We start from the raw sequence: 60,948 nt of genomic DNA on the forward strand, positions 1-60,948 counted from the left end.
TTGAAAGACCCAAAGCAGCTGCCAATTAATGAGGGCACATTAACGACATTCCTTTTGGCTGTTTTCAGCAATGGCTTGTGCTTCCGGGTGAGACCATCCGCACCACACCGGGGCCTGTGCTGCCTGCTGGTGCCATCTCCACCACACCAGGGCTTGTGCTGCTGGCAAAACCTAAGTGAGCCACACTAGGCCCTCTGCTGCTGGCATAACCAACTACAACACACCAGGGCCTTTGCTTCTGGCTGAGGCCAACTAGAACACATCAATTCAATTCAATTAAATAAAATTTTATTTATATAGCGCCAAATCACAACAAAAGTCGCCTCAAGGCGCTTCATAGATACAGAGAAAAACCCAACAATCATATGACCCCCTATGAGCAAGCACTTTGGCAAAGTGGGAAGGAAAAACTCCCTTTTAACAGGAAGAAACCTCCAGCAGAACCAGGCTCAGGGAGGGGCGGGGCCATCTGCTGCAACCGGTTGGGGTGAGAGAAGGAAGACAGGATAAAAGACAGGCTGTGGAAGAGAGACAGAGGTTAATAACAGATATGATTCAATGCAGAGAGGTCTATTAACACATAGTGAGTGAGAAAGGTGACTGGAAAGGAAAAACTCAATGCATCATGGGAATCCCCGGCAGCCTACGTCTATTGCAGCATAACTAAGGGAGGATTCAGGGTCACCTGGTCCAGCCCTAACTATATGCTTTAGCAAAAAGGAAAGTTTTAAGCCTAATCTTGAAAGTAGAGATAGTGTCTCTCTCCCGAATCCAAACTGGAAGCTGGTTCCACAGAAGAGGGGCCTGAAAACTGAAGGCTCTCCCCTCCCATTCTACTTTTAAATACTCTAGGAACAACCAGTAGGCCTGCGGTGCGAGAGCGAAGTGCTCTAATAGGGTGATATGGTACTACAAGGTCATTAAGATAAGATGGGGCCTGATTATTTAAGACCTTGTATGTGAGGAGCAGGATTTTGAATTCAATTCTGGATTTAACAGGAAGCCAAAACAGGAGAAATATGCTCTCTCTTTCTAGTCCCTGTCAGTACTCTTGCTGCAGCATTTTGGATTAGCTGAAGGCTTTTCAGGGAGTTTTTAGCACATCCTGATAATAATGAATTACAGTAGTCCAGCCTGGAAGTAATAAATGCATGAACTAGTTTTTCAGCGTCACTCTGAGACAAGATATTTCTAACTTTAGAGATGTTGCACAAATGGAAGAAATCAGTCTTACATATTTGTTTAATATGTGCGTTGAAGGACATGTCCTGGTCAAAAATGACTCCAAGGTTCCTCACGGTGTTACTGGAGGCCAAGGTAATGCCATTCAGAGTAAGAATCTGCTTAGATACTATATTTCTAAGATTTTCAGGGCCGAGTACAATAACCTCAGTTTTATCTGAATTAAGAAGCAGAAAGTTAGCGGCCATCCAGGTCTTTATGTCTTTAAGACATCCCTGCAGTTTAACTAATTGGTGTGATATATCTGGCTTCATAGATAGATAGAGCTGGGTGTCATCTGCATAGCAGTGTAAATGTATGCTATGTCTTCTAATTATGCTGCCAAGGGGAAGCATGTATAATGTAAACAGAATTGGTCCTAGCACTGAACCCTGTGGAACTCCATAATTAACCTCAGCGTGTGAAGAGGACTCTCCATTTACATGTACAAATTGGAGACTATTGGATAGATATGATACAAACCACTGCAGCGCAGTACCTGTAATACCTACAGCATGTTCTAATCGCTCTAATAGGATATTATGGTCAACAGTATCAAATGCTGCACTAAGGTCTAGCAGGACAAGCACAGAGATGAGTCCACTGTCAGAGGCCATAAGAAGATCATTTGTAACCTTCACTAAAGCTGTTTCTGTGCTGTGATGAGCTCTGAAACCTGACTGAAACTCTTCTATTAAGCCATTCCTCTGCAGATGATCAGTTAGCTGTTTGACAACTACTCTTTCAAGGATTTTTGATATGAAAGGAAGGTTGGATTTTGGCCTATAATTAGCTAAGACTGCTGGGTCTAGAGATGGCTTTTTGAGTAAAGGTTTAACTACAGCCAGCTTGAAGGCCTGTGGTACATAGCCGATTATTAGAGATAAATTGATCATATTTAAGATCGAAGAATTAATTAATGGCAGGACTTCTTTGAGCAGTTTTGTAGCAATGGGGTCTAAAAGACACGTTGATGGTTTGGAGGAAGTAATTATTGAAGTTAACTCAGAAAGATCAATTGGAGAAAAAGAGTCTAACTTAACATCAATGGTACTAAGAGTAGCTGTAGATAATATTACATCTGTGGGATGATTGTTGGTATTTTTTTCTCTAATGATAAAAATTTTATTTGTGAAGAAGTTCATGAAGTCATTACTAGTTAACGTTAAAGGGATGGTTGGCTCAAAAGAGCCACTGACTTTCTGACTTTTTGTCAGCCTGGCTACAGTGCTGAAGAGAAACCTGGGGTTGTTCTTATTTTCTTCAATCAGTGACGAATAGTAAGATGTTCTGGCTTTGCGGAGGGCTTTCTTATAAAGCAGCAAACTATTTCTCAAGGCTAAATGATGATCCTCTAAATTTGTGACACGCCATTTCCTCTCCAGCTTACGAGTCATCTGCTTTAGGGTACGTGTTTGAGAATTATACCACGGAGTCAGGTACTTCTGATTTGAGACCTTTGTTTTCACAGGAGCTACAGTATCCAGAGTCGTATGTAGTGAGGAGGTAAAATTATTAACAAGATATTCGACCTCTGTTGGAGTAGTGTTCAGATAGCTGCTCTGCTCTATGTTGGTACAGGGCATTGAAGATGATAACAGTGGGTGGATTATATTCTTAAACTTAGTTCCAGCGCTTTGAGAAAGACATCTACCTTGATAAAGTCTACTCTCCACTGGTGTGTAATCAATTATTGTAAATGTAAATGTTATCAGGAAATGATCAGACAGGAGAGGGTTTTCAGGAAACACTGTTAAATGTTCAGTTTCTATGCCAAGATCTAGAGTGTGATTAAAGTGGTGGGTGGGTTATTTTACATGTTGAGAGAAGCCAATTAGCATCTACATGGATGTTAAAATCACCCACAATAATTATTTTATCTGAGCTGAGAACTAAATCAGATAAAACGTCCGAGAAATCAGACAGAAACTCTGTGTAAGGCCCAGGTGGACGATAGATGATAACAAGTAAGACTGGTTTCTGAGTTTTACAGCTGGGGTGGACAAGGTTAAACATCAGGCTTTCAAATTAATTTAAAGTCTGTCTTGGTCTTTCGTTAATTAATAGGCTGGTGTGAAAAATTGCTGCCACACTGCCCCCTCGGCCTGTGCTTCGAGATTTCTGGTAGTTAGAATGACTCGGGGTCTTGATTCATTTAAACTAACATAATTATCCTGCTGCAACCAGGTTTCTGTAAGGCAGGGTAAATCAATTTGTTGATCAATTATTAAGTCATGTACTAACAGAGGCTTGGAGGAGAGAGACCTAATAATTAAGAATCCACATTTCACTGTTTTACTCTTTGGTTCAGATGAGGATACAGTATTGTTCTTTCTTTGTGATTGTTTATGTTTAAGTTGTTTATTGCTGGAGGCACCAGGGCCTGTGCTGCCGGCTGAGGCTGTCTACAACACACCAGGGCTTGTGCCGCTAGCAAAAACCATTTGAGCCACACCAAGCCCTCTTCTCCTGGCATAGGCCATCTACAACACACCAGGGCCTGTGCTGCTGGCTGATGCCATCTCCAGCATACCAGGGCTTGTGCTGGTGGCTGAGGCCATCTACAACACAACAGGGCCTGTGCTGCTAGCTAAGGCCATCTACATTACACAAGGTCCTGTGCTGATGGCTGAGGGAAGCTACATTACACCAGGGCCTGTGCTGCTGGCTGAGGCCATCACATCACACCAGGGCCTGTGCTGCTAGCTAAGGCCATCTACATTACACAAGGTCCTGTGCTGCTGGCTGAGGCCATCTACATCACACCAGGACCTAAGCTTGGTAGAGGCCATTTACAGCACAAAAGGGCCTGTGCGCTGGCTGATGCAATCTACATTACACCAGGGCCTGTGGTGCTGGCTGAGGCTATCTACATTACACGAGGGCCTGTGGTACTTGCTTAGGCCATCTACATTATATCAGGACTGGTGCTGCTAGCTAAGGCCATCAACATTGCAACAGGGACTGTGCTGCTTTCTTAGGCCATTTAAATCACACCAGGGCCTGAGCTTCTGTTGGTAGAGGCCATCTACGGCACACCAGGGCATGTGCTGCTGTCTTAGGCCATCAACATCACAGCAGGGCCTGTGCTTTATTGCTAAGGCCATCTCCATCACACCAGGGCCTAAGCGTCTGTTGGTAGAGGCAAACTACATTACACCAAGGCCTGTCCTGCTGGCTGACGCCATCTTAATTGCACCAGGGCCTGTGTTGATGACTGATACCATCAACAGCACACCAGGGCCTGTGCTACTAGCTAAGGCAAACAACATTGCTACAGGGCTTGTGCTGCTGTCTTCGGCCATCAACAGCACAGCAGGGCCTGTGTTGCTAGCTAAGGCCATCTACATCACACCAGGGCCTGAGCTTCTGTTGGTAGAGGCCATTTACAGCACACCAGCACATGTGCTGCTGGCTTAGGCCATCTACAGTACACAATGGACTGAGCTGCTGTTGGTAGAGGCCATCTACAGGACACCAGGGCCGGTGCTGCTGTTGGTAGAGGCCATCTACAGCACACCAGCGCATGTGCTGCTGGCTGAGGCCATCTACATCACACCAGGGCCTGTGCTGCTGGTTTAGGCCATCTACATTACACCATGTGCTGCTCTTAGGGGCGATCGTGGCTCAAGAGTTGGGAGTTCGCCTTGTAATCGGAATGTTGCCGGTTCGAGCCCCAGCTTGGACAGTCTCGGTCGTTGTGTCCTTGGGCAAGACACTTCACCCGTTGCCTACTGGTGGTGGTCAGAGGGCCTGGTGGCGCCAGTGTCCGGCAGCCTCGCCTCTGTCAGTGCGCCCCAGGGTGGCTGTGGCTACAATGTAGCTTACCATCACCAGTGTGTGAATGGGTGGATGACTGGATATGTAAAGCGCTTTGGGGTCCTTAGGGACTAGAAAAGCGCTATATAAATACAGGCCATTTACCATTCACTTACAGGGGGGTCATCAGTGACTTTGTTGGCTGGTGTGAGACCAACGTACTCCAAATCAACGCCGGCAAGACAAAGGAGATGATTATAGACTTCAGGAAGAAGTCAGAATCAGAATACTTTATTGATCCCTGGGGGAAATTATTTTTTGTTACAGTGCTCCATTTTAAACCAACATTAAGACAAGACAGACAATACGCTAACTAAGAATAGTACAATATATACATATATATACATACATACATACATACATAAGTCACTTATAAATAAATATTTGGAAAAGAAACATGTGTAGTTGTAGCAGCAAACAGTGTGTTAAGTGGATGCGTTGTACAGGGAGATGGCCACAGGCAGGAATGATTTCCTGTGTCGTTCAGTGGTGCTTTTCGGTAATCTCAGTCTCTCACTGAACGAGCTCCTGTGACTGACCAACATGTCATGGAGTGGGTGGGAGGTGTTATCCAACATTGTCTTTATCTTGGACAGCATCCGCTGTCACCCCCTACAACACCGATGAACATCCAAGGGAAAGACATTGAGATAGTGGACTCTTATAAGTACCTGGGTGTTCACCTCAACAATAAACTGGACTGGACTACAAATACAGACGTCCTGTATAAGAAGGGCCAGAGCCTCCACCTGCTGAGGAGACTGAGGTCCTTCGGAGTCTGCAGGACTCTGTTAAGGACATTCTATGACACTGTGGCAGCATCTGCCCTTTTCTATGCAGTGGCCTGCTGGGGGAGTGGATGCACGGACATGGACAGGAGCAGGATTGACAAACTGGTGCGGAGGTCTAGCTCCGTGTTGGGATGTCCCCTGGAGTCCGTGGAGGTGGTTAGTGAGGGGAGGATGTTAGTAAAGCTGACATCCATCATGAACAACCCACATCACTCACTGCATGAGTATGTGAGTGGGCTGAGCAGCTCCTTTAGTCAGAGACTGAAACACCCTCACTGCAGGAAGGAGCGCTTTCGCAGATCATTCATCCCAACAGCAGTTAGACTCTATAACTCCTCAATCACGATGTCATAAGCAGTGTTGGGTAAGTTACTTTAAATTAGTAACTTAGTTACATTACTAGTTACTTCTATCAAAAGTAACTCAGTTACTTCAAGTTACTCGTTACTTTCAGAGTAACTAGTTACTAGGGAAAGTAACTTTGGTTTTACTCAGAATTCTCTTGTTAATGTGTTGCTTCTGTAACTGGATACCCAGCCAGACTACCAGTCTTCTAGCTTGCTTACTTGCCACAAGTGCACTGTGCCACCTACCAATAGAAAGGAAAAAAATAATGTGCACACTTCCATGAGAGAAATCCCACGCCTGGACCGTCGTTGACCGCCGCATGATTCTAGCCTGCTTTTTACATCCAACACAAAAACTGCAGTCGTGGTGCTTTCGATTGTACTTAGAACTCGGAAATTCTGCCTTCTGTATAGGAAGATGCAGGTAACACCAGAGTGCAGATGAGCTGCTTACAGGGCTGGACTGGGACAAAAAAAAATCATCCTGGGCATTTTGACTAGAGACCGGCCCACCATTATAGGAAAAATCATAAAGCCTTTGAATGAAAACAAACGCTGTTGTGACAGTGATGTACACTGTTCTGATGGTATATATGTATCAATCTATCAATTGTTTGTTGTAAGACTCAGATAATTATTTTTTAAAAGCTAGACATTTTAAATGAGAATAAGAAAGAAAAGTATTTCCTTGTGCCCCCTCTCCCTGTTAATGCCCTACCTGCCCCCCTGGCAACACTTTGCTAGATCCGCCCCTGCACAGTTACCAGCTGTCAGCTACATAAAAAAAGGATCCTGGTGTTATTTCTCAGAAACAGTTCATAACTTCCCTTCAACTCATTCATGTCACCTAAAAGGTAAACCTGTTTCTCCATCACCTGTTCAGCTCTGATGATCCAGTAAGGACATCTCCTGGTTTCATCTTCATGTTTCCATCTCACCACATATACAAACCGATATCATGACCAGCAGCTTTACAGCTTGGCTCCAGCAAACATCAGCTGATACAAGAAATTAATATTAAATAAATTCTAACAACAGCTGATCAAGCTTAAAAGTGCTGCTGTTGTTTACCGCGACATCCGCTGGTTTCCTCTTTCTGGCGCAAAGTGGGCAATAAACAAACAAGAGAGAAAAGCCGATCAGCTGATCATTGATCAGTTTCATGATTGAAGTAGAAACAGGAGAGGGAGGGGGGAGAATGAGAGAAGAAGAGGCAGCTGTGCAGCGTAAACACAGAGTAACTCCAGCTTTGTGTCTTTTTCATTGTAGCTGAAGTCCGGGACAAAATGTTCCTTTTCACCTCAATACGAAACCCGTAAAATTTTCTCCAAATACAAGACGATTCTGTTTTTTACGGGACGGTTGGCAACTCTAATAATTAACCGTATGAACAAAATAAAGTTCAACATCCGTAACATTGCACCCACCCAGCTGTATAGAAACTTCGTCATGCTAGCTAGTACGCAGTACGAAAAAGTCAGCATAACGAAAATAAACTCCACCTAAACTTGATTTATATGTGACTGAGATAAACTGCAGGTTATAACTTCTTACCTGAAGTTCAGTTCACCTGATACTCGGACCGGCGGCTGCTTCAGGTCTCTCCTCTTGCATCCACCTGCTGGCTTCCACCACTTGCTAATGTTATTGAATCTGTGGAAGCTCCGCGATAGCCACCACACAAAGTAACGAATAACGAGCCTATTTAAATCCCAGTAACGAGTAACGCGTTCCTGGTTTTGGCATAATAACTAGTTCCCGTGCTCGTTACCACAATGATAACGTAGTTACTGTAACGCGTTACTTAATAACGCGTTAGTCCCAACACTGGTCATAAGTCACTGGACACTGTGAACATCCACGGTCACCACTTCATGCATAATGGACCTTCCATGACCTTCCAAGCTATATAGTTTATGTCTTCCATATTTCCAACTATATCCATAATCACATACTGTGTATGCTACCATTGTATATAGTGTATTATCTTACTTTTTTTCATTGATTGTACTTAATTGTATTTTTGTATTTCCTTCATATATCTGTACCTGAACTGAGGTGACGCAAAAATTTCCCCGTTGTGGGATCAATAAAGTCTTATCTTATCTTATCTCTTGGTAGAGGCAATCTGCAGCACACAAGGGCCTGTGCTGCTGACTGAGGAATTCTACACAACATCAGGGCCTGAGCTGCTGGCTGAGGTCATCTACATTACACCAGAGCCTGTGCTGATGGCTGAGGGAAGCTACATATACACCAGGGCCTGTGCTGCTGGCGGATGACATCCAAAGCACACCAAGGCCTGTGCTGCTGGCTGATGACATCTACATCACACCAGGGCCTGAGCTTCTGTTGGTAGAGGCCATTTACAGCACACCAGGGCCTGTGCTGCTGGCTGAGGCCATCTACATTGCACAAGGGCCTGTGCTGCTACCTTATGCCATCAACAATGCAACAGGGCCTGTGCTGGCGTCTTAGGCCATCAGCATTACACCATGGCCTGTGCCAATGGCTGACGCCACCTACATTACATCAGGGCCTTAGCTGATGTTGGTACAGTCCATCTAAGGCACACCAGGGCCGGTGCTACTGGCTGACGCCATCTACAGCACACCAGGGCTTGTGCTGTTGGCTGATTCCTTCTAAATTACAACGGTTCCTGTGGTGCTGGCTGAGGCCATCTACATTACACAAGGGCCTGTGCTGCTGACTGAGGAATTCTACAGTACACAAGAGAATGAGCTGGTTTTGGTAGAGGCCATCTACAATACACCAGGGCCTGTGCTGCTGTTTGCTGATGCCATCTACATCACACCAGGGCATGTGCTGCTTTTGGTATAGCCATCTACATCACACCAGGGCCTGTGCTGCTAGCTAAGGCCATCTACATTACACCAGGTCCTTTGATGCTGGCTGAGGCCATTTACATCACACCAGGGCCTGAGCTTCTGTAGGCTGAGGCCATCTAAAGCACACCAGGGCATGTGCTGCTGGCTGAGGCCATCTACTCAACATCAGGGCCTGTGCTGCTGGCTAAGACCATCTACATTACACCAGGGCCTGTGCTGATGGCTGAGGTCACCTACATTACATCAGGGCCTGAGCTTCTGTTGGCTGAGGCCATCTAAAGCACACCAGGGCATGTGCTGCTGGCTAAGACCATCTACATTACACCAGGGCCTGTGCTGATGGCTGAGGCCATCAACATTACATCAGGGCCTTAGCTGCTGTTGGTAAAGTCCATCTAAGGCACACCAGGGTGGGTGCTACTAGCTGAAGCTATCTACATTACTTCATGGCCTGTGCTGCAGTTGGCTTAGGCCATCAACAGTACACGAATGCCTGTGCTGCTGCTTGAGGCCATCATCACAACATCAGGGCCTGTGCTGCTTGCTTAGGGCATCTACATTACACCATGGCCTGTGCTGCTTGCGAGGCCATCTACATCACACAAGGGCCTGTGCTGCTGGTTGAGGCCATGTTAATTGCACCAGGGCCTGTGTTGATGACTGATACCATCAACAGCACAACAGGGCCTGTGCTACTAGCTAAGGTGTTCAACATTGCAACAGGGCTTGTGCTGCTGTCCTAGGCATTCAACATCACAGCAGGCCCTAAGCTTCTGTTGGTAGAGGCCATTTACAGCACACCAGCACATGTGCTGCTGGCTGAGGCCATCTACAGTACACAATGGACTGAGCTGCTGTTGGTAGAGGCCATCTACAGTGCACCAGGGCCTGTGCTGCTTTTGGTAGAGGCAATCTACCGCATACCAGGGCCTGTGCTGCTGGCTGAGGCCATCTACATTACAGCAGGGCCTGTGCTGATGGCTGAGGCTAGCTACATTACAGCAAGGCCAGTGCTGCTAGCTAAGGCCATCAACATTGCAACAGGGACTGTGCTGCTTTCTTAGGCCATTTACAGTACACCATCGCCTGAGCTTCTGTTGGTAGAGGCCGTCTACAGCACACCAGGGCATGTGCTGCCGTCTTAGGCCATAAACATCACAGCAGGGCCTGTGCTGCTAGCTAAGGCCATTTACATCACACCAGGGCCTGAGCTTCTGTTGGTAGACGCCATCTACATTACACCATGGCCTGTCCTGCTTGCTGATGCCATCTACATCACACTAGGGCCTGTGCTGCTGGTTGACGCCATCTTAATTGTACCAGGGCCTGTGTTGATGACTGATACCATTAACGGCACATCAGGGCCTGTGCTACTAGCTAAGGTGTTCAACATTGCAACAGGGCTTGTTCTGCTGTCTTAGGCAATCAACATCACAGCAGTGCCTGTGCTGCTAGCTAAGGCCATCTACAGTACACCAGGGCCTGTGCTGCTGGCTGAGGCCATCTACATTACACCAGGGTCTGTGGTGCTGGCTGAGGCCATCTACAGTACACCAGGGCCTGTCCTGCAAGCTGAGTTCATCTACACAACATCAAGGCCTGTGCTGCTTACTTAGGCCATCTTCATTACATCAGGGACTGTGTTGATGGCTGAGGAAAGCTACATTACACCAGGGCCTGTGCTACTGGCTGATGACATCCAAAGCACACCATGGCCTGTGCTGCAGGCAGATGACGTCCAAAGCACACCAGGGCCTGATCTGTTAGCTGATGCCATCTGCAGTAAACCATGGCCTGTGCTGCAGGCTGAGGCCATCTACAGTACACAACGGACTGAGCTGTTGTTGGTAGAGGCTATTATTGTTATTGTATATTTTACACATGTTTGTATGGGATATTGTATTCGTTTTAAATGTTATATACCAATGTGGTATGTGACTTTTGTTGCCATGATGCCAGGTCTCTCTGGGAAATGAGATTTTTAATCTCAATGAGATTTGTTACCTGGATAAATAAAGGATTAATTAAAAAAAAAAAAACTACATTACACCAGGGCCTGTGCTTCTGTTGCTAGAGGCCATCTACAGCACAGTAGGGCCTGTGCTGCTGGCTGATGCTATCTACATCAAGAATAAAGTTACGTTGAATCCAAGCACACCATTGTTTTTCTTGTGACATTACCAATAAGTGTGATGTGTCACATGGCCCTCTTCCTATTGAAGAAACAAAAGTTGTATCCAAGATGGCCGACTTCTAAATGGCCACCATGGTCACCACCCATCTTGAGGAGTTTGCCCCCTCACATATACTAATGTGCCATAAACAGGACTTTAATATCACCAACCATTCCCATTTTATTATGGTGTATCCATATAAATGGCCCATCCTGTATACTGAGTGCAATGTACATACCTAAGATCAATATATTCCTTTCAATAGTAACCTCTCTTCAGCAATAAATGCTGGTGTGTTTTATTTTTTCCATTTTTGTGTGTGATGTGAGAATTATTAGAGGTTTCAATTGTTTTTCTTTCACTTGCTCTTTCTGATTCTGAAGGAAAGTATATTTTGAGGGATTCTAAGTGTGTGAATGTTGTGAGTACTGGGTTTGAATGATTCTGTGCGAGTCGTACTAAATAATAAATAAATAATAATCACACTACACGGGTTCATAGCAGAGTGTGTGAACAGAGGAAGTCTGAGAGAAAAGTGTGTGTGGGACGGCGAAGTTTAGGGAAGGATGCAAAATGCTGAGGAAACTATTGTGTGGATGATGCTACAAAACTGACCTAAAGAATGGTGATATGTGTGGAAAAACAAACAACAAAAACTGTTAATTGTCCTGAGGTCTGAAAGAGATCTGCTAAGTACGCTGAAGACTGTGATGAATGTTGGGTCTGTGTTTCCACAAGCCCCGCTAATTCTAGAGACTTATTCATCATGAAGAAAACAAGACAGTCGATCGATCGATTATTTGCGCAAGGGAGGCCTCGTCTGTGTCCACCACGAAAATGACCCCCAGATCTGACCTCCTCCTGCTACCTTTTATTGAGAGACAGTTCACACAAAACACGTCAGAACAAAGCCACACCCCCTTGGTTCTAAGACAAAGTATTTTATGTGTGAACTTCTGTAAGAATGTGTGTGCGTGTGTGTGTGTGTGTGTGTGTGTGTGTGTGTGTCAGACCTCCTGCTGACCAAAGGGTCGTAAACCCAGGAAGCTTACATCAAAAGAAACAGAACTTTCAGATAGGATGTATCTACAATAAAACCTCCCCCAGCACAGAGTGGTTGGAGAGGTGGTCAGGATCAAAGGAATGGCTTTGAGCCTACTGCTTGAACTAAGACTGTACAAATTTAAGAAACACAATGGCAACATTCAACAAAGAACTTAGTATATTTAAAAGTGTGTGTGTGTGTGTGAAATAAGGGTGCATTGTTTTTAGATCAAGACTTAGCAGAATTACAGAGGGTTTATAGACTGTAAATACAAAAAATAAGAGTTTGATTATCCTGAAGAAACAGGAAGGAGAGAAACAGAAAATATGAGTCTGTGTGGCTGTGTGTGTGACAGGAAGTAGTGTGTGTGACAGGAACTTTGCATGCCCATAAAAGGAAACTGGCTGATGTGTGTAATGTGAGACCAGGGAGAAAGACTTAGAAGGATTGTCTTAAGAAAAAGTAATAAAAAAGGATATTAATCACATGTTTTAGTGTGTCAGTACAGGTGGACTCTTCTCAACCTGAAAACATGAGTACAGCGCAAAAGGATAGATTAACAGAATTGCGATGAAAACAGGCCAGTCTTTGGCTTAAAATTTTTTACAGCTTGACCTCTCATTCTGTCCCAATCCTGAGAAGAAGCTTAAAGGACAGACAATCTCCCGATGAAGACAGACAGAACACCGTGTACTTGAATAATTAACAGCAGGCAAAAAGACAGTGCAACTGAACTATTACACTGACGACTCCAGCAGCAGCATGTAAGGAAGCACGTGATGCAACATGCACTGTGAATTACAGGTTGGTAAGAACAGTGGGATAAATAACTGTTGGAAAGCACTGGACACTGATTTTCAGATTTGCCATGTGAGTGAGAGGTCAAGCCCGGACGAGTTCGAGTGAGAGAGTACAGGATATGACTGGATTGACAATGGTGACTGAATTCGTGGAGGTTTAGAATTGTCCACCACATCACAACAAAGAGGTAAAAAAAAAAAAAAGAAGAAGGTAAAAATAATGAGAGGAACTAACTAACAATTACATTAATGAATAGAAAACACACATACACAAATTGTTACATGTGAAATTATTTTTTGGAAAGAATCAGAAGTGAGACAGTTTGAATCCACAGCTCAGTGTAAAGATGCATGAATTAAACCTTATTATAAAATACATATGCAATGAAGAAACAGCTTACACTCAACATTAATATGAACACATAACATAAATGCAATGAAGACACGCTTACACTTATATACATGACATGAATTGTTATTTCTGGCGGGTGGGAGAGAAGTGGGTCGGTTAAGCACTGATGATAATAATGAAAATGTCTCAGTTTTGTTATTTTCAGGCGCAAAGCAGACCTGGACCAATTTTCCACATGCAGCGGTCGGAAGAAATTTATAGGTGAACATCACTGGTGTCACTAATTCTGACATGAGAGCTCTCACTCCTGGCTGAAGACAAGGAATGCTGTTATTTAAGGTGGGAAATCAAAATTTAGGTTAGCAACCTTGGGGAAGAGAAAACTGTCTGATTAAGTGGGAAAATTGTGAAGGAGTCTGAAACACTGCAAAAGCAACATATACAAAATCACACACACAAACAGAAAATGCATTAACCTTAAGAGAGCTCATGAAGATTAATGCACAGACATTGATTAAACCTGGCTAAGAACACAAACATATGCAATGAAAATCAGCTTGCTACTTTCATAAGTATTAGAATAGTGTGAAGTTAACACACTTAAAGCTTGAAGTTGAGGAATAACTCAGGGAGTTCCATGACAATGAAGTGATTTATGTGAAAAGGAAAATGTCTCCAGCTTGAGAAAGGGTGAAATTGCAGATCACCCGAAGCCCTTGCTGGATACAAAATGAAATATAAATAAAATATTATAATAGACTATTGTATATTAGTAGTATAGTAGTATATTGTAATATACTAATAAAATATTGTAATGTCCCATTGCTGTTATATAAAAAGATAATAACATCAATAATGACATAATATTAATACGAAGAGGCACCTTAGTCAGTTATGATGTGAGGTTAAGCTTAAGGTTGCTCAAGCCTGTAGAATTGCAGAGAGACCATTTTGGATTCATCAGAGTCACTGCAAGGAAGTGGAGCTTGAAGCCCAGACTGTCACGGTCGCAGTGGCAGACCGTGTGGAGAGTGTGTGGAGGACTCAGGTGCAGACACAGGCGTGGACACAAAACTGAGTTGAACGAAAAGCGAGCCTTTATTGTGGCTGAAGACAAGGAGTGCAAACAAGGCAGAAGCGCAGTGACAAAACTAAACTATAACTAAACTGGGAAAGTGATACCAGGATAAACTATGAAGACACGGGAAATCATAACTATGAATACAAAAGACTGGCTGTGACAACATGGAGGGTGGGAACACAGACGACGCGACACAGACTGCATGAAGCACCGAGACTAAATACACATGAGGGATGATCAGGGGAAGTGGCCACACATGGGAGCACAGCTGACACACATGAACCTAACAACAGGACAGGAGAGGTGAAACTAAATACACTGACATTGAATACAGACTTTCAAAGTAAAACAGGAAACATGGAGATTAGACATGACATGAACTAAACATAACCACGCACACATGACTCATGACAGGTAGACGCACGAACCAGGGATACGGAGTACAGGGGAAGATGACAGAAGTGACAGCATGAACTTGACAACACAAGATACACAGACATAAACACATGAAGGGCAAGGGAGGCTTAATACAAGGGTAATATAATTACAAATGAGCTGGAATAACTTAATGAACCTAACAAACAATAAACATCAAAATAGACTAAACACAAAACACTGGGTCGCACGACCCAGGACCATGACACAGACCACTAGAGATTCACAAGTGTAAGGAGTATCTCACCGGTGTCAGTGGGTTCAGTGGTGAGGGAGGAGTGCTGATTGAGCTCAGCTAGCACTCTCATTCTCTCCAGCCACTGACCAACTTTAGGCTCACTGATGCATTTGGGTGTGACCAACCTCAAGCATGAAGTGTTCTCAGGTGGAAACTGGCGTCTTACTACTGGCAACGGCTCTGCTCATCACGCTATCCGCACTGGAAGATGGCAGAAAACAATACACGAGCCGAGAAAGGAGATGGACACATGACAACTCACATCTAACGCACATGACACAAGCACATCAGTACATCTAACCATATATGGAAAAAAAGTTACGAAGCATTCTGCATACTGATGAAAGCACTGAACTATAATCATTGTATACACAGAGTGCTTATTAAGAAGTGTGTTCTGGTTGACCACCTCAGGGAATGAGACAACACCTGAGGTTGTTGTCTCATTCCCTGAGCCAGAGGACGGCTAGAGAGGGTCAGAGCGAGGGCAGTGGACCCCTCGGCGGTGACCCCGATGTCCATGATGCCATTGATGGACATGGAAGCAGCTGAGTGGGCCGAGGAGTGACACAACACAACGTATGGTGACCTCTTGTGGTCAAGAGGTCAAGAGAGGGAATTGTGGAATTGAACAAGTTATTTTACTGCTACAGTATAATCTACAGCATTAACATTGCATTAACAATATAACAGATAGCTTTAAGATGTTTAAACATACAGGCACCATATTAACCTTTATTCCAGGTGCAGTTATAACCATTTTATACACACCTTGCAGTTTGTGCTTTTTAAAGAGTTGAAGCTCAGTCAGTTAATTGAAGGTCAGAAGCTTTGTCCGGCGCTAGGTCCAGACGATCTATTGTGCAAAGTGACTTAGAGTTATGGAAGGATTGCCTACATGCTTACAAGACACATATGCCATGTTACTCATTATTATCTTTTAGTTGTTTATATCCTTTTTATTAAGCTTTGAGTAGTGGCATTTGATTAAAGCATTTATTCAATATATTCCGTATATATAGTTTCAGTTAGATTATTACACATATGAGAGTGACTTCCGTCTGGTAAAAGGTCATGAGTTTAGTTGGCGAGGTGAGACAGAGTGCATTTGAGGTCAAGACACACACACACACAGGAGGTAGACTCATATTCTAGGTAAGAGTTCAGACATATTTTGCTTGTAACTGCATTTTGTGCCTGCATAAGTGATAGTTTGTTGTAGGACGTGCGTCTGATGTTCCAGAGATAAGCGAGAGCAAGAAGCATCTACAGGAAGCACCTGGCGTGGAGACGGAGAGAATGTTCTTTTCAAATGTGTCAAAAGTTGTCAACAGAACATTTGTGGTTTTGAAACTTATGCATGTGCTTTGACGCATGAGGGGGCGTAAGAATACCCTGATGTTATAAAAACTGCTTGTGTATTGTTAGGTGGAGATCGATGCTGATTGTGTGTAGTGTTCATCTCCCCACGCGTGTGTTCATTAAAATCATTGTTTGACCCAAACTCTTCTGGACCATCATTGTTTTGTTCTCATCCTCAATATTCTGAACACGCGACAAGGGTCAGCAGTGCTAAGTTCCTGGGTGTACACCTTTCTGATGACCTGTCCTTCTCCATTAACACAACAGCAGTTATCAAAAGAGCACAAAAGTGTCTCCACTCCCTGAGGAAACACTGAAAAGGAGGACTCTCCACACTTCACCTCACAATTTTTTACTGTGGCACCATTGAAAACAGCCTGACACAAAGTTTTACATCTTGGTTTGGCAGCTGCAGCTGTCCTATGAGAAGCGACAAATCAATAGGATTGTTAAGACCGCCAGGAGGATTGTTGGTACACACACAAACACACACACGTGTATACGTATATGTATATATATATATATATATATATACATATACGTATACACTGTCACACTGCGACTGAACGGACTCACACGCAGGCTCTAGGTCTTGCCGATAGTCACACACACACACTCCGTCCACTCCTCTTCACACTCCACTTGCTCGGGTAACACAGGGGTTGGTCCAGGGAATCTGTACACAGAGACACGAAGGGATAGTAAGGCAAATCGCTGTGAAAGCACTCTAGAAGTAATTGAGCTGGGGTTACACTGACGAGGGTCGGCAACGGTCCAGCGACGAGAAACACAGAGCTGCCATCTTATAAAGGAGCTGGATCACTCGTGATGAGCCATAGGTGCATGGGCCAAGGGCAGGAGCCCACAGGTGAGCTCCGCCCAGGCAGAAGGAGGAGGGAAAGGGGGGAAGGGAGAGAGCAGGAACAAAAAAAAGAATACAAAAACATATGTAGCCATACTGAGCCGACCGGGTAGGCACAGGGACCCTGACATACACACACACACACACACACACACATATATATATATATATATATATATATATATATATATATATATATATATATATATATATATATATTAGGGGTGCAACGATACACAAAATTCACGGTTCGGTTCGATACTTTGGTGTCACGGTTCGATATTTTTTCGATACAAAAAAATGTTCATGCCTTTTTAATTTGTCATTTATTAAAATTATAAATATATATTTTAACTCAAAAGTACAGTTTTTAAATTTAACCCTAACCCTTGTGCGTGTTTTTTATTTTGACAGCGAATGCGCACCTGCGGACCACTTATGTGCAGCCCTGGTTATTTAGCTCGTCATATTGCAGCCACAGAAATTCTTTTGTCCATGAAACCATAAAGCTGCACTTTCTTTTTGCCTTATAGTCTGATTTGTCATAACTTCTCCGTTTTGTGGTAAGCTTTTCTTTGGCTGTCACTTCTTCACCCTGACCTGTCTTGTTTGGCTCAGCAGAACTGAAATGCTTTTACACACTCACTCACATAAGCTCAGCGATCAACCTCTCACATGTTTAAGCTTGCTGCGGGAGATTTCACTTGTCATGTTTGCATAGTAAGCTAACGATTAATAAGACGATGTCAGAGGAATTGGTGCGCAAATTATCATCACTCACAGATCAGTGCTGTCGCTCTCTATACACAGTTCGCACAATTGCAAAGTGAAAGCAAAAAAACAAGCGCAAATTCAAACGCGATTTCAATATGTCACATATTGACAGTGGCTCACCGATGCCAATAACATAATTACCCAGCTACATTTCTGAAAGAATGCAAAACATTGACATATATTTTCCCTTCCTACAATAGCCCGACGGGCAGGGTAGCCCGACTGAAAAAATCGCTAGCCCCAGGACGTCAGGCTAGCGATATTGCAAGCCCTGTATCTGATTGAGGAATCACTCATCTTTGGAAAAGAGAGTTTATTACAGAGAAATGTCTCTTTCCAAAATAAAAGCTATACTATCCGCTTCTTCTGGGCTATATTCTCAGCAGCATAAGGAGAATCATGTGCTAACAGCTGTCTAAATGACTCGGCTAAAGTTAGTAGCATGCTTGTTGTTTTTGTCTTTGCACTAGGATGATGTCGGCGTAAATGTGCAGTCATATTCGTTGTGTTCCCACTAGTGCTTTCAGGTTAATCTCGTTGAAATGACCTTAACGCCACAACACGGCAAATCTCCGTTAACGAGCTACCGCCGATCGCCCGTGCATGGGGCTAGACGGCTAACACGTTAACGAGCTAACTGCGCTAACACACTAGTTCCCACCCATGTAATTGAGCATTGCATGGCACATCCAACATACTGTTTTACTTTAGTCCATGACTCGCTTACCTTCAGGGTCATACGTCACATGAAAACCAAAATAATTCCAAACGCCAGATCTGAATGAGGGTGGGGGAGGTGCCCTGCGCTCTTCCTTCTGACGATGCTGTCTGTGTGGAACACTCAGTGGATCTGCGCTCGACAGTGCAGCCTAGGCGGAGTAGTCGAACGCAGATTCACTGAGCGCTCCACACAGACAGCATCGTCAGAAGGAAAGTTGATAAAATAAATTACAAATGTTGTATTGTTCGATACATATGCGTACCGAACCGAAAGCACTGTATCGAACGGTTCAATATCGATACGAATATCGTTGCACCCCTAATATATATATATGTATATATATACATACATACATATATATGTATATATACACATACATACATATATATGTATATATACACATACATACATATATATGTATATATACACATACATACATATATATGTATATATACATACATACATATATATATACACATATACATACATACATATATATATACATATATATACATACATATATATACATATATATATACATACATATCATATATATATATATATACATATACATATATATATACATATACATATATATATACATATACATATATATATATATATATATATATATATATATATATATATATATATATATATATATATACACACACATATATGTATGTGTCCCTTGACCACAGAGGGTTAAGGAGACTCACCTTCTTTCCATTTCCAGAGTGTAGCAACCAACCACCTGTGTGAAGTCTGAAATACCCATGATGTTGATTCAAAATGTGCTCTGGCACAATCATAGGCATTGGTTGCTACTGAAAGCAAGAAATAAAGCCGGTCTGCGCTATGGGCTAAACCATTTCTTAATGGTGGAAGGGGGGGGTGTAACACAATGGAATACATTCAGTTTTAGAATTTATATTTAGTGTTAGCCATATAGATGGCTCAAAGTGTCAATGCTCTTATTTTAATAAACAACAATGTCATATGCAAAACTAGGGTGGTACTATAGGTGGCAAGAGATCATTTTAGGGTGGCCACCCCATGCCGCCCTTCTAGATCCGCCCCTACAATAAATCCCTGTACCCGTACAGCTGGAATCCCTGGAAACAGAAAGGAAGTGGACGAGCTCGGCATGGAAGCATCCGATCACCCATTTGGAGAGGAGGTGCCTCTTTTTGATCTTATTGTAAAACTTCTGTTTTCATTTTTTCCCTGTCTGCTGTTGAATGAACATCTGTTTTATAGTCCAGCGTATGCTCGTCTCTGTGTCATGACTCCCAGAAACATGATCACCCTTCAGTGGAGTTGATCTGGAAGGATTCCCATGCTGGAGGCCAGTATGGTCTGACTGGTTCTGTGTTTCATTCAGGTGGAGTGTCTCATGGACCCAGAGGACCCACCAGTTACTACTACATGTTACCCATGAAAGTTCGAGTGCAAGGACTCAAAGTGGCGCTGAGCTCCAAGATGGCTCAGGTAAGAGAAACCCCTTTGTTTCATGTGAAGAGCAAATACAGCTGCTAGTGATGTTAGAGGCTCATAACATCTGTAATAAGAGTTGTAAAACATGCAGTAACATATGACGGTGTCCACAAGCAGCTGTTTTTGTCACCCACTTATCTCAAGCGCTTATTGCTGTTGTTATGATGTCACAGAGACGATAACCCGTACAGATATCTCACACGTGTGAATACAGAAGCCGCACCCACCTATTGTTCAGACCCTTTGTTTGCAGTGGTTAGCCACTTAGAAGAAAGTTTGCTTAAAGAGGGGAGGAGATAAATCCACTTGTTTTAAATGGAGAATTTCTTCACCCTTTATGTTCTCATATCATTTCTTGAGAGTATTTGGTTTGTAGCAGATTGGTGACAGTGACGAACTTGTAAGAAAGAAAGAAAATCCTTTCTTTATCTGTGACACTATAATTAGAGCACATAACAAATGTGAGAATAGGATACACGATGACTTTAACTACATTATTACGTATCCGTAATATTTCTTGACAGCTGAATACTTTCCCCCCTTTTGAACTGCTAGCTGACAAAGGATGATCTTCACATTGTGAACTCCCTGAACATCCCCACACCAGACTCTCAGTACCTGCTTGACCTCATCAGACACAGGGGAGAGTCTGTGTTAATAGTGGATGTGTGAGTATCTTTAGCAGCACTTCTGTACAAATGCGAAGGCGGTCACACTTTTTCTCCTCTCCTCCTTACCCTTATCTTCCTTGCTTAGCCTCTTGTATCCTTGTCTTGTCTCGTGTGTATTACTTTCCCTCGAACAATCTCTCACTGTCGTTCTCTAAAACCTAAAAGAGAATTATGGATTTGATCAACTGGTCTCTGAATGCTATTGACACCCTTTTCTCAACGAGAAGTCTGGGCTCGGGAGAGCCCGAGTGCCCTGGAGGGACTTTCCCTGCCAGATACACGATGTCCTGACAGTCCTGGCGGGACTGTCGATCGAGGACGCTGAAGATACCTACCTATTCGGAACCATGATAACAGGGTTCTTGCTGATCGGAGCTGGCTTGGCCCTGACTTATCAGAGAAATAAGAGAGCGGAACCAGCTGTTCAAACCCCCCCAAGGCTGACTGCTGGAATTGAAGCGATGGGACGAGGCGCGACCTCTCACAACGAACGCAGCATGGTTAACACCTTGGAGACACTTACGGCTGCCGTGAAGACTCAAAATAACAACATTGAGCGTATGATGGGATACATCAGAGAGAGGCCTGCTCAAAATGACACCCTTGAGCGAAAGTTGTGGGGTTGTGGGGTCTCAGAATCAAAAGAATGACAACACCACGGAACAGAAGTTTGATACCATCATGGGGAGGCTCACGGCTCTCCAACGGGAGATCGAGAGACCAGTGTCAGAGTGTTAAAGAGTAGCTTGAAATTTGGAGCTGCTCGCATAAAGGAGAAATCAACAATATTCAACATGTGGACACCTCGGCGCCAGCTGCTCAGGCCCAAGGCTGGAGCCAATCAACAACTTCCTGATAACGACTGTGTGATGACTATCCTTCCCATCCCATGCAAGGCCACCTGGATTGGCTAGCAGACTGTTTATTTAGCCTGATAGGGCGAAGGACACTGTCTCAGCTGAACTATGGACACGCACACACATACACTTACACTGATAAGCACTCACACATCCCCTGTCCCCTTCCAACGCCTTCGATGCTTGTTGCCTCCTGGGAACACGAGGCGGGTCTGGGCCCGCACTGGAGAGTCGGCGCAGTGGCAGGATGGCTGCTGTGTTGCCTGGGAGAACTCCTTATCCCCTACCGAACCCTGTTACTGGTCACGTGCTCTATAATGTTGTACTGTGGACATTTATGTGCTTTTCTGTGCAGAGGAGTTTTTTTGTTTCCTGTTCTCATGCTGTCCTCCTGTAGCCCAGCATGAGTAGAGGTCTCTTTTTTTCCTCTTGTACCTTTCCCACTGTAGTGTACATTTCAGTGTTTTTTTCTGTAATGCAACCGTTCTCTGACTTGTATCCCCATGTGATGTCTGTGTTGTATGTGTAAGGTCAGGGGGCGGGTTCATTCCACTGCAGGGCAACCTGCCACTGCATGTGGCGAATAAACTTTGAACTCGAAATGATCAACTTTAAAATCTGTTTGAATCTCCACCACTGGACGCCCACTGTTGCTCAGTGCTCACGTTGTTGTTGTTGCTTTCAGAGGTGAAGACTTTTCTGAAAACATCCTTCAGGCCACGGCAAACTTGAAGACAGTGAACATCATTCCAGCAATCGGTAAGTTCACACTGAGTGATTTTTGTCTCTCTTAACTCAGTTTTAGCAGATTAATTCAGTGGTTCCCAAACTTTTTTCGAAGGGCCCCCCTTTGTTTTACAGAAAAATGTTGGCGCCCCCCTCACGCGCACACACACACGCGCGCACTAACACATCCTCCAACCACACACACCCATATTTGCTCAATTGCGGTTTATTTCACACCTCAAACATTTAGTAAACAATTAAGCAAATACAAGTAATCTGCAGGTAGTAAGAAAATAAACTACTAACGCACCTACACGGGTATTTTTGAAAACGCAGCTGTTTCTTCCACACGTAAACGGCGTTTCGAATCACCGAAAACTGAGATTTTTTAAAACGAATTTTTTGCGTTTACGTGTGGACGAGGAATACAGAGTTCTTCACGCAACGTTTATGGTATGTGCCTTTTTTCACATCAGCTGTGCGCCACGTTATTGCTTACATGAGGGGAATTGCAGAATGGCAGATAGTCAGATTAACAGTATTTTGTATATCTTCAGGTTTTACACGCTTACATATAAACACGCAGTTACTGTCCCTCTATTTACAAAGGCAGAGGCATCACGGTGTAATTATTTTACATCCATCCATTCGCTTCTGCTTATCCTTTTCAGGGTCGCGGGGGGCGCTGGAGCCTATCCCAGCTGTCATAGGGCGAGAGGCGGGGTACACCCTGGACAGGTCGCCATTCTGTCGCAGGGCTAACACAGAGAGACAGACAACCATTCGCACTCACATTCACTCGCACATTCACACCTGTGGCTGTAGCTCAGGTGGCAGAGCAGGTCAGCCACTAATCAGAAGGTTGGTGGTTCAATCCCAGGCTGCCTCCTGGCTGCATGCCAAATATCCTTGGGCAAGATACTAACCCCATGTTTGCCTACTGGTGGTAGTCAGAGGGCCCGGTGGCGCCAGTGTCCGGCAGCCTCGCTTCTGTCAGTGCGCCCCAGGGCAGCTGTGGCTACAATGTAGCTTGCCATCACCAGTGTGTGAATGTGAGTGTGAATGGTTGTCTGTCTCTCTGTGTTAGCCCTGCGACAGAATGGCGACCTGTCCAGGGTGTACCCCGCTTCTCTGTGAAGCGCTTTGGGGTCCTTAGGGACTAGAAAAGCGCTATACAAATGCAGGCCATTTACCATTTTACACCTAATGGCAATTTGGATTATCCAATTAACCTATCCCCACAAGCTGCATGTCTTTGGATTATTTTACATGTAGTTTTTTTTCCTCCATCCATCCATCCATCCATCCATCCATCCATCCATCTTCATCCGCTTTATCCGAGGCCGGGTCGCAGGGGCAGCAGCCTAAGCAAAGAGGCCCAGACCTCCCTCTCCCCAGCCACCTCCTCCAGCTTATCCGGGGGAATACCAAGGCGTTCCCAGGCCAGCCGAGAGATATAATCTCTCCAGCGTGTCCTGGGTCTGCCCCGGGGCCTCCTCCCGGTGGGACATGCCTGGAACACCTCACCCAGGAGGCGCCCAGCGGGCATCCTTGTCAGATGCCCGAACCACCTCAGCTGGCTCCTTTTGATGTGGAGCAGCAGCTGCTCTACTCTGAGCCCCTCCCGGATGGCCGAACTTCTCACCCTATCTCTAAGGGAGAGGCCAGCCACCCTGTAATAATATTCAACATTGCTATCAATACATTTTTCAAAAAATGCCTCTCTGTGCAAAATATTTCATGCATTGAAGTCTTTGCAGCACTGTGTCTATGGACCCCTAACATGCCAGTTTAATTAAACAGTTGTTAAAAAGCTCAGGGTTTTAAGTGTTATATGTAACAAATCTCTTCTTTAAAACTCACACAGTTTGTCATATTTTCTCTCTCAGGTCTGAATGTCCACAGCATGCTGAAACATGAAGCCATCGTCCTCACTTTGGAAAAGGTTAAGTTTCTGGCACGATGAACGTTACACGCCTCTCTACCCGTTTAAACTAACCTACTCTGACTTTCCTTAAAGAGTGACCTGTAACATATTAACTGAGTTAAGTGAGTCACATTTTCTTTGTTTTTATTTTTTGTAACAAGAAAGTCAATAATAAATAACTCCAATGATAAAAAAAAAAGCAAAAGTTTAATAAAAATATGTAAAAACAACATGCAGAGTGTAATCATTTGTATGGAAGGAGACCACTGGCCAAATCATTCCTGATCTTCCAGCGAAGTGCTGACCGTTTCTTCTCTGTTGGCACGATGTAGGTGTTGGGTACGTAAACTCTCCGAGGTTTAGGCTGCAAAGACGAGGGATAAACTGTTTAACCACTAAAGCTGATCACTTTCGGATGTTCTGAGTCTCCAACTGTGATCTATGCAACAGCAGGCTCAGATATGTAAGCCACTTAAACAGTTGAGAGACGTTTTGTGTAGATTTTTGATCTCAGTTCTTTACACATCAAGTTAAAGGAAAATTTAGCTCTGTTTGCCAAGTGACCGTTGTGTTTGTTACACGTGGTCAAAGAGATTCAAATAGAAATCTTACTCTGAACACAGTGCTACCTTTATTTACCCTTTAACACTTCTCAGAACATCCACACTCTCCTATAAACAGCTGCCCATTGTGTTCTTGGAAAATATTTGCAGAATGTGTAAAGATCCAAAGATAAGATCCAACCACAGAGGGTTAAGACTTTAAAGGACGGAGATAAAACAATAAACTCTTGTTTCAGACAAAATCTGAAATAAAGAGCTGCAGGTCATTGCACTTGGGACATATTTGCATTTCTTAAAAATTCGTCCATGAAATAGATGTACACTACCAGTCAAAAGGTTGAACACACCTTCTCATTTCATGTTTTTCATTTATTTTTATTTTTCCTCTGATACATTTTAACCTTCCGGTTGAGTGAACGCTGGCGCGACTTGCTGCCGCTACTCATCGCTACCTCTGTCGCTACCGGATTCCTGTCCTGTTCCTGTCTCTACGGCCCACCGGTGTCTCTGTCCGGTTCTTCCTGTCCGTGATGTGGCCTCTCAGGATCTATGCACTGTCTGTGTGGGTCTGGATCTTTATGTCATCGATCTTCCGACTTTGCACTGGGATCCATCAGTATACAGCTGATGAGCTCGTCCAAATTCCAAAAATACACCTAGACTTGGTCCCTAATGCTCAATGTAGCTCTTCTGTCTTAATTCCACCCCCTTCTCACTTCCTCTCTGTTTTTCAACTTCCGTCTTTAATTAATATTGCTGAGCTCATCCACAAATCAAAGCCTTCTACCTGCCAGCTTGATCCTATCCCCACTGTCCTTGTCAAAGTCTGTTTACCCCCTCTCCTTCCCCTCATATCTGCTATTATTCACTCTTCACTCACCACTGGAACTGTTCCTGCTTCTTTCGAAGTTGCCGCCATTACCCCAATCCTGAAAAAAACAGGTCTAGATCCCAACAACTTTAACAATTTTCGTCCTATCTCCTAGATTGGAGATAGGACTCATTCCTCTCAAAAATTCTTGAAAAAATAGTTGCTTCACAAGTCCATCTACACCTAACTGATAATAACCTTTACGAGCAGTTCCAGTCTGGTTTCCGTCCTTTGCATAGCACTGAAACTGCTCTTATAAAAATAACAAACAATCTTCTTATGGCAAGCTGATTCTGGTCTCCTCTCCATCCTTATTCTCCTTGATCTGAGTGCAGCCTTTGACACCATCTCTCATCCCATTCTTCTTAGCAGATTAGCTTCTATTGGTCTCTCTCATACTCCATTAGCCTGGTTTAAATCATACCTGTCTGACCGCACTCAGTTCATTCAATGAAAATCCTTCACTTCTCAGCCTTCTCTATCTACTGGGGTGCCCCAGGGATCTGTCCTCAGGCCCCTCCTTTTCATCATTTAGCTTCTTCCACTCGGACACATTTTTCGTAAATATAACATTCGGTTCCACTGCTATGCTGATGACACCCAGCTTTACCTCTCTACCAAACCCGATTCTACCCCTTCCTCCACCCTCCCTCACCCTCTGCTTAGCTGAACTCAATTCCTGGTTCTCCTCCAACTTCCTTAAACTCAACAGCAATAAATCAGAACTTCTCATGGTCGGCACTAAACGATTGCTATCCAGAATTAACGATTTCTGTCTCACTATCAATAATTCGCTGGTCCCTATCTCTCCCTCTGTGAAAAGCTTGGGTGTCATTCTTGATAGCACATTGTCCTTTAATTCACATATCAATAATGTCACACGTGCAACATATTTTCAACTCCGTAACATCAATCGCCTCCGCCCTTTCCTCACTCCTCATGCCACTGCCATTCTCGTCCATAATCTTGTTATCTCGCGAATTGATTACTGTAACTCACTATTATTTGGCCTTACACAAAAATCCATTAACAAGCTCCAACGTGTCCAGAACTCCCATATTATTACTAGGACTTTCTCTACCCACCACATCTCCCCACTCCTGAAGTAGCTACACTGGCTCCAGTTAAATTTCGCATCCATTTTAAAATAATCCTTTATACATTTAAGGCTATTCATTCTCTCTCTCCGATTTAGTACAGATGAACTTCCCATCCCGGTGCCTCAGATCTTCATCTTCTCTTTCTCTCTCTGTTCCTTCCGCTCATCTGATTACAATGGGGGCGGGGCTTTTAGTTGTTCTGCCCCTCGACTTTGGAATTTCTTACCCCTTGACCTCAGTAATAGTAGTTCATTCCCTCTTTTTAAGTCCACCCTCAAAACTCATCTGTTTAAAATTGCTTATGTTTAAACCTCTGTATGCTCTTAACTTTTATCTGTTATTCTTATTATTGTGTATATTTCCAGTTTTTGTGTTTTTATTTGTTGTACAGTATCCTTGGGTGCTTTGAAAGGCGCTATTTTTAAATAAAATGTATTATTATTATTATTATTATTATTTTTACCATAATTTATTTTATGGTATGGTATACCATATATTTTATGTTTTGAGAGAGATTATCCAAAGTTTGTATTCACACAACTTGTGTACAAAAAGGACAAATGAGAAATAGAAAAAAAAATCTGGAGAAATACTTACTGGTGGAGGCTGATATGTGAGCCGTTGCTGAAAAGAAAAACATACACTCATAAGTACTTCCAATAAACATTGCTGCCCAGGACAATGAAACAAAACAGGAATTTATAAGTCAGATCATTCTATTACTGAGAAAAGCGACGGTGTAATAACTTTATGTCTCATCCCACAAGTATGAAAACAAAGATGATTGAACATCTATGTGAGGAGTGCTAACACTTGCCTATTGAAGTTATATTTTCTACCTTAATCTCTGAGCGCAGTGCCCTCCTGTCCTTCTCTCCTGAAAGTTTGAACATCTCCCAGAGCTGCTTGTACTGGAAATACCTGCAGATATAAGAAAACCCAGTGAGCAAACATGTAACCATCACATCAATGTGAACCTGATGGGTGTGATTCTTCCAGACTGCTGCTGTATTAAGGAAGTACAAACAGAATGTTACAGAACTGTTATACAACATGAGGATAATCAATTAAAATTACTGTCCTTTATTTGGCATAATTACTGTCTAACTTACACTAACCCAAGTTATAGGAAGTACTGAAGTGCTGTATGGAAAGCGATTCCGCTCCCTGAAGACCAACACAGAGAGACTGAGGAGGAGCTTCTTCCCGCAGGCGATACGGTCTCTCAATCACACCACCACACAGTACTGACCCACACATATGGTTCTTACACACACACTGGACTTTCTGGACTTTGGTTTTGCACAACACTGGTCACTATATTCTTCATTTCCGGTTAATACTTGTACAGCTGCTGTTATTGTGTATATATTTATTTATATTTAGATTTCTTCATACATTCTTATATAGATCTATATTGTGTATTGTGTATTTTGTTGTACAGTTATTTTATTTTCAACTTTAATTTATATATTTATCTTTATCTTATTCTTCCCAGTTAAATTTACCCTTCATTCTAATTTGTGTTGTACAGTTATTTCATTTTTAACCTTAATTTATATTTTATTCCTTCCTAGTTAAATTTACCCTTTTTAATTTTTCATATTTATTTCCTTTCTTATTCATAGCCTTTTCCTTTTTTGTTTTCTTTAGGTCACGAGCAGTTGTCCAAGCATTTCACTACATATCGTACTGTGTATGACTGTGTACGTGACAAATAAAAATTTGAATTTTGAATTTGGAAGCATTAAGGTGCTGCACATGAGTCTTCTAATGGAAAAGAAATCATTAAGAAACCTATCAGGAGCCTCTAGAATCATAATTCCACATTATTTCAGGTGTGAATCTCAAACAGAAGTGGCAATCCTTTTCATTTTTTAACCACTGCATTTTGTAACTTACTTGGCTACTGGGTCAGTCTTCTTTATGGTCTGTTGACTCATCACTGGCCGGATGACTGAAATGAAAATCTATGTGAGAAATTATCGAAAGTTCAGAGAAAGCAAAATCTTTATATTGTGCTTTATTGCCAGCTTACAGGACTTTGGTTTGGGCCTTATATCACCATCACTCTTAGTTCGAGTCTGCTTCCACCATAAAGAAAGACAAACAGAAGAAAAAAACAAGATATTACATCTTCAACTGTTATTAACAGAAGAAAATGTGTTAGTTTTATTAATATAATATAGCTATAGATATAATATCGCATAAAATCTCAACAACAGTCTCCTCAAGGCACTTTGTATTGTAAACTAAGACCCTACAACAGGGTAAACCCATAGAGAGAGAACAGCAACAATCAAATGACCCCTTTATGAGCAAGCACTTGGTGACAGTGGGAAGGAAAAAAAATTCCTTTTAACAGGATGAAATATCTGGCAGAACCAGGCTAAGGGAAGGGCAGCTATCCCCCCTCACCCGTTGGCAGGAGGAGCAAGATGGGACAGAAGACACACTTTGAACTCTATTAAATTTCTTAAATCTTAAGAGACTACATTACCCACCATGGTCAAAGGAGCTTGCAAAGAAAAGCGTCTGGACTTCTTTAAGTTGCCTTAACGCCCACTCACATCCTGGGCCATCTGACCTCAGGAATTCGCATGATAAAGTGGGGCCAGGTTTCACAATGAACACACCCGAAACTCTGGCGGATTGGGACCCACGCCCAGTTTCCCACCTTGGCTCAGGCGATTAGAGGATCATCAGGGGGTCCTTTTGTCCCTCTGTGGGGGGTCACTCCCACTAGGTTTATATCTGGGACTCTCCACCATTTGACATTAGAACTGAAGAAGCTTCTCGGATGAGAGGTGAAACGTCTTCAAGCAACTTAAAGAAGTCCAGACGCTTTTCTTTGCAAGCTCCTTTGACTACGATGACCTGGATGACTGAGAACCTTCACAGACATATTACCCACCATGCCTTTCATGTACAATTCAAAAGCGCTTAAAGACACTCTTTCACTCTCAGAGGTCTGAGTGTCGCTCTGATCGTCCAGGTCTTCATTGTCTGACTCAGGTGACTCCTGCTCAGGTGATGTGGCTAAATGAAGTTGAGCCAGTCTTTCTTCCAGACAGCTCGCTGTACCTGCAAACACAAATTACTAACCATCAGCAAACCCAACACTTCACTCTCAGCTACTTTAAAAGAGACATAGTTTGCTTATCTCCAACTCCATATTTGGATTCTTAGCAACTTTGAAGAGAGTAGCAAAGTCTGTGTTAATATATGTATAAATATTAAACTTTCCCTGCTAAAATTAGCAAATTTCCATATTTTTGCCACAATTCAAAATAATTATTTTTAATTTGATAGTGAGCCTTGGTTCTGCTTCAAGGTTCATCTACTCTCTGACAGAATTACATTTTAGTTCCTCTTCCTATAAGTGGCTCCAAGACAACATTCTCCTGATTGGCTGCCCTCAAAGGGTTGAAAAAACGGCCTTAAAATGAGCATTTAGATCAGTGAGAAGCTTAAGTCTCACATCGATTACTAACACACATGAACACCTCATTATTTAAAACACTCGACCTGTTTAACAGAAGTATTTATTTTGTAATAGTACATATATATGTTAGAAAATAAGGGAAAGCATAATCAGCCCACCTTTTAAACTTTTCATATCAACACTAATTGAGAAGTCAATTTACAATTAATGTGATGTTGAAATTTAATACCTGCATTAAAAATGTACATCTTATATCAAGAAATTTAACTCTTTGAAAAATTGTTTTCATACAACATGTATTTATTTTTCTGAATATAAATTCAATAACCTTTTTTTAAATGTCCAAACTGGGATGTAATTTATTATTCAAAGCTGACCTTTTTATGGCTAAATGCCCAAAAACATGTAGCCCATTTCTGAGCCTCTGACCAAACAGCAAAAAAAAACAACCTCCTTACAGTAACAAGTATCATGACGTGCTGATTTAGAAGCTGGAAAACATTTACCCCTGTCCTGTCTGAGGTTTCCTTCCCACTCTGCACACATGTTGCCATACATCATGGTCGAGCTAATGTTCACTCTGGAGTCAATAAACTTGATGTCTTTGTTGCTCGAAGACTCGTCTGGATCTTCACACTCCGCTTTTCCTCCGACGTCTTTCTTGACATTATTGAACCCATGAAGGTCGTGCACCTCTATTTCTTGTTTTTGCTTCTCGTTCAGCCGGAACATGTCTTCAGCCTGAACAGTGCGATGCTGTTCTTTTGGTGCTTTCTTTTCAGATGCCGCATGTAGATCGCACTCCTCCTCACCTGCCTGCTTTTTCTTCTGTTCCGAATGCACTTCTGTGATGTGGATGATTTCTCTACAGCACGCCACATTATCAAAAATCTTGCTGACCTCTAACACAGACAGTTCATTGAAGTCTGGCTTATGTGTAGGTTCAATAAAGTCGCCAAAGCTGCTGAGTGACCGACTGTCCTCTTCGTCCTCTCTCATCTCAGACAGACTATCCTGATCAAACTCTGTTATGGTGTGGTCATCTCTGTACTCTGCTCCCTCCTGCCCCTCTGGTTTGTAGGTCCCGTAGCCAGAGGTCATCAGACTTGGTGCGAGACTATCTGGACTGCTACTACACCTTTCTTCTTCCTCCTCCTCATCGTTATTTGTCTTATCCAAACTTTCCTTGCTGAAGTTGCTCTGGTTGTTCAACCCACTCTTTACCTCCTCTGAAGCCCCCTGAAGTAAATCTTCTGCATCGGTGGCTGGTTTAGAGTCAATCATTTGCTCAATCTCATCCTCTTCTTCTTCTTTCTCCTCATCTCCATCAGACCAAAATGAGGAGGAAAGGGAATTCTTGTCATCTTCACTCTCTTCGTCTGACCGAGTGCTGCACATTTTGTACATGTTGAGTTTGCACTACAACTCAGGTGTATGGAGTGTGTGATCTGAGAAGGCACAGGACTTAAGGAAGTAGCTAAGAGGATTAGCTGAAGCCTCAAAAGCTTCTTCTCACTGGAACAGCGCCCACTGCTGCTGACCAAAAGGAATTACACTGCTGCATTTACTCTTTAATGCTGCTTGTTTCAATAGTTGTTTCTTATTGTGAGACAATGAAGGCCAGGGTTCAACTATAAACATGAAACTTCGGATAAAACTTGTTGTGATCCATAAATACAAACTGGATGTCTACAGCAGTACTCAGTCAATTTATTCTTTCATTTTCTTCTTGAAATTATTTCTGCACTTCAGTTTACCTATTTTTTTTTTTTATTCTAATCTAGTTATAGTAAAGCTACCTAAAAAAAAAAAATCCCAATTTGATTAATAGTACACAGTACAATTGTACATTACAGCTTTGTGAAAACATAAAATCGAACATTATTACTTATTATTTTAGAACAATAAACCTTAAAGCAGATGATCAGAAGATATTACAGATTTTTGTCCATTAGTTTTTGTTACCTGAGTCTTCACTGTAGACTGATTCATCACAGACAAGTGACTGTCCTTTGTGTTTCCTGAGGGGCGGGAAGCATAATTAGAGTTGAAGACCTTCTCCATTTGGCACATCTGGAACAAGTCATATCTCCACAATAAGTTGACTTGTTCCAGATGTGCCACAAATTCCCTGTTAGTGTTAGCCAATGAAGAAATGATATAAAAAGAGAAGAATATGTCAATGATTAAAAAAACAACTTAAATTTGAATACCGACCTGCGATATAAATTGGAGATCGGTGTCAGAGATGATGAAAAACACGGGTTTTATTTCATATTTATTTAAAATCTTGGGCTAAACTGTAATAAAGTTTAAAGTTTAAATAAACTGTAAAAAAATAAAACAGACTAATCCAGACAGTAAGCACATAGGCCCATAAACCCATAGACTCTTTCACTCGTGAGCCATTAGTGGTTACAGAGCAGAATAACATGAAAAAAACAAACAAAAATAAACAAACAAACTTGTTCTTTGGTAATCAGAACAAAATTGTATCCGGAAAGCTGTTTCCTAGAAATGCATGAAATTCTACTCTTTACGTGCTTTTTTTATTAATACAAAGAAAAATCCAGCTGCTGCTAGTTGGAAAGACAAATAAAACTAAAATTAACTAATGTGTGTGAATGGGTGGATGACTGGATATGTAAAGCGCTTTGGGGTCCTTAGGGACTAGTAAAGCGCTATATAAATACAGGCCATTTACCATTACCAAATTAACTCTGGACAAACAAATGAAAAAATTAGCACACGATTCGTAAAACTACCTCAGAACTTTTCTCTTGATGAAGTGTCTCCCCTGGGTGTCTGGGGTAGATGTGTAGCTATCTGTCAGTGGTGAGTGGATGGTATCCTCAAGATCCTGCTCCACCTGAAGCCTGCTTGGAGCACCTGGAGGGAGCTTGAGCTTCTGGGCCACCGAGTGTTGAGCGTACGAGTCATAGTCTCCGTTATAACAGTTGATGAGCGTCTGGGTGTGACATTACATGCTTTTAATTTATTGCACATGCCTGACACCATTACAATTAAGACTATGTTTGTTGTCCAATCAAAGTAGTGCTACTCATGACATGATTTTATGTGGCAACACATTAACAGCATTTGGCTCAATAGAGCAATGAATGCAAGAATAAATGAATATAATATAAAAACATATCTTGTATGTTATGAGTCATTAATGCTTACCTTTCTGGCATGGTCTGTACTGCCTGCATGTAGGAAGAATGATTCACTAGTGCCTTTAAAGCAGTGTGGACTAACTGTGGAGAAAAACAGAGCTCAAGTTAGATGTTATTAAGTGTTATAAAAGTGAAATACTCAAAATCACAAAGTGAGTGCTCTGACCCTTTTCTTTGGTATAGGCAGGGGGACTTGGCTGAGGTGTAGTTGCCTGAGATTTGGCATTTATCTCATTTGATGAGGAAAGGCCTTTCCACTCCCCTCGTCGAACCAGCTCATCCAGATCTAATCACAGAAATGACAGTTTCCCCTCAATATTTACTGATTAACATGTCTGCAATCATTTCCTGTAATGCCTGTCATTTCCACATCTATTTCTATTATTACACTCTACCAGAGTAGCTCTGCATGATTCACAGTTCAAAATAATCCTTAACTTCTGTGCAGCCCCTCAGTTCATCTATAGTGTGAAACAACTGTTTAATTTCATCTCTCTTTAGGCTAACTTTCCTCTGATTAACTGCGCCTCAGAAACTGATGGTTTGAACAACACGTGTGCCCATACTAGAGTTGTGCTCCTGACATAACCACATAAGGGAAATCCATTATCTAAGACAAGTTACACCCCCTCCCCCAAAAAACAATTACTCAACTCTTTGAAACTCCTAAAGTCTGAGCTTTTTACTCGCAGAGATTACTTACTGAGCTAATTTTTTGAAACTTTGATTATGTTTAATATATGACAGAAAATTACTGAGCTCATTATTTGAAACTTTTATGTTTAATGTGAGTATATGACAGAAAATTAAGAAAAACAAGAGATCAATTCTTAGAATTAAAAATGTAAATAATCAGTGCACAATAAATATATTAAACTGCAAAACAATATGGCAATGTGAGTTGGGAGGTTTAAGAAGGGTTGGTAGATATATGTTTAACCTTGTTTAAATTCACGCAGCCTGTGCTTTGGTATGTTTTTGTAGCCAAGGAGGGCTAACTGTTCTTGAATTTCCTCCTCTGAGAAATCCAGATTGTCCATAATATTTCCAGCTTCCAGTCACTGATATGAAAACAGTCCTACATGAAAAAAAATCTAAATCAAACACAAAGACAAAACCAGATATGCAGGATGCAAGATGTTATGTCATAAACAAAATGTTCTTTTGATACATGTAAAGCTTTTCAAACACGTTTTACGCATGGGCTTTTATCACAGTGTTGGACAATGAGACACACTTTTGGTATGATTACTAGCGCAGTTGCAATTTTAACAAACAGTCTGTAGATACTCTATAACAAATATCAAATAAACCAAGAGTAAATAAATAAGTCTAACATCTGCGTTGATTTCCTACTGTCCTAACAACAATTCAAAACTGATTTTACAACAGCTGTTAGCTAGCTTGACTAGCCGTTCCCAACCAGACATAAAGAGAAACGATGTTAACTAATTTTAACTTGTCCGTTCTCACCTTCACACAAGCCGGTTAGGTGTTAGCGTGAACCCATCCTGCTAATGTTACCGGTGTAGTTTACCGAAGTAGTAGTTGCGCTTTATTGTTTGTACAGAGTTAAACACTCAGCACCAAGACAACGGCCGTAAAGAGCTTTGAAAATGACGCCTGCTAACGTCATTGACATAAACATCCGGTCTTTTTCTTCTTCGTTGTACTATTTAGCGATTGACGAGTCGACGCATTACCACCTCTAACTGGACTGGAAAAGTACAACGACGATAATAAATAGTTCTCACAAATCACATTAATCATCCTCCCAGATAGGAACGCCAGGGCACGGTGTGTGAGAGGAAAATGTTAAAGTTGCTTTAATAATATCTTAAAGTAAATGAGGAACTGATTTTGAGGTAGTATATTGCTGTAGTTTTTAGTTAAAATTGGATATTCAATCTAATTTATCAATGTTGATGTTTTCATCAAATATTAAGCAAAGACATTTGCACAACAGTAATATAATATACTAATATAATTGTAATATATTGAAAATTATTTCTTTAGATGATGTAATTAAAGAAACATGATGGATTGACATTAGAACTGAACATTTACCGTCCGTCCATTGAGCCATTTTCTTATGCTTATCTTTATGAGGGTTGCAGGGCTACCGGAGCATATCCCAAGTGCTATAGGGTGAGAGGCAGTTTCCTGCTTCCTGTACAGAATGTCAGTCTGTCGCAGGGCAAACACAGAGAGACAGACAGCCATATGCACTCACATGTACACCTATGGAGAAATTAGAATCGCCACTTAACCTAACCCCACTAATTAATGGTTAGTTAGTGGATTGAAATCTGAGACTTTCCATCTTAAATGCACATATTAAACAAATATGTAGGGCTGCTTTCTTCCATTTCAAGAGTCAAGATTGAAGATTCTTTATTTGTCACATGCATAGTTATACGAGAACAACACGTAGTGAAATGTGTACTGAAAAGCTCCTTGACTGTGCAAAAAGAGAACTTAATAAACAGTAAGTGAATATGTACAAGGATGACATTCAGTAAGTGAGTGAATTACATACATTAAGTAAATGCATTGAGTGTTTCTTCTTCAGTTACCTTTCTCACTCACTATGTCATAATACACCCTCTTAGCATTGAATCATACTTGTTATCAATCTCTGGCTCTCTTCCACAGCATGTCTTTATCCTGTCTTCCTTCTCTCACCCCAACCAGTTGCAGCAGATGGTCCCGCCCCTCCCTGAGCCTGGTTCTTCCAGAGGTTTCTTCCTGTTAAAAGGGAGTTTTCCCTTCCCACTGTTGTGCTTTCTCAAAGGGGGTCATATGATTGTTGAGTTTTTCTCTTTATATATTATTGTAGGGTCTACCTTACAATATAAAGTACTTTGACGTGACTGTTGTTGGCGCTGTATGAATAAAATTGAATTGAAAAATAAATTGAAGTACAATACAAATAAGTGGTGTAGTTGGGCACAAACATGTAAAGGCCCCCACCTCTATCATTTAAAGCTATACCACCATAGTTCATTTAGGGCTTCTGTTAGCAGAGTTGGACCTTAAGTTGATGTTGAAGGCCCCACAGAAGACTAAAAGGTAAACCTTGAGTTTCGAAATCTTTGGTATTAAAAGTGGAATGAAAGCATCTTACTTTACAGAATGCTGTTATGTTTTATGTAGCAATTTACTGATAAGAACCACAGTAATGTAACAGTTGTGTGTGTATTAAACATTCAGCTTAACCTTTACAAGTAAAGGGAAGTACGTCCCACCCTGTGTGTGCAGGGAACCCCTCCTCCTCCTCCGGCCGGCCTCAGCCTCTCAGAAATAATCAGGACTTTCTAACATCCTCCCCTTCCAACAGGCGGTGGGGTTTCAGTCAGGGGGGACGCTGACAGGTGGACTGCCTGAGAGCCCCATCTGATCTGGAAAAAGGGACTTTCAGTGTCTTCCTCGGTCCGTAGGAAGATCATGGCTCCACCACGAATCTGTCGGGAATCCTTCTTGGTGCTTTTACTGCAAATTGTGTTTATTTGCTCCGCTCAGGTGAGAGATAAGCGTAGATTTTTTTTCTCTTCTCTGAACTGCAAACGTTTTTAAAGTCCTAATGTCCTATGCGTTCATGTGGCAGAGCCGATGTGGTATATTTGATAGGTATTTACGACTCAGAAAGGAGCACACTTTACGGTTCCTAACTGTAGTTTTTACTCCGCTGTGTTTCATATACTTGTGTAGCACTTTAAGTAATCTCATTATGAGTTAAATATTCTTCTTTAACTCTGTGCTCTAACTTTAGACATGTAAAAAGCTTTCTGTGGTGGAAACGTAACTACCCTAAAGCAGTTACTGCAAAATGCACGGTACTTTAAGGCTACTGTACTTTAACATGCTGTATTGATGATTAAATGAATGATTTCAGTGTTTTTGATTAGGTTTTTCTAATGTCAGTTCATCCCAGTGATCGCAACTGGCACCAGTGAAGTCCAGAGGGCAGCAGTAATCTGAGCACATGCGGTTACTTAGGTGGAATAATAGGAAACCTGGTTCTGTGACCTAGCCACTCACATCACGCAGACAATGGGACTCTGTGTGAGCTTACCTTCACACTAGCAGCAGCAGCAGCACTGCTTGGTATTTGGAGATGGATTTCAGTTGGAAAAAAAGTAAAAAAATTTTCTGTGTTTGTTTTACAGAGAGGCCCAGTCGGTCCCAGAGGCCCTCCAGGGCCACCCGGGATAGGTGGAGTGCCCGGAGTGGACGGTATTGATGTGAGCCTGCTTTTTGGTTCTTCTTTTGTACTGAATTTTATTCCAGGATTAATCAGCTCAGTGAACAGTGAAACCAAACAGCAGCTGATGTTCTCCGACAATAACAAAGCTCTGTCTGTCTCTCTGTCTAAATCATGGTATAGTTGTATCTATGCAGGGCTCGTTGACCTTTTTCAGAAGAACTGCCCTACAGAAAAAGAGAAAGTTGATCATCTTAATCTAAAGTGTGCCATACATTGTGCACTGAAAGTCTGCCTTTTCATTTGGATGCTGGCCTGCTATGGGCTCAAAAAGTTTAAGACAGTCTTTTAAATCCACATTTAATGAAATCATTTGATGGTATCATGATTGCATTGAGCCATTTATGTATCACCTTATAAATGACAATGAAACATAAAGTTATATGTATGATGAATATTTAGTTTTCATTGTATCATCTCCTTCATGTGTCTTCAGGGCGACAGAGGAGAAGACTCTACAGTGACTGGTGCACCAGTGAGTCAGTTTTTGGTTTCTCTTCTCACATGCAGAAGTCTAAGATTAATAAAATCAGTAATGCTGAATCTTCTGCTTCCAGGGACCTGATGGAGAGAATGGCAAAGATGGGACTCCTGGAGCTCCAGGCATCCCAGGGGCAGATGTAAGTAAGACAACATGTCAACACAGGCACAAACTGGTAAAGTGTTTGTCCAGCAGTCATGTTTTATAGCTTAATCATTCGCGGTGTGGTCTCTATAGTCCAAACCAAAATAAAAGACTTTATTAAGTTCTGAATTCACCAGCTAACCTGATCCAGTAGGTCTTAAATTCTCCAATGTGATAATGTATTAAGTGTCCGTAAGATCTGAGCCACATGACTTAAGACATTCAGATCTGCTGCTGTAGGAGCAGTTTATATTGGCCCCAGCTGAGCAAAAGTGTAGAGGAAAAAGAAAGGTCCCTTGAATAAATCAATCTGTTTATTTATGGTTGAGTCTCAAATAGCGTACTGACAGAAACAGGGGTCTTTTTGTGCACTACTCAAGGAGTTCAGGGAAATCAGCTGCCCAGAGATGGCTGACTGAAGGCTGTACGCTGGGAAAGATGGTGCAGAATGGTCACAGTGTGTTTGCTGTCCTCTATGTGGTGGTGGTACAGAGAACAGACTGAAAGACTCAGAGTTTTATATGTACTGAATTCTTTTTTAGCAAGCCTGCACAACCACTCTGTGATTAATTAAAAACAAAAGTTACACCAATTTCCTTGTCTCAGTGCCATCTTTGACCAACCTGCAACATGGCTTCTGATGGCTGTGATAGCTTTCTGCCTTGGTGCTTATTGGTGGTTCTTGTGCCACTATGATCAGAGCCCTTATGCTATCCCCAAGGAACTTGTATCTTGATTTTATATCCCATGAATGGCTTACACATATATTTAACATTTCTTTTCTCTTTTTGTCAATGTTATTTATCGTCTGCTATCTCAGACTCTCTTCTCGCAGTTCATCTCAGGGTGCCATCCCCCTGATCTTTTCATTATAGCTCTAACTACCGGTAATCCTCTCTTTGCTGCCTTCATGAAGTGTGATGAGTTTTTGACATCAGTGGTATCTGTCTCCTGCTTTGGCCAGCTCATTATTTATTCTGGGCTTCTAAGTGATGCAAACCCTTGTCCAATCCCTACTTGAGCACCCTTTGTTGCATGCAAAGTGACAAGTTGCCAGGACACAAAGGGCATCACAGCATGCTGTGTTGTATGGTCATTGAACTGTCAGAATGCTCAATTTGCAGTTGTACCTTAGGTCCTGTCTTTCATGTGAATGTTACTTTGATACTAAGCTAATCATTACTGCAATCTAAACCCATCACTTCAAAGCACATCATTGGCCTATTTCAGGATAATAATGCATCCTGACATATTGGAGCAATTCTCCAAGAATAGTCTTAGGAACATAAGGGAATTCAATGGGTTGACTGGACTTTAGCCTGAACGAGCAACTATGGGATGTACTGGAAAAACAAATGTGATTCACATAGGCTACAACTTCCAACATCCAGCATTTAAGGGATCTGCTGTTAACGTCTTGGTGCCTGATATCACAGGAGACCTCCAGAGCTTTTGTAAAGTGTATAAGAAAAAGTAAAGTGTATATTATTGGATACAGAAAGTTACAATTTCTCTTTACACAAGTCCACCAAGTCCACCTATAAATTCTCTAACCTCAGTCCTATACTATGAGACACACACACACACACACACACACACACACACACACACACACACACACACACACACACACACACACACACACACACACACAGAAATCAAACCAAACAACAATAGGAAAAGAAAAAAATGGTATGGCAGCTAGAGTGCAATATATATTTAAAATATCATTATTGCATGCCAAGATTTGAATGTACTTTGTTTCATGTCCACAGGGACCTGTGGGACCTCCTGGGGATCCAGGCCTCGTGGGCCCAAAAGGCTTAAAAGTAAGTTTATTGTCTAAACATATTTCTCAGTTAGTCATGTTGCTCAGATCTCTAAATCAGTTTTTTCACACTACAGTATAGAGTAGCACCACATATCTGCAAGTATACTGTACTCTGTCCTCATGTGAAATAACATTTCTGTTCTTGCTGGTTTTCAGGGGGAATCTGGAGCACGTGGGCCCCTTGGAGAACCTGTAAGTACAGATATTCAAATATGTATTGCTTTATATATATTACCTTCTTTTCAATGCAAATTTGACCTCTTTCTTCATTTTAGTTATTACCTATTATATCTTGTACAACCTAGTTTTAAAAAGTGCATTGAGACAATTTGACTAAAGCTAATAAAGCCAGCCAGAAGCTTTGCAAATTTGTAATTATTTCTTACTCTCAGTTTGACACATTGTAATTTAGGACTTTTCTCCCACAGGGCGTAGGACCTGATGGACTTGATGTGAGTACACTGCTGATTTCTAAGTCCTTTTCAGGTTTGCATAAGTATGTACATTAAACAAACGAACAAACAAATCAGTGGTTGCCGATTTGTGTTTACCAGCAACTGAGTGGTTACTGGTTACTTTGTAACATATTTACAGGCTGTTCTGTAGTTCCAGGGCTCTTATACGATATTATTCTTTGGGCAGAGTATGGTGAAAAGATCTAACTTCTGCTAAAAACAAATTTGAATGTTCAATGTTTTTTGAAGCAAGGCTTCATTTGATAAATGATAAATATCTGATCATCTTGTTAATGTCATTTCCACAAATGGGAGCGTTTAAATTATTATTGTGGCTAATATTTTGGTGTGTTTTTGTTAGAATTTATCAGTTCTTCTGTTAAAAACTGCTCAGTGTTGCACAGGTGGAAGTAGAGCTCATTTACAGCTCATTTATGCTATTTTGCTGTATTTTTTAACAGGGTATTCCTGGTTCTGATGGGCTACCAGGGGAACTGGGAAAAGTAGGACCCCCAGTGAGTATATAAATCATAAATTGCCTAAATACAATTTCTTAGCTTTTGTAGAATAAAAAGTTTTTATCTTTGAAAGAGCCAATACCTTCAGTACAAACAAAGTCAACAATCATCACAAAACATGTCCTGCTGGTGACTACACAACTGATTAATAAAAACACATCTATCTGCTGCAGGGAGCAAGAGGGAGAAGAGGTCAAGTTGGTCTTCCTGGTCCTCGTGGTCCAAGAGTAAGTATCCCAGTTTCTGTGTACACTGCTAATGAACATCATCAGGGAAAAAAAGATAATAAAGGTTAATGATCTGGTAATTTATTTTAATGAATAGATGAGGTCTGTATTGAAAATAAAAATAAGATGATTTAAGCTCAGACACTTTTTTCTAGGGGCCTCCGGCTGTCTATGAAGGCAAAGACCTGGTAAGTAGATAAACCTGCAACTATTTGTTTGTAAAACCACAATTTTACATTTGGCTTACATACCAGGGAAACATACTAAGAACAGAACATGAATAGACTTAATGATGTGATTAGCAGCAAAATTATCATTCCTTTGTTAATTTCAAAATATTATTATTATTGTTCTTATCGTAACATTTGTAATAAAAGAATTTCCCAAATCTAGAATAAAGTATTATCTTATCTTAAAAGCTGATTATCTTGACTGTGAGATTACAGCGTTGTTTTAGCTGTCAGTGGAGCCCCCTGGTGGGAGGGCGTTTCCATGACCTCAAATAGGCTGTTGTATTTTCCAGTGTCCCAATGCCTGCCCCTTAGGTATTACTGGATATTCTGGCCTCCCAGGCATGAAAGTAAGTTGATCAATTATTAGCATATTTAATTAGCTTTTTGTTGATAACTTCTAACATTTAGTTTCTGTTTATAGGGTCACAAAGGGGTTAAAGGTGAATCAGGTGAGCCGGGAAGACAAGGACACAAGGTAACCTTATGCTAACATCTTAGTTTTCACTACATGAAAAAATTAAGCATTGATATCAAATCCTGACATTTCTGGGACGTTCATTTCTCAGGGAGATGAGGGTGAACAGGGACTGGCTGGTGAAGTTGGATCTCAAGGACTACCAGTAAACTAATTCATCATTCTCTTGTGACCCTAAAAATCTGAATGCATACAGAAATTGCTCCATGCAGTCAAACATATTAACACTCCTCTATCTGCTGAGTAATTCTAGGGCCCAGCTGGATCAAGAGGCCTCCCAGGAATAATGGGCTCTAAAGGTGACAGGGTGAGAGGACGCACACTGCATACAGTTTCATGGATTGTATTTGTAAACGTAAACAGTAAAGTTTGAGCCAAAAGGGCATATATTAAGGGACAGTCCAATGTAAAAAAAAATACCTCTAAGGAAGTTTGTGCAAGTTGCTTATTGTAGTCCATAGCTACAGACGTATTTACAAACTATTATATGAAAAGGGGCAGCACAGTGGTTAGCACTGCTGCCTCAAGAGAAAAGGCCCTGAGTTTCTGTGAGGAGAGTGCATGTTCTCCCCAAAAAATCGTTATTAATAAAGCTCAGTAATGGTGTTGATTTAGCTCAGTGGGATATACAGGCACTCATATGCCATATGGATGGAAAGCAGTAGCCCTGGGTTCACGTCCAACCCCCGGGCCTTTGCTGCAGTCTTTCCCCACTTTCCTGTCTTTCTACACGGTCTCTATCCAATACAGCCTAAAAGACCCAAAACGCAGTAATTTCATGATCTAAGACGTGCACTGGAAAGTGAATCATGTATACTTTTAATAGAAAAAAAATGTATTAACTTAATTTGACTTATGTCCATTTTTCCGTTACTATAAACAGGGACCTCGTGGAAACCCGGGCGACATAGGCCCTCGTGGAATCCAGGGAGCTCCGGTGAGTGGAAGCTTACTATTATCTCTGCACAGTCCTTTGTGTTACTTGGATAAAATCCTGATGAAAACTGACCATTTTTAGGGGGATCCAGGCCAGAGAGGACCCATTGGTGAGAACGGCCCAAAAGGAGTGCTGGTAAGATCACAAATAAAAAAAAAGAAAAGAAATTTAGCATCAGCCAAAGTTTTCTTTTAACTCTCCGTTTCCACTTGAAATACATCACCCAGTATGAACTTAGCATGAAATGAACTTAGGCCTGTCATCATGTGAATTTGTTTGCAGTTAATTGCAGTTTGTTATTTCATAGGGGGACCGAGGTCCACCAGGAATCAGAGGAGTTCCTGGGCCAAAAGGAGACCCTGTGAGCACAGATATGTCTTATACATGCTAGAATCAATCAGTCAATGAATCTTTTCTTCTATGTCTTCTTGCTGACCTGCTTTTCTGTTGTTTTCTACTTCTAAAACCATCCGACCATTGTCTGTTGAATTCATATTGTTATCCTCCTTTCCCACCTGTATTCTATGGACGAGTTTTCCTGTGTCTTTGTCTTGCTAGAATTCAGAATTTAATTGCAATAACGCTCTTATTGTGCTGTTTAGCTATCATGACTGACCGTATTGGGTTTAAATAGCTTTATCTCTACACATATTCCTTCTCTACCAAATATAACATCTTCCTCTTTTTCTTACTGTGGAACTTTGATTTAAATGTGTGAAATAAGCTTTGTAATGAGATCCCTCTTATCTTGCCAACAGGGCCTTCCTGGTCCAGATGGTCGTGAAGGAATTCCTGGACTGCCAGGGTCCAAGGTAACTGTTTTAATTAATATCTAATTAATAATGAACAGAAGTCTAGATTCTCAAAAGACTGCTTTTAGTTTAGCCTTCAGTCTAAGTCTGTAGACATTTCCTTAGGAATTACTTTTAGCAACAATAATACAATAACAATAAAGGTGTTTAGCAGTTCCTCCTCCTTTAGCAGTTCAATTGTTTTTATTTTTAGGGTCTTCCAGGAAAAAATGGGGCTCCAGGTGATGCTGGCCCACAGGGACTTCCTGTAAGTGACGTCTGACAGCCTGATTCCTCATTAACATCTTTTCTTGACTCAGATATTTTCACTTATTACAATTTTCTTCATGTAGGGTTTGCCGGGAGCTTATGGTCAAAAAGGACACGGAGGTGCAAAGGTATGATCAATGCTTCTGTACCAACACCTCGTGAAAAACAAAACTATGTTTGCAAAAAGACAGGAGTTCCACAGTAAGATGAGCCAATGATGTTCTGTTTGTCTCTCTGTGTCACCAGGGTAACGCAGGCGATCCAGGAGTTGTTGGTTTGATGGGGTCTCCAGGGAAACAAGTAAGTGTGAAGCAAGGCGAGATGCATCAGGTTCATTAAATTGTTACGCAAAAGTCTCAATAGACGCATGTAAAAGCACATTAAACTACTGTACCTTACCGGGTTAAAGGTACCAACTAATGGATTAGTCAGATAACTTTTACTATGAGTAGATGACAAAAATTCTTGCCTTTTGGAGCTCTGATGATTATCTTGTCTGATATCTTGTTCACTAGGGTGAACGTGGTGATCAAGGAGAGGTGGGACCCATTGGGCTCAGAGGAGGACCAGTAAGTCTCTGAAATTCATGTACTTGGTTTTCACTTTAACCTCCAAAATAGTTGTTTTCCCTTCGTAAACCAGAAGATCCCCTCCTGTTTGCTTCCAGCCCTTCATGATGCCCCAATATCTACTATTTATCTCACCTAAGTCCTGACTTCCACCTTCCTGTGGGCAAAACACAACAGCCAGAAGCAGTCACCTGTTAGCTTTGCCTACATGGCCTACTTGCAGGGCATGGTGCAAACACGTCTAAAGAAATTGTTTGAGCCTTGTTATTTTATGCTAGAAGCTTTAGTATTATAGCCTCTGTAAATCTGATCAATATGAACAGAGGAAGCAAACTGTTGCAGAGTAAAGGAAACTCCATGATGTAAGTAACTGTTCATCTTCCTCAGTAGGGTAAGATTAAAGAGATAGAAGGCAGCTGATCAAACACACACAAACCCACACATGTGCAATAAGGCTAAGTGCAATATTCTTTTCTGACAAAGTTGTATTTTTACTCAGTTGTATATAGAATTTGTATTCTATTTTTATCCTATTGTATATTTTATTCTACTCTATATAGTATTTTATTTCATTCTATTGTATTCTGTACAGTTGTGCACAGTATATCATTTGTATTGTATTCTAATTTTTGCTATATAACTTTTGCACTGTCCACTTTCTGCTGTGACAAAACGAATTTCCCACATGTGGGACTAATAAAGGTTATCTTATCTTATCTTAACAGTAACTTCAGCAGGATGAGAAATGAGATGAGAGGGAAAACAGTGCACCTATGCTGGTCTCCATTCAGAACATACACAAACAGATGCAAAGTCCGCTGCCTCAAATTTGATTAAACGATATTTATTGAATGAGAAATTGAGAGCAAACAGTCATGTAGAGAAGAAATGCATTTATAGATTTATAATCAGAAGGAGAGTGTACCCGGACATCTGTTAGCCAAAAGCTCAGGCTTCAAATTTGAGTGACAGCATATTCTTAGACACACAACCTTTAGGAGCGCCAGCCAATTACAAAAAAATCAAATATCCCAGTCAAACCCAGAGGATCGACTGGGATATATGATAAATAAGGATGTTAATATACGGTGACTTGTTCAACTATAAAAATAATGAGCTGTAAACGATAAGGATATAAAAGATTCCCTGTAATAGCTACAGGACAGTTGACCTAAAAATATCATCACATACAGTATATCAAACATGACAAGTTACCAAACTGCATTTCTTTTTGTTTATTTCACTTGCGTTTTGACTCACTTCTGTCTGTATTTCCAGATGTGACCATAGCTCTTCTGTGTTTTAGGGTGGACAAGGAGAAAGAGGACCCGATGGGCCCCCGGGATTATCAGGAGCCAGGGTAAGACCTGAGGGAAAGCCGTCTTTTCTCTTGGGGACATTATGTTTTGAAAAAAAATATGGGAGAAAAAGAATTTAACACAGTAACACAAGTAAGATTCTTCTTAAATGTAAGATATTTAAAAATTTTATTTGAGATCTTATTTTCTGCAAAGAGTCCTGTCTGGGAAATGTGCTAAAAATCAATATTGCTTGCTTGCTGAGGTCCTGGTTTTACTGTAACTTCCGTGATCTTTGTTGCATTCATTTACAGTAGTTCCCAGTGCAACAGTCACACTCTAAGTAAAGGCTTTTAGTTTAGTCTGAAATCTGAGATATATGTGACAATAACGGAAAATCATCAGAAATCTTGATGGTACATATAGTTTTTTTGCCTGTAGCGCTAGGTATTCATCTAGATTTTTTGGAGTGAAAACTATTTTATCTCTTAGTGAACATCACTGAACACAAGAAAGCAACTGTCTGACTTCATGAAAACTGAGCTGTAACATTAGCTTCCTGCTAGTGCTCCTTTGGGTTGGTGAATTCAGACAGGAAAAAAAAAAACAGTCCAAAGAGCTCCAACAGATTTGTAGATTTTGGTTTCTATAAAGACATTTTGCTGTAGATTTTTTCAGATGTATGCTGACATATTGTTTTGGTTCTAATATTGATGGAAAACACAAGGGTTGTATAGACTGGAAAGGCTTTAATAATACATGGTAAAAGGACATCAACAGGTATCCATGCTTTTATTATGCTGGAGTTTAACTGTATTGCATAATATACTGACACATCAACACGATTTAAGGATCTGAGCTGAATGTTATGGAACGCCAGGACTGCCATAATGAATTAATTAAATACACCATTAAATAATTAATTAAATGTGGCAATAATTAATTAAAATTGGAATTAATTAATTAAATAAATAGTTATGACACATGTAATTAATTAATTATTGACACATTTAATTAATTATTTATGTATTTCACATTTTAATTATTTATTGACACATTTAATTAATTATTTAATGATATATTTATTTATTTCATTTTGGCAGTCCTGGCGCCTGGCTCTCATCATGAAATAATTTTATCTGTCAGCCTCACCCATCAAACTCAGGGGGCGGGGTTAACGCTGATCGAGTCAAAACCATTGCTTTGGCCTGGTGGCCATTGTTTCTAGCACACAACAACCGGCATGTGGAAGCTAACAGAACTGAGCTTTGAAAAACCCTGTTTGTGTGTCACCAAATACCGTTTTAATATTTTTTTTAGCCGAGAATGTAGTGGTTTAATCTTCATGTGTCTGGTCGGTTTGTCAAGATACAGCCTCTTTGCAAAAGTGTTTCGATGATTTCAGAGATGTCTGCCCAGTCTCACGGCAAAGCGTGGGATAGATCCGCTCGCCTCGCAAGCAATCCCACCGACAAAGCGCAGGCCCCGGTACACAGCTGTAGTAACCCCCGCTGACTTCTTTTACTGAGGTTATATTTATCGGTGTTTTATTTCCTGATGTTCTTATGTGTCCTACGTGTTTCAGTCGCCAATTCTGAATTATAACTAACATTAAAAACATGTTTAAGGAGGAGAGAGAGCAAATAAATCTGTTTAACATCTGATCTTTGGGTTTTTGTTCAGTAATCAGCGTGACCTGTGTATAAACACATAAAAGAGATAACGTTGGTGTTTCTGTCATGTAGTAACTGCTGGCTTTAACTGTACAAAGGTTGTTCGACACTATGAAACACATACAGACTTCATGATGTTCGGCTAATATTTTTATTGTGAATATTAATCATGCTGACCTCGCTCTGTACACCACGCAGCGAGGTCAGCATGTCCACGATATCCACGATATCCTCAGCTCCATGAGTTAACACAAAGTTTCCCACCTGACTATCTAACTTCCAACTATTCCAGAGACGTGAAAATATACAGCATAAAGAAAAGTGTAAGAGACTCAGCAGCAGATTAGAATAACAGTTATAGATTTAATAAATCACCAAATGAATCCAAGAAACGAGCAAACCTGTTCCGACAATTTGAGTTTGTATTCCCTCAGCTGCAGACTGTTTAAATGTTTGAAAAGGAAGATTAGATATAAAAAACGTCAAACATAGACTCAGTCTGCCTTCACATTTGATATGAGGCCAGCACGTATAGTGGCCTCAGCTATTACTGAAATACACGTGCTATATCATAAACTATGATATAAATAGGGAGGTCCTATTAATATGTTTAGTTTTAAAGGACACCTTCCTGCCTTTAGTCTCATTCATGAGCAGTATTAGTTTTCTTCTAACATCCAGAAGTCTGCACGATGTGTTTCATAGTTTGTAACAAGCCTTTGACAGGTAAACATAACATGACCGAAAAAGCAAAAAAAAAAAAAAAAAAGAGAGAGAGAGAGAGTGTTGAGATAAGAAGAGAAAATGCTCTCAATTATGGAGACAGGCAAATGGTTCATTTATGTTTGATGTGTGTTTATTCCTCCCTAAATATCGTCGGTGAAGTTCGCCATGCACGTCAGATTTTCCTGCGCATTTTTATACCTCTGCCAACAGAGAGAGAAAAAAAATCACATTCTAACAGACAGCTGGTGCTTAGAATACAGTTGAATAACTATTAAAAAACAGATGATATTTAGATGATAGTTCAGTCTAACACATGTGCCAGTGAACCATTAAACGTCTGTGAAACTATGCAGTTATGAAACGTAACTTTAACCTCAGCCAAACCGATTTGCTCAGTTGTAAATAAAACAGCGAAGTAAACGTGACCCGACAGACAGAACCTGAGTGAATGAAGTCCAGCGTTTAACCACTGAGAGCTAAAACTCAGCTGAGGTTTGAAAGCTGTGTGCCGGTGATTGGACATCAGCCGCTGATGAAGCTGTTCGCCTATAAAGTGCTCTGTAAGGAAACAAGCTCCAGCAGCTCTGCGCTCGGGGAAAACACTATATTTACTTATCTTGTGCAGAAAAATGCGCTGACATTGCTTTATATCGAGCACCGGCTGCCCAGTTAAACTGTGACTATCACCAGGTAACGTAGGCGTGTTTCTTGAATTAGCAGCAGGTGTTAAACAGCTGACAGATGAGGAGGAGGATGCATGCAGGTAAACTGAGGGTCTGTTGAGCTGATCGCTGGTTTCGTGAGAAAAATGTCAGCTCGTTCTTTATGTTACAGAAGCACAGAGACACAAGACCAGGCGGAAAGAGACAATCGTTCGGTGAAAATGAGAATCTGTGAATGCAACATGTGGAACACGGAGAGTGGAATATGTAAACAAACCGGTTAACGTAACCCCCTCGGTGCACTCTGCATGCTAATTGTTAGCAGAGCTAGTGAAATCTCTGAAAACATCTGAGCACTTTTGCAAACATATTCTATGTTGACAACCTGACCAGACATACGGCGCGACATTCGCGGCTAAAACACTGTTAAAAGTGTAGCTGGTGACAGAAAAACGGGGTATTTTAAAACTACACCACCACCATTGCTGCCTGTGATTTGATCTGCATTCTGGGATACCTGGCTGCCCCAAGTCTACACAAGCAATCGATTATCTAGGATCGACCTGTTTTGACTTACTTTGCACGGCAACCAATCAAATGTTAGAGAAGCTGCATGGGCAGCGTTAACCCCGCCTCCTGAGTTTGATGGGTGAGGCTGACAGATAAAATTATTTCATGATGAGAGCCAGGCGCCAGGACTGCCAAAATGAAATAAATAAATATATCATTAAATAATTAATTAAATGTGTCAATAAATAATTAAAATGTGAAATACATAAATAATTAATTAAATGTGTCAATAATTAATTAATTACATGTGTCATAACTATTTAATTAATTAATTCCAATTTTAATTAATTATTGCCACATTTAATTAATTATTTAATGGTGTATTTAATTAATTCATTATGGCAGTCCTGGTGTTCCATAGAATGTCTACAGAAGAATTTATTTATGTTAATTAATTAGTGGGAAAATAAAAGAAAACTCTGATTTAGATCATGAAAGGGTAGAAAAGTTGTATTTAATTGTTTCTTTTTACAGTCATATAAATGCACAGTTCCTGAGATCTCCTGCTGGCAGACAGACAGATCAACAAATCTGGGTTAAAAGCAATGCTTTTTGTTAGAACCGAGTCCGCCTGAGTGAAAAACAACAGGATTATGATAGTGCTGTTGTGGGAAAAGAAACAGGAGACGCTGTACAGAGAGGAAATGTTCAGATAACGATAACTTCAAACAAGCAAAAAAAATTAAAAAGTAGAACGCAATAATTTCCAAGGTCTGATGGGCCTTGAGAAAAGTACACGCTGGTCTTTTTTGCTTGTCACTGGGAGAGCAAAAATCAGTAAGAAATGAGCGCCTCGAAACTGAAAGCCAAGCAGACACAGTGTTCATAAATACAATCCATCCTGAAAGTATTATTCGACACGAGAATAATCTGGTAAAGAAAAACCTTGTATCTGCTCAGATATTCATTGCAGGAAAGCAGAGTCATGTTTTTGTGCTTTTAATAAAGAGCTGAACGTCTTTATGAACGCCTGTCCCTGCAGTTAAGTCTCTAATCCACTGGTGAGTGGGCATGAATGGTCTCTTGTGTTACAGACTTTTATTTTTTCTGCAGCTCAGGGGGGATTCAGGACAGGAAAATAACCCGAGAAACCCTGAAAGAAATCTCTGTTCCCCAGGAATGCCCACATCCCCACATGTTATCCCTTGAAACCCTAACACATCCAAGGGAGGGTGGATGCTTGGGGTGCTGGTGGGTCCAGCCTGTGGTTCAGAATGATGTAAAGCTGGAAATGTTTTTTTCCCTTGTAGATATGGTTAGATTAAGTTGGGGGTGGTATGGTACCTGCTCTAGGCTTCACACAGTGTGTTCTGTGTTGTGATTTTGAATGTGTGTATTATATGTTAAGAGGAGGTTATGTCTCTGTGTGGCTATTTTTAAAAAAAAAAAAATAGGGGAGCAAAGGAAATCCAGGCCTACCCGGACTCCCTGGCCCTGCTGGTTTCCGTGGTCAGAAAGGAGACAGGGTAAGAGACACAAAATGAAACAAGATAAAAACAGATCTGATTTAAACCGAAGTCATGTGAATGCAACAGTCCAAAATAAGTAGTCACATGTACCGTGGCTCACAGCACTACCTCACTCTACTTATTAAGTTGCACACTAATGTTATTTTTGTTGAACAATATGGGAATTGAATTTGTGTGGGGATATGGTTGAGATCTGCTGATATCAAAAGAAGCAAACAGATATAAATGATCCTCTTTAAAGGTGGGTGCAAACCCAACAAGACATTTTCACTCTGCTCAGTTCGTGTTCAGACCTGCAGAGCAGAGAGAAAGTCAGATCAGCTGATCACTTGCGGGGGTGGGGTGGAGGGTGTGCGGAGAATATACGAAGTTAAAACATAGCAAATGTTTACAGTGTGTATTAACCCCCCGAAACCTTGGCTGATTGTGACCCACACCCATTTTCACACCTTGGCTCGTGTGATTAGGTAGAGGATCATTAGGGGGTCCATGACCCTCTTGGGGGACACTCCCATAGGGCTTAAAATCTGGGACTCTGCACCAGTTTCTCCTAGAACTGAAGAAGCTTCTCCGATGTGAGGTGAAACGTCTCCACAGAAACCTAAAGAAGTCCAGACACGTTTCTTTCCAAGCTCCTTAGACTATGATGACCTGGATCACTGAGAACCTTCCCAGACAAATCCTTAATTCTATTGTTTGCAGGCTTTCTGGTGTAACTGGAACTAAGTAGGTGAATTGGATGAAGTTTTGTATAAAATTTTATAGCAGGAACAATTGTGTGTTTTTACCCCTGAGTTGAAAAAAGGCTGATGGAGTGTTGTTGTGACTCTGCAGATGACCAGTATCAGGCCCCAGTCAGGAAATACTGCACATACAACTGATAGATGGCTTCAGATTAGCTTTCCAAATACATTTGTCAGAATGGGTTACTGCTGTGTGTGATCACCACACTAAAATGACAATTCTATTAACTCATTCACTGCCATTGACGTCTATAGCCGTCAATTGCAGTGAATGAGTCAATGGGTTTAACTCATTCACTGCCAATGGCTGGCAGTGAATGAGTTAAAAATTCATCGAAAATTGTAAAAATAATAAATAACTGATACAGACAAAAAGTCCAGACGCTTTTCTTTCCAAGCTCCTTAGACTAATAAATAATTGATCCAATATCCCACACTGTCCTAATGCAGGTCCATTTAAAGTCATATCTTTTTTTGACTCAGGCAGCTTCAATCAGATAAATGAAGTCTGGATCAGATCTAGATTAGCAAATTGGATTATTGTGGGTATTGGTGCACTAAATTTATTTATTTCCAGTTAATACTATCAAACTCCCAAAAATAATTATCTTGCTTTTTTGTTTTTCTCAGGGTGCAGTCGGTCTTGATGGTCCAAAGGGAGACCAGGTATTTTTATTTATTTATTAAACTGTAATATCATTATCATTATTATTAGACAAATCACAGAGTGGGATTTGAGCTAAAAATCTGCACATTTTAATATTTTTAGGGACTTCCAGGAGCTGAGGGAACAGCAGGAGAGAGAGGAGATGTGGTGAGTTATCAACTACTGAAAGTACCAAGAAGTGGGAAAACAGACATGCTCGCAGTGATGCCATTAAGAAGGATGTAGTTGTTAACAGTGTCAAGAATCACTTGAGTTTGCAAAATCTGTTGTGGGAAATACTCCTTTGTGACAAAGTGACACAGCTTTGCAGAATAATAAAATATGATACGTATCTGGTAGAAATATCTTCGGATGTTTCTGCATGCATGTAGTTATTTACGCCTGCTTTCTTTTTTTCAGGGTGAACCAGGAGAATCTGGAGAGAAAGGATCGGTATGTTCATCTAACCAAGTGTATCCTATCCTTAAATATTGGAGATTTTTTTTCCCATAACTTAGTTCAAAAAGGTAAACTTTCATATATGCTAGCTTCCTTACGCATAAAGTGAAATATTCGCTGACGATTATGGTTTATATGTTCTTAAAAATGAGAACCCACCTAATTTTTTAGATTGATCAAAATGTATTATTGTATTATTCTGTCCAGTGTTTTCCATCTTACTCCACAGATTCCCACTTCTCTTCCCTTTTTTCTGTTGAAGTCATCTGTTTGGTGCTATTTTTTGTAGTCAGGCCCACCAGGAGAGACGGGAAATAAAGGACCCGAGGGCAGCCGAGGACTGCCAGGTAAAGAGGGCAAGTTGGGCCAACCAGGACCCCGTGGCATGCAGGGGGACATGGGGGTGCCTGGCCTGCCGGGAATACAGGGACCAGCGGTGAGAAATTTTTATCTCTGTACTGTTCTGTTACAACTCTCTGTTGAATCATGGTCGATTATTGAACAGCATGTTCGCTCAAGTGAAATACAATGCTTGTTATTTTGAATTTTCAATAAATGGATTGTTGGAGAAAGGGAATATGATACATCCAGTGTTTATTATTAGTATTCAATTAAAAAATACTTGTTCAGTATTTTTGCAGAATGTTTAATGAGACTATAAATATCCAATCTTCTCAAGAAACACCTTGAGAACACCAGAATTTCCTCAGTAACCATCACTCATCACTATCAACGATCTGTTTGTTCAGGGAAAATCACCAACAGATACACACATCAAACAAGTCTGCATGAGGGTAATGCAAGGTAAGCGTTCTATCGGCTGGTTACCACTAGGTGTAGTTACTGAAGACAGTGTGCTTTACAGTCATTTGGATAAAAGAGCTTTTCAAACCAATCTGTGGCAAACACAAAATGTTTGTTATTTTACATCTATATATCCACCGATTAACACAGAAAATTAAAAAATAAAATTCTCCTGGGCCACAGATCAGTTTGCCCAGCTAGCAGCTAGCTTGACCAGGCCTGAGTCAGGTATTGGTGGGATGCCCGGTCCTCCAGGCCCACCTGGACCTCCAGGCCCCACAGGAGAGAATGGTTTCCCAGGTCACACCGGATCAAGAGGTCTGCCTGGTCTGAAAGGGCCACCTGGACTGATGGGAATCAAAGGACCTAAGGGTGAGCTTTATCTTGGCAGTTGAAGATTGTTGGAGTAGCGCAACCCCTAATGTGCAAGTCCAGTGAGCACAAAGACCGCAAAACTGTCTGACTTAAGTTGGTGATAAGTCACTGCTAACAAGCATATAATAGCACATTTCTTATTCTCTGCCTTTTTTTGGTGCATCACTGAGTTTCTTGGTGCATTACTGCCATCTGTAGATCAGTTCAAAAATAATGGGAAACCACTGGCAGAGGTGTGCATTTCAGGTGCATATATATGAAAACAGGCAAGGTTAAACCAAACATGGAATCACATGCAAACTCAAAATTAAAAATAAATCTTTCATGCTTAACTCTAGTATTGAGATACACAGCTATGATGTATTTGTAATTTAGACAGAGGAAATCTGGAGCTTATCAGGAGGATTACTATTACTGAATCAGAAAAATAAAAGCAAATGACTCATGTGTAAGCTGCAAGCCTGTGGGATTATCGAAATTAACTGACAGTCATTTATATTCATGTTGTTTTGACCCGTAGCTCCTCAGGGACAAATCATCTGAATGAGGGACCAGATGTGGTGTGAAGCCTGAGTTTGAACCTCATGCTAAACACAGCTAAATATAGTAACTTTAATTATGTGTTTCCCATTGGTGATAATTACTTTCCCTCCCCACAGGTGACCAGGGTGATAAAGGGGACAGGGGACCCATAACGAGAGGACCCAAAGGAGAACCAGGTGCACCTGGTTTACCAGGTAATTGACAAGATAGCTGTACATAGAATAAATGAACTAAATGTCTCAGTCAAGCATCAGGTAGTGAAGATTATGTAATATTGTCCAAAAGAAAAATGCCGTTTGGATGAACAATAATGCTGGACAAAAAAACCCCAGATCTGAGCTCAATTACACAAAGCCTTTTATATTAATTAACAGCAAAAATATCCCTTTCTGTCCTCCCGAGTGCATAAAGTCTTATAGGTTAATAATATTATAATTTTCAAATCAAATCAAATCAAATCACTTTTATTGTCACATCACATGTGCAGGTACATTGGTACAGCACATGTGAGTGAAATTCTTGTGTGCGAGCTTCACAAGCAACAGAGTTGTGCAAAATACAATAATGTAAACAAGCAAAATACAAGAATGGCTACATCTGAAACTAATAAATATATGTACAATATATAATAGTATATGCATTTCTGGAAGTGTATACTAAATATTTTTCTACGTGTGTGTGTGTGTGTGTGTGTGTGTGTGTGTGTGTGTGTGTGTGTGTACACATATTTTACAAATTAAATAGAGTAAACAATAAATAAAATATATAAAATAAATAAAATAAAATATACAGAGTGAGACGTGCAAAACAGTGGCATTACTGTACAGTATGGAGTGCATAATGTTAAAGTTCCAGTAGTGAAGCTGAGGTGTCTATGAAGTGTTCACCAGTCTGATGGCCTGATGGAAAAAGCTGTCTCTCAGTCTGCTGGTACAGGACCGGATGCTGCAGAACCTCCTTCCTGATGGAAGTAGTCTGAACAGTTTATGGCTGGGGTGACTGGAGTCCTTGATGATCCTCCCCGCTTTCCTCAGGCAGCGCTTCCTGTAGATGTCTTGGAGGGAGGGAAGCTTACCTCCAATTATCCGTTCAGAGCACCGCACTACTCGCTGGAGAGCTTTGCAGTTGTAGGCGGTGCTGTTGCCATACCAGGTGGTGATGCATCCAGTGAGGATGCTCTCAATGGCACAGTGATAGAAGGTCCTGAGGATGCGCGGGCTCATGCCGAATCTTTTCAGTCTCCTGAGAAAGAAGAGGCGCTGCTGCGCCTTCTTCACTGTTTTGTTTGTGTGTACTGACCACAAACAAAACACACAAAACTGACCACGTAAGATCCTCAGCCAGGTGTACGCCAAGGAACCGGAAGCTGCTCACTCTCTCCACAGCAGCGCCGTTGATGGTGATGGGGGTGTGTACTTCTCTGCACCTCCGGAAGTCCACTATCAACTCCTTTGTCTTTGCGACGTTGAGGGTGAGATGGTTGTCTTGACACCAGTGGGTCAGGGCGCTGACCTCCTCCCTGTAAGCCGTCTCATCACCATTGGTGATAAGACCCACCACTTTAGTGTCGTCCGCAAACTTCACAATGATGTTGGAGTTGTTAGTGGCTGTGCAGTCGTAGGTGTAGAGTGAGTATAGGAGAGGGCTCAGTACACACCCCTGTGGAGCACCAGTGTTCAGTGTGACGGGGGATGAGGTGATGCTGCCCAGTCTGACCACTTGGCGTCTGTCAGACAGGAAGCTAAGGATCCAGCTGCAGAGGGAGCTGCTCAGTCCTAGATCCTGCAGTTTCCTGTCCAGCTTCGAGGGAACGATGGTATTGAATGCTGAGCTGTAATCTACAAACAGCATTCTCACATACGTGTCTCTCTTCTCCAGGTGTGACAGGGCAGTATGTAGTGTCAGGGCTATGGCATCATCAGTGGACCTGTTGTGGTGGTATGCGAACTGTAGAGGGTCCAGTGAGTCGGGTAGTGCAGAGCAGATGAAGTCCCTGACCAGCTTCTCGAAGCATTTGCTTACGATGGGGGTCAGGGCTACAGGTCGCCAGTCGTTCAGTGAGGAGATGGTGGAGGATTTGGGTACAGGGACGATGGTGGCCATTTTGAAGCAGGCTGGGACTACAGACAGAGAAAGGGAAAGGTTGAAGATGTACGTGAACACTCCAGCCAGCTGAGCCGCGCATGACTTGAGGACGCGGCTGGGAATCCCGTCCGGACCAGTAGCTTTGCGTGCGTTCACCTTCCTGAAGCACCTCCGCACATCCTCCTCAGACACAGTGTGCGCACTGACGTCATCCGCGGTGCGCACACTGTCCGGTCTCATGGTGTTCGCTGTGTCGAATCTAGCGTAGAATACGTTTAGATCCTCACACAGAGAGGCCGTGGTCTGCGGTGTGCTGGTTTTCCCTCTAAAGTCTGTGATCGTGTTTAGTCCCTGCCACATACTCCGAGGGTTGTCAAACTGTTGCTCCACCCTGTCCCGTGAATGCTGCATTTAACACCGTGAATGCTGCATTCAGTCATTGTAAAAAATGTTTTTTAATTAGAGGCATGGAAAGCTCTGCAATTCAAAGAAAGGGTGCACATTAAATAAAAAACAGTATCACTTTGACAGTTAAATAGTTTATATTTAGGAGAATAAGTACACTTCTCAAAACAACTGTTCAAAGGAAGACTTTGAAAACACATCAGATCTTAATGGGGAAAAAATCCATCCATCCATCCATCCATCCATCTTCATCCGCTTTATCCGAGGCCGGGTCGCGGGGGCAGCAGCCTAAGCTGAGAGGCCCAGACCTCCCTCTCCCCAGCCACCTCCTCCAGCTATCCCAGGCCAGCCGAGAGATATAATTTCTCCAGCGTGTCCTGGGTCTGCCCCGGGGCCTCCTGGAACACCTCACCCAGGAGGCGCCCAGGAGGCATCCTTGTCAGATGCCCGAACCACCTCAGTTGGCTTCTTTCGATGTGGAGCAGCAGCGGCTCTACTCTGAGCCCCTCCCAGATGGCCGAACTTCTCACCCTATCTCTAAGGGAGAGGCCAGCCACCCTTCGGAGGAAGCTCATTTCTGCCGCTTGTATCCGCGATCTCGTTCTTTCGGTCACTACCCACAGCTCGTGGCCATAGGTGAGGGTAGGGACGTAGATCGACCGGTAAATTGAGAGCTTTGCTTTTACACTCAGCTCCCTCTTCACCACGACGGACCGGTGCAGCATCCGCATTACTGCAGCTGCAGCCCCAATCCGTCTTTCGATCTCCGGTTCCCTTCTCCCATCACTCGCGAACAAGACCCTGAGATACTTGAACTCCTCCACTTGGGGCAGGAACTCATCCCCGACCCAGAGTGGGCACGCCACCCTTTTCCGGCTGAGAACCATGGCCTCAGATTTGGAGGTGCTGATCCTCATTCCCGCTGCTTCACACTCAGCTGCGAACCGTTCCAGTCCAAGCTGGAGTTCCCCACCCGATGAAGCCAACAGAACCACATCATCCGCAAAAAGCAGAGATGAGATTCTGAGGCCACCAAAATGAAAGCCCTCTGCCACTTGGCTGCGCCTAGAAATCCTGTCCATAAAAATTATGAACAGAACCAGTGACAAAGGGCAGCCCTGGCGGAGCCCATCACCCACCGGGAACGAGTCCAACATTCTATATATAACATTGTGGTGTCAGATGGATCGAAACATGGCGTCCCAAAGATGTTCTATTGGCTTTAGGTCAGGTGAGCATGTAGTCAATCAATGGCATCAATTTGTTCATTCTCCAGAAATTTCCTGCAGAGTTTTGTCAGATGAGGTTGGGCATTGTCATACATCAGGAGGAACTCAGGACCCACTGCACCAGCATAGGGTCCGACAGTTGGTCCAAGGGTGCTGTTGCCTAGCCTCTATAGGGTGTGTGTGCCTTTTCAGACCAAACCATGCTGAATGATGTTACAGGGAGAATAATGTTTTCCACACCTTCTCCAGATCCTTTCCTCTCTCTCACGTGTGCTCAGCGTGAACCTACTCTTATCTGTGAAAAACACAGGACATCAGCAGATCTGCCAAATCTGGTAGTGTATGCCAAATGCCAACTGGGCTCTATTAGCAGTAGTGACAGTGCCCCTAGTTGTATGCAAAACAAGTGAAGAAAAAAAATGCCAGTGTCCTGCACCTTCAAAACCATTCCTGTTTTGGTGGTTGTTTCATTGTTGCCCCTCTAGTTCCCCTGTTGTTAATTTCACAAACACAAAAGCAGCTGAAGCTTATTGACAGACAACCCCCTCTGCTGCTAAACTGACCAGATCAATATCCCACAAGTTTAACTGACTTGATTGCTATAGTGATTAAAAATTGTTCATTTCATTTTTGTAGTCGTGTACTTTACTCTGCAAATAATGATGTTAATTATTACAGAACTGCTTTAACACATCATGTTTAGAACTTTCTAGATACCCAGGGCCTAGTAACTTGTTGATATTCATCTGATACATGAGTTTTAATGCCAGCAGTGCCAAACATGACACATTTTAAGTGTAATGAGAAGCTGCAAAAATTCACAGCACTTGACTACTACTGGGTTAGATACTTGGCCTAAGGTTTTCCAGATAGTTGACAAAGGCAGATATTCTATGCAAACTGAACATGGGAAACTTTTGAATATATTTATATTTCCTCATATTTTGTGTTTTTCTTTGCACTGCTCTTGTGCAATCATTACATTTGACATACTAACTGAAGGTTTATGGATAATCTTCCTGGACTGTATTGCAAAAATTTGTAAATTAGTGCTTAGTAAACACAACTAAACTAAATCAGTGTATCACCCACAATCTTGTAAAATAGAGTGAATTTATTGACAACCAGTCATAGAAAGAAGGTGGGCATAGCAATATCACAGTGCAGTGTAAAAAGTCAGGTCCAGGGGCTGCATCAATGTAGTCTATAGGATGATTACAGAAAAACGTGGATGTTTAACTTCTGATCCTCTGTCATTCTGTTTGCAGGCAATCCTGGTCGACCAGCTTATGGCAGAGACGGTCGTGACGGAGAGAGGGGACCTCGTGGGGTTGCTGGTACAGCTGGTGTTCCTGGACCTCCTGGTCCTCCTGGTTTGAACAGTTACTGTGAGCCGTCGCAGTGCATCCTTCCCATGGTGGCATCACCGGTTTCGGCAAAGGACTCCAGCATGAAAGGTCCCACTGAGATGTGAGGAGGGACCACAGCTGCATTAGGCGGAAAACTGACAGAGTGGAGGAGAAACTAGAACTCTGTAGAAAATGTGTCCATTTGAGTTTTGAAGCTTGGTGTGTGTGTGTGTGTGAGTGTGTTGTTGTGTTTTTAAATGTAGTCAGCTGATTTGGAACTAGATTTATTTTTAAGCCATCTTTGAGGTTATAAAGTCATATTATGGTGGACACTGAAAAACACCCATCAGCTTTTGAAACTCCTTTATATGACAAAAAAAATAATTTTACCTCAACTTTGCCATCTCTGTACTGTAAAAGTAAAAGGAGGGTTTATTTTTGAGAAATTAAAAGCTCCCTCCACAAACCTTCTAGCCCCTTCTCGATTCAAACAACACGGCAATATTTTCTGTGTGTTTATGTAAATGTGTCAATATGCAAATTATACTGATGAAAAACATACATTAGTTTGTGAGTATCTTTGTTGGTTGTCCACTTAAATCCCCACTTGTGCTTTTTGCTCTTAATGTAGGAGAATGTTTGATAATTTCTGTCTCTGTGTGGTTTTGATTAGAGGTTGGCCATGTTTGAAAACCTCTCTGGCAGTTTTATATGACTTCTTATTTATTATATCAAAGTTTGACGTGACATCTTCAAGTTGTAAAAAGGAGGGAAATAAAAACATTTTGATAACCCCTGGCATGTTTTGTATGAACAAGGAAAATAAAAATGAAGTGCACTTAAAACAAAACGTAAACTTGAATCACTACGATGAAAAACTCAAAGCTGTTTGTTACTTTAAAACACACCAAGTTCAGACAAAAGGATTAAAAAGTATCAGAAAGCCGATCTCATGAAGACGTGCTTAACCATGCTTACTAAAATGAGTGCTTTTACAGTGTCATTAAAATTGT

General features: G+C 41.7%; 2 protein-coding genes across 4 annotated transcripts; one reads left to right on the forward strand and one right to left on the reverse strand.

The window, feature by feature from the left end:
• Positions 1-24,734: 24,734 nt before the first annotated feature.
• hyls1 (HYLS1 centriolar and ciliogenesis associated) lies at positions 24,735-35,414 on the reverse strand. Of its 3 annotated transcripts, none has more exons than XM_026171917.1 (12): positions 35,178-35,414; positions 34,645-34,782; positions 33,871-33,990; positions 33,712-33,785; positions 33,294-33,496; positions 32,494-32,549; positions 29,998-30,167; positions 29,122-29,167; positions 28,986-29,040; positions 27,923-28,004; positions 27,681-27,707; positions 24,735-24,913 (listed from the first exon to the last, which is right to left on the reverse strand). In XM_026171917.1, the coding sequence occupies exons 2-12, from the start codon at positions 34,742-34,744 to the stop codon at positions 24,794-24,796; spliced, it is 1,053 nt and encodes a 350-aa protein (XP_026027702.1). In that variant the 5' UTR covers positions 34,745-34,782; positions 35,178-35,414; the 3' UTR covers positions 24,735-24,793. The 3 variants fall into 3 exon arrangements, with proteins under 3 accessions (XP_026027702.1, XP_026027703.1, XP_026027701.1); XM_026171918.1 differs by having other exon boundaries at positions 34,645-34,798; XM_026171916.1 differs by lacking the exons at positions 32,494-32,549; positions 33,294-33,496; positions 33,712-33,785; ... (1 more) ...; positions 34,645-34,782; positions 35,178-35,414 and adding an exon at positions 31,035-32,283.
• Positions 35,415-37,020: 1,606 nt separating this feature from the next.
• On the forward strand, positions 37,021-60,727 carry col9a1a (collagen, type IX, alpha 1a). The gene is made up of 32 exons (XM_026171919.1): positions 37,021-37,226; positions 37,874-37,948; positions 38,405-38,443; positions 38,526-38,588; positions 40,369-40,422; positions 40,581-40,616; positions 40,853-40,876; positions 41,341-41,394; positions 41,571-41,624; positions 41,780-41,812; positions 42,148-42,204; positions 42,279-42,332; positions 42,424-42,477; positions 42,586-42,639; positions 43,216-43,269; positions 43,351-43,404; positions 43,577-43,630; positions 44,028-44,081; positions 44,275-44,328; positions 44,414-44,458; positions 44,577-44,630; positions 44,846-44,899; positions 46,206-46,259; positions 51,223-51,294; positions 52,671-52,706; positions 52,810-52,854; positions 53,107-53,139; positions 53,435-53,581; positions 53,895-53,949; positions 54,133-54,321; positions 54,984-55,061; positions 59,855-60,727. Exons 1-32 carry the CDS (start codon positions 37,152-37,154, stop codon positions 60,058-60,060), a joined length of 2,064 nt encoding a protein of 687 aa, XP_026027704.1. The 5' UTR covers positions 37,021-37,151; the 3' UTR covers positions 60,061-60,727.
• The last annotated feature ends 221 nt before the right edge of the window (positions 60,728-60,948 follow it).

This window comes from Astatotilapia calliptera, chromosome 6 (genome assembly GCF_900246225.1).
Source record: "Astatotilapia calliptera chromosome 6, fAstCal1.2, whole genome shotgun sequence".
Lineage (NCBI taxonomy): Eukaryota > Metazoa > Chordata > Actinopteri > Cichliformes > Cichlidae > Astatotilapia > Astatotilapia calliptera.

Excerpts from the sequence above, each read along its gene's own strand:
- hyls1 (XM_026171916.1), bottom strand. The coding sequence starts at position 31,935 with ATGTACAAAATGTGCAGCACTCGGTCAGACGAAGAGAGTGAAGATGAC. Across the intron at positions 29,041-29,121 it reads AAGGCCCAAACCAAAGTCCT|TCATCCGGCCAGTGATGAGT; the intron begins GTAAGCTGGCAA and ends TTTTCATTTCAG. Across the intron at positions 27,708-27,922 it reads CACTGCGCTCAGAGATTAAG|CAACGGCTCACATATCAGCC; the intron begins GTAGAAAATATA and ends TTTTCTTTTCAG.
- col9a1a (XM_026171919.1), top strand. The coding sequence starts at position 37,152 with ATGGCTCCACCACGAATCTGTCGGGAATCCTTCTTGGTGCTTTTACTG. Across the intron at positions 42,478-42,585 it reads TTGGATCTCAAGGACTACCA|GGCCCAGCTGGATCAAGAGG; the intron begins GTAAACTAATTC and ends GAGTAATTCTAG. Across the intron at positions 44,459-44,576 it reads AAGGACACGGAGGTGCAAAG|GGTAACGCAGGCGATCCAGG; the intron begins GTATGATCAATG and ends CTGTGTCACCAG.